The 69,143-nt window shown below is 52.6% G+C and overlaps 4 protein-coding genes across 7 annotated transcripts; 3 read left to right on the forward strand and 1 right to left on the reverse strand.

Annotated features, from left to right (window-relative positions):
• Positions 1-7,257: 7,257 nt before the first annotated feature.
• LOC131398465 (mitotic-spindle organizing protein 2B) lies at positions 7,258-15,122 on the forward strand. Of its 4 annotated transcripts, none has more exons than XM_058532016.1 (4): positions 7,258-7,435; positions 7,713-7,833; positions 8,055-8,151; positions 14,859-15,122. In XM_058532016.1, the coding sequence occupies exons 2-4, from the start codon at positions 7,775-7,777 to the stop codon at positions 15,099-15,101; spliced, it is 399 nt and encodes a 132-aa protein (XP_058387999.1). In that variant the 5' UTR covers positions 7,258-7,435; positions 7,713-7,774; the 3' UTR covers positions 15,102-15,122. The 4 variants fall into 4 exon arrangements, with proteins under 4 accessions (XP_058387999.1, XP_058388000.1, XP_058387998.1 ...); XM_058532017.1 differs by lacking the exon at positions 7,258-7,435 and adding an exon at positions 9,111-9,290 and having other exon boundaries at positions 7,658-7,833; positions 8,003-8,151; positions 14,859-15,094; XM_058532015.1 differs by lacking the exon at positions 7,258-7,435 and having other exon boundaries at positions 7,658-7,833; positions 8,003-8,151.
• Positions 15,123-15,938: 816 nt separating this feature from the next.
• Positions 15,939-45,537, reverse strand: LOC131398466 (tubulin alpha-3 chain-like). Its single transcript, XM_058532018.1, has 6 exons — positions 45,394-45,537; positions 45,242-45,301; positions 19,966-20,188; positions 18,925-19,073; positions 17,930-18,610; positions 15,939-16,257 (listed from the first exon to the last, which is right to left on the reverse strand). The coding sequence occupies exons 3-6, from the start codon at positions 20,084-20,086 to the stop codon at positions 15,961-15,963; spliced, it is 1,248 nt and encodes a 415-aa protein (XP_058388001.1). The 5' UTR covers positions 20,087-20,188; positions 45,242-45,301; positions 45,394-45,537; the 3' UTR covers positions 15,939-15,960.
• On the forward strand, positions 26,508-35,294 carry LOC131398619 (putative phosphatidylinositol 4-kinase alpha-like protein P2). Its single transcript, XM_058532255.1, has 14 exons — positions 26,508-26,548; positions 26,976-27,156; positions 28,121-28,163; positions 28,560-28,632; positions 28,719-28,789; positions 29,911-30,039; positions 30,451-30,594; positions 30,660-30,784; positions 31,244-31,364; positions 31,862-32,013; positions 32,620-32,636; positions 32,811-32,900; positions 33,465-33,548; positions 34,885-35,294. The coding sequence occupies exons 1-14, from the start codon at positions 26,508-26,510 to the stop codon at positions 34,934-34,936; spliced, it is 1,323 nt and encodes a 440-aa protein (XP_058388238.1). The 3' UTR covers positions 34,937-35,294.
• Positions 45,538-47,886: 2,349 nt separating the features above from the next.
• LOC131398467 (derlin-3-like) lies at positions 47,887-49,504 on the forward strand. The gene is made up of 4 exons (XM_058532019.1): positions 47,887-47,920; positions 48,380-48,575; positions 49,124-49,214; positions 49,318-49,504. Exons 1-4 carry the CDS (start codon positions 47,891-47,893, stop codon positions 49,397-49,399), a joined length of 399 nt encoding a protein of 132 aa, XP_058388002.1. The 5' UTR covers positions 47,887-47,890; the 3' UTR covers positions 49,400-49,504.
• Positions 49,505-69,143: the final 19,639 nt, after the last annotated feature.

Raw genomic sequence — 69,143 nt, forward strand, 5'->3', positions numbered from 1 at the left:
AGGTGAAGGCTTCGTGGGCCCTCTCCATTCAGCATCATAAGAATGCTGCTGGGGCAGGGTTTACACCCACATAAGGGTGATCACAGGAACCATCTCCATAGACAGGGGAGTGGGTCAGAGAGGCGGGGTGGGGTGGGGAGAGCATTTACACGGATCCACTGGAAACTAAAAGACTCGGCAGCAATTACATCACCATGAGAAAAACAAAATCAAACCCTGTGGAGAGGGAATCCTGGGATGAAAAACACTGCCAATGACACATAGGTTAGACAGGTGGGTAACTTTCTTCTGTCTCTGTTTCCTCAACGTCACAGCAGGAAAACACTAACAATTTAGAACCACCCCCAGGATGAGGGGCAGTCTTTAGGCCTCTGCCCCATGGGGTGGAAGGTGGCTCAGCTGTTTATTTGGAAATGGAAGCAGAGAAGAGCTGCCTCAGCTCTCACCTGGAGCAGAGTTTCTGACCTCCAGATCTCACGGGAGGCAGGGTCTGCATTCACAGACGTCTGATGAGAGATGTGTCACTTCAGGAGGCTGGTAATGGTAGACGCCACAGGAAGCGAAAGGCATGGCTGGTGTCCTGAGGAAAACAGAGAAACAGGCCTTAGGTAGAGGCTCCTTCTGGCATAACCAGGGGCGACCTGGACATCAAAATCAATGACAGCAGCAATAATTACAGCCTGTTGAATCATACAATGACCTCCAAGTCCACATTGATATATACAAATAAATAAATGAGAAGAAAAGACTTCCTCACCATAGACTGCCCACTAATAAATGCCAAGAGTGATGACATCAGAAAATCATCACTTGGTAACCAAGCTATTAATAACTATCTGGCCAAGGATTATCAAGGGATGCTAACACTAGTGATAACTGCACAGTCTCAATACATTTTCCCACTAAATCCCCCTTGTTAATTAATTTAGGCACAAAGTACTTATTTAACTTTACAGCAGGAAAACCTGGACAACACCCCTTAGCCCAGTGATCAAGCTAATGTCCCCAGTGATGGGCTACAGACACCCTGGGCCACGGCTGCAGTGCTCCTCCCAAAAATGCCCAACCTGGGCCTAATCCCAAGGAAACACCCAAGAACACACACCCAGGCTGCATGCTTTACAGGCGTCAAGGTCAGGAAAGACTGAGGGACTGTTCCTGACTGATGGGCACTAGAGAGATAACTGCACGCAGCGAGTAACCCCGCACTGGGTCCCAGCCGGGCAGTGGACAGTAGTGGGGTAGCTGGTGAAACCCGAGTGGGTCTGAGGATCAGATGGTGGCCTGGTAGCAATACTAAAGCCCTGATTTGGATAGAAGTGCTGTGGTTATAAAGCCCACTGCACTCGCTTTTAGGAAATACGCTCTGAAATGTTAAGAGGTTATGGGGCATCATGTCTGTAACTTACTCCAACAACCCAGAAAGAAACCCACGCAGATAAACAGAGAGAGAACAAAACAATTCGGAAGTCTAGGTGAAGGTCTCTGAAAGTTCTTTATGTTGTATGTAGCAGCTTTTCTGTAAGTCTGGAATTATATGTTAAAAGAAGCAAACAAAATTGGGCCCAGAAAACCACTTGGCAGCTGAAGTCTGCCTTGGAGAGGGCGTGAACCTGGCTCCCCCAAGTCCCCCTTCTCGGCCACAGCATCAACACCTGGGCAGCCTCTCCCCACTTCTGTGCTCCCCCCACTCTCCTCCTGTCAATTCCCTTTCCTTGGGGACGTCTGTCCACACGGGAATTTGGGGTGATGGCATGGCACGTGCCAGCAGAGGTGGGGTGGGCAGCACCTGCAGGAAAGAGCCTGCCTGCAGCCTCCCAGGGAGGCGGTTGGCCAGCGAGGTTGAGGAGGGGTCAGAGGAGCACAGGCAGCGGCTGTCGGGGCAGGAGGGTCTCCTGGGGAGAGCTGGCCCAGAGGCTCCAGTTTTAGGGCTTGGCAAGGCCCCAGTTCACCCTCAGGCTGAGGCCGCACAGTCCCCTCTTGCACAGTCCAGCCGCAGTCCAGCCTCCTCATACTGGCACAAAAGACTCTTCACCCCAGGGCCTCTGGTTCACCTTCCACGGCCTGCCTACAAGTCCTTTTTTTTTTTTTTGTGAGGAAGATCAGCCCTGAGCTAACATCTCATGCAAATCCTCCTCTTTTTTCTGAGGAAGACTGGCCCTGAGCTAACATCTGTGCCCATCTTCCTCCACTTTATATGGAACGTCGCCACAGCATGGCTTGACAAGCAGTGTGTCGTGCGAGCCCGGGATCCGAACCGGCAAACCCGGGGCCGCCGCAGCAAAGCACACGCACTTAACCACTTGCGCCACCAGGCTGGCCCCTACGAGTCCTTTCTTTCCAGAACCATCAGCCCAGGACCATCCATGAGCTCTCAGCTTCGTCTCTCCCACCACCCTCCTCACTGCCTCCATGTGGGGCTTGGGTGCCGCGAGTGGTGAGGGCTGCTCCAGGCAGAACACAGTCCGTTCCCACACCAGAGCTAGGCCTTGTCAGTGCAACCAAAGGACCTGACGGTGCAGGGATGGCCCCTGAAAACCAAAACACAGAGGCCTCCCTCATCCCACCCTCCAGTCTGTGCTGCGGCAGCTGAGGTTGGGGAATCTCAGGTATAAGAAAAATAAGGCAAGGCCAGCCCGGTGGCGTAGTTGTTAAGTTTGTGCATTAGGCTTTGACGGCCCAGGGTTCACCGGTTCGGATCCTGGGCACTCACTGCTCATCAAGCCATGCTGAGGTGGCGTCCCATATAGAAGAGCTACAACTCTACAACTACGATACACAACTACGTACTGGGGCTTTGCAGAGAAAAAAGAAAAAAGGAAGATTGGCAACGGATGTTAGCACAGGGCCAATCTTCCTCCAAAAACAAAAAGAAAAAAGAAAAATCAGGAAGCCCTGGACACAGAGTGGGACCATTGTACCCATAAGCAATGCCCACTGACTGTGCCACTGCCTCGTGGAAGGGCCAGGCCCTAAAGGTAATAGCAGGCACAGGCCACCTCAGGCACTGGCCAAGGGGCTGGGTCTCCCCGGACTGGATGAGAGTGGGGGGGAGCACACTGCCTTCTGTTGATGGGAACCAGGACAGGTACCTGTCCACGAGGATGAAAAAGGCACAGTCTGAAGTACGAAAGTGCAGGGCCCCAGGGAGTGGCTGGAAAATGAAACTCACAGTAGTGTGTGGCTCTGGGGCCGCCCCAGGCCGCTGACCCCAGCAACTGCAGGCTTGACTCATAACACAGGGAAGCCCTGGGACGTGGACTGCGTCCCCGAGGCCGGCCCACGAGCACCCAGGGCAATGCTAGAAAAGCTCCCACCACAGAGGGCCTGACTAGACCCCTCAGTCCTGCCAGCACATGAATCCCTGGGCACCTCCACCCTGCCCCCACACTCAGCAATCACCTTCTGTGGGAACCCTCCCTGACGGCCATTTGGGGTGCCCAGGTCACCCCACACTGCCTGTTAACTCAGCCCAGCAGTCTGTGGTCCTCACTAAGTGAGGATGCCCTGAAGGGCAAAGGCTGCAGCAGGAAGGAAAGGAGGACCCGGAGAACGGAGGCGGGAAGGGAAAAGGAGAAATGCAAGACAAGGAAAGGCCGACTGCCGGCTCTCAAGCAAATCCAAGCTCCCCCTCCTCTGGGTGAAAACAAGAGCCCTGGGTCGCGCCCCCCCCCCTTCACGGGGGGGCTTCGGTAAAGAAAACTGTGCTCAGAGGCATCCCTTCTGTACCTTCTGAGTGATGAGGCTCAACGCAAAGAACAGGTAATACTCAAACGGATCTGATGGCAGCGTCAGGGGCAAACGGCAGGGTTGTTGGGCCACCCCCCAGCGCTGTGCCGGCCACCCACAGCCTCCCACCCTTCCACATACAAAATAGAGGAAGAGTGTTAGCTCAGGGTGAATCTTCCTCAGCCAAAAAACAACAACAAAAAAAATAAGGCAGGCTAAAATTTACAGATGGCTTCAGTGTCAAGACTAATCGTGAAGGTGATGGAGAGCAACCATTCAGGACAAGAACTAAGGGAATGTACCCGAGGTCAAGGGGTGCAGGGAAAGTACAGATCTATCCTGTTCTCCACAAAGAAAAGAAGCCTCTGGGCAAATGGACGAAGATCAGGAGGAAACGCCAGAATTTTAACCAAGAGGGCTTTCCCAAGGCTATCTCAGGCCTTGTGTCCACCTCCAAACGGGACTAGAGTCCACGCGGCTCAGTCAGAGGCAGAGACCTGGGCTGTTTAGGCCATGGGGCAGATGTGCTGGCTCTAGAGGGTGCACTGAGGAAGAATGTCCTTCCAAATAAATGTTACAAAAAGTATCTTCTGGGAGCTGAAATTAGAAACTTTCATCACTGATATTTGCCTCACACAGTAACTTCTCAGGATCACATTTACTACTTAAAGTACAGTTCTGGCGGCCCCCAGCACAGCAGTGTCCCTCCATTTGTCACTGATGACAGTAATGATTACTAGAACACCTCACTTTTGTGTAAGGAATTGCAAGACATGAAAATTCGGATGTACATCCTTGTCACTTGCTCTTCCTCATACCCTGGGAAGTAGAGAAACGGCATTTGAATCAACTCGTCTTATAGATAAGAAAACCAGGGCTTATAGATAAGAAAACCGCTCAGCGGTTGAGTCAACCCAGAGTCCTGCACCAGCAGGAGGCAGAGTCAAGCCTAAGGATTCTAACCCAGAGTCCAGTGTTATTTCCATCACATGCCCCCAAAAACAACCACTGGAGAGTTCCTGAAGCCCGTGGAAAGCACCCTCCAGGGTCTCAGCTACAGAACCATCATCACGCTGACACTCACTCATGCAGCTGGACTCACCAGTAGGAAGCTGGGCTGCTGCAGGTGAGGGAACGCCATGGCAGCCTCCCGTGGAGAGTTGGAAATGGCCGGCTCAGGCGAGCGCTGTGGAAAAGCAAAGAGGACCTCTCGCCACCCGCCACACCACAGAAACTGCCTCGCTTCACAGTGCCCAGGAGAACACGTGTACAACTCAGCACACACCGCTCCGCCAGGCCCACGTTTCACAGAAGTGCTGTTCTGCAGTCCACACTGGCCAGCCTCTGAGCCAGGTCGTGGCAGGGAACACTTGGTAACACTTGGTATCACTTGTATAGCACTCGCTATGAGCCAGGCCCGGTTCTAAGGCTCTCCACACACTTCTCATTTAGTCCCCGGTGGTAGGCAGAATTCTAAGGATACCCCTCCAAGATTCCCGCGCCTGGTTATTCAATCATACACTCATCTAGGCAGTGCCCTGAAAGGATTCTGCAGACACAAGTCAAGTCTCAAGTCGGTGGACCATACGATACAGAGCAGTCCTGCCTGACAGCCAGAAGGAAAGGGGATTAGTTCTACAACCCCAAGGATCTGGATTCTGTCAACAACCTGAATAAGCTTGGAAGCAGATTCTTCCCGAGAGCCTCCAGACAAGAGCAAAGGCGGCCAACACCTCGACTTCAGCCTTGTGAGACCCTAAGCAGAGAACCCAGCCAAGCCTGCGCTTCTGACTAGACAACTGCGAGATAATACATGGAGGTAGCTTTAAGCTGCCAAGTTTGCTAAGCAAGAACAGAAAGTCCATCCTCACCACAAGCCTGCACGGTCAGCACAGATGAGGAAATGGAGGCCGGGAGAAGGTAAGTCACTTGCCCTCACCCAGCTGGCAAAGGGCAGAGGCAAGACTCAAACACACAGACCTCCTCAGGACTCTCTCACGGAGACAGGTGGACACGTCTCCTCTGTCTTAGCTGCGCTGAGAATGAAGGAGGGGTGAGCAGCTCCCCCAAGGGAGCCCTGGAGGGAGCCGTCAGAAAATCAGGACCAGCTCCCAGATTCCTCCCTCCGCACCCCGGTCAGACACGGAAAAGCCCCCGACTCGGAGTGGGCAGAGAAGAAGCACGGCGAGTCACGGGCTACCACCGACGGCTTTCCTGCACAGCTCTGCCCACCGCCCGCCGGGAGGGCGCCGGGGTGGCAGCTGGCGGTGGACGCGGCTGGGAGAGGCCGGGGCGCGGAGGCCGTGCAGGCGACTGCGAGGCGGAGAGGAGACGCGCGTCTCCGCCACTCGGCAGTCTGGACACCCCCCGGGCCTTCTCAGCGCTTAACCAGCGATCACCTCAGCTTTAAGGAGGACTTCGGTCCACGCCGAAGTCCGGAGCCCGGCGGTCACGAGGACACCGCGCTCCTCCAGAACGACCAAGGCGGCGCCACCTCCAGACCCGCGGGCAAAGGGCGGAGCCTCGGAGAAGAGGGGCGCGCACCTCCTCGCTCAGAGCAGCCGCAGAGCAGCGGCTGCAGGAAGGAGCCCAGAGGCGCCCAAAGGGGGGCTCTCCCTCCCCGCCCCGCGGTCCGACCCGCCCGGCCAGGCCCGCCCTCCGCTCCCCGCTGCGCGGCCCCGAGCGCCCTTCCTCCCGCCGCCTCCACACCCGCGCCCTCGCGAGCGGCTCCCACCTCGTCGGGGGTTCTTCCGAGAGCGGCAGCCTCAGCCCACGCCGCTCGTGCCAAGGCCTCCCTCCGGCTGCTCCGGAGCCGAGCAGCCCCCACTGGGGCTCACAAGCGGCCTGGGAAGGGAGCCTCGGGGCCCCGTCCTACAGACGAGAAAACTGAGGCTCGGAGAACTCGAGCCCCACGGGGAGGAGGGCTCGGCCGGGACCCACACCGCTGGGCGACTCGAGGCTCAGCTTTCACCCCGAGCTCCCTTCCGCCGGCCCGTTCACGAGCGTTAACCGAGCACACGGGGCGGGCGTGAGAGGCGGCAGGAGGGCGCGGCCGGCCCCGGGTTCCCCGCTGGCCCGGCCCGGGGCTCGCGGAGGAACCAGACGGCTTCGGCGGAGGTTCGGCGGACCCGCCAGGACACGGGGCGGTCCCGCCACTCACCTGTGGGGTCCACAGCATCGCTCGCCTGGACGACGGAGTTCACCGTGAGACAACCGGGCGCCGAAATGTCGTCATCAAGGTGCGCGAGGATTCAGGCCCCCCCCGGCCTAACAGGACGCGCGCCGAAACCTTTCCGGGCTGCTACCTCAAAAGGCGCGTGCGCACAACGAAGGCCGGCCGGGTTTATGGCGGATACCTCTGAGTACGCGTGCGCAGTGGGGGCAGCTCCGCCCCTTACGCCTGAGCTCACGCAGTGTCCACCACAAGGACTGCGCGTGCGCGCAATGAGAGAGGCCATTTATTAGGGCCCTCGAGGCGCGCCCCCTAGTGGGTAACCGGCGCAGAGCAATTACACAGAGTGTATTGACGGCCTTTCCTCCAACAGGCATTTATTGAGTGCCCACACTGTGGGCCAAGCACTGCGCTGGGTCCTGCTTACGTAAGCGAGAACGACCGATGCAGCCTAGTAGGGAAGCCCTGATCGTCGAGGAGCGGGTCTCTGGCGTCGGCCACGTTTTCCCCCACACGTAGCACACCGCCCGGCAGGTATATGTCTGCGGACAGAACGGCCGAGGGGAGACCGAGCCTTCGCTGCCTTCCAGGGTGCGGCTGCCGAGGAGGACAGCCGGGGGCGCTGTCGGGAATGGAACGGTCGCCTGGGCCGGTAGAGGGCGCTGTTGGGGCGCCCGTGGGGCGGGGCCGGGTGGGGGCGGGGGCGAAGGAGAGGGCCCAGGGGCGGGGCTGGGCCGCGCGGGGCGCGCACTTCCCGCGGCCGCGCTGATGGCGGCGCCGGGCTCCGGTCCCGGGCCGGGGGCGCCCCCAGGGCTGGAGGCGACCCTGCAGAAGCTCGCGCTGCGGCGGAAGAAAGTGTTGAGCGCCGAGGAGATGGAGCTGTACGAGCTGGCGCAGGCGGCAGGCGGCGCCATCGACCCCGACGTGTTCAAGTGAGCTGGCGCGTGGGGGGATGGGCTGGCCTCGGGGGACCCCCGACGCTCCTGCTCTCCTGCCCATCCTCCGCCTTTGTCGGACCCCCTTGAAGCCCAGGGTAGAGTCGGACCGGCAGCCTGGTCTGGGCGAGGAGGGCTCCCTGCGCACTGCGTCTGCTCTCTCCAGGATCCTGGTGGACCTGCTGAAGCTGAACGTGGCGCCCCTCGCCGTCTTCCAGATGCTCAAGTCCATGTGTGCCGGGCAGAGGCTGGCGAGCGAGCCCCAGGACCCTGCGGCCGTGTCCCTGCCCACATCGAGCGTACCTGAAACGAGAGGTCAGACTCGGGCCCGGTACTCCCTGCCCCTGGGGCCCTGGCGGCCAGGTGGCAGGGGCGGGGAGGGGGGCAGCGCCCAGGACGGCGCGGGGTCGGCCCTCAGTGGCCAGACCTATCTGTCGGTCTTCTCCCAGGACCCGCTGAGCCACCCAAGGGCTCCCCCTTGGGCTCCAGTCCCCAGTTTAGGCTTGGCTGCCGCCCTTGAGAGAGCACGTCCAGATCGGGTGGGCTCAGAGGGGGTGCCCCAGGGAGGCCCGAGTAGGCTGGGCCTCATCCGGGACTTTCGCTGCCTCAGCCACTTCTCACCTCTGGGCTCCTGCCTTCACTCCACAAACGCGGGAACAAGACTGCTTTGGTTCGTGTTCTCACAGTTTGTACAGCCTTCAGGGACGTGCTCAGAGAGCTGGTTAGGCAGAAGCCTTCCTGCGACCCCTTCGCCTATACCCCACCCCGGCCCAAGTCCTGCTCAGGAGTCTGGCCAGCTGAGCTTCCCTCCTCCGGTTGTGGGACAGGAGTCAGCGTCGCAGCCCCTGGCTGCCCTAGACGCTCAGGGTGCAGAGGCCTGAGTGGCAGAGCGCTGGGCTCGGGTGTGAGGGGCCTCCTCACTCTGCAGGGTCATGACTGGGGAATGAACAGGTGCTGGTGACCAGATGTCACGGTGGAGCTCCAACTGCATCCTCCCTGTGTGTCATTTCCACTCCCAGTGGCTATCAGAAACCCTCTGACATGCAGGGGAACCTCCTGGGCTGGCTCCTGGGCCAGAAGCACCAGGGCTCTCACAGACACCCCGAGATGGGGCTGATGTTTAGGTGGCGGGCAGGCCACACCCCTGTGGGTGGGAGTGCCAGGGCCCTGGGTACCCACATCCCCAGTCCTGTGAGGCCCCAGGGACTCAAATGTAGGCCTCCTCACTGACCCACGCTCTGTCTGCTTTCTCTCTGTCTCTCTCTGACCTCCAGAGGCCTCCTTCCTCTCTTCCAAGAACTGTAGCCCCCCTGCAAGGCCCTCCTTTTCCTGGGCCCCTCGGCCTGCGGCCTCTCCAGTTCTGCTCCATGGCCCAGCTGCCACGCACTCGCCTCTCTCTCCTGGGCCTCCCGGTGCCCTCCGGTTCTCTTGCTGCCCGTTCTCTCCTTTTACAGGTTGTGTTTATTGGTTTATCTCTGGGGGTTGGTGTGCTTCCTTTTTTCCATGGAAACTGCCGTGGCCCCCAGAAAACCAGAGCAGCTTCGAGCTGCAAGGGCAGGACCCTGTGGGCCTGCCGTGCAGCTTAGAGACCGAGGACAGGATTTCATGGCTCACTTTATTAGAGACAACCCGCAGTACTTCTAGAAGGAGACCAACACCCCCTCCCCCAGAGGCTAATTCTGCTGAGTGAGACTTGCACTCTGTAGAGGTGCCCCCACCCCCGAGGAGAACAGACCGAAGGGCAGGGAAGGGGCAGCGTGGTGCGCTGTGGAGAGCAAAGCCCTGAGTGTGAGAGACACCTTGGTCTCATAGATGCTGTCAGCCACCTGGATGGGCAGCCTGGAGGATAGACTGTGATTCTTTTTTTCTGCCTAGTTCCTGAGCAGGCGGTACCTTCCAGGCATTGCCAGGGGCGTGTGAGGGAGGTCCTGATCCCACAGGTGCTCTGGCTTCGCCCTCCTTCATGCCCCTCCCTATATCGCCCACCTGGAAGTTCCAGGTGCCACCTGGAGCAGGGGCCAGGGAGGAGTGGGGAAGGGCCGAGGGGCAGGTCAGGGGAAGGGTGGGTGGACTAGAGGCTGGACTGAGGAATCGATGGGTGAGTTTCCAGAGGGAGAGAGAAATAGGGAACAGAGCCCTCCTCACTTGAGGGGGTGTTGGGTCCCACTCACTCAGGACTCTGGGTGCCAGGCTGGCTCTAGTGCTGAGGGCGCAGTGGGACTGCGAGAGGGACATGCTCTTGGTCCAGGGAGGGAGGTGGCCAGATAAAGCGACAGTAACGGACGGGAGGAGGCCAGTGCCGCTAGCCTTGCTGGAGCAGTAAGGGTTAAGCAGGCGGGGGGCCCTCGGTGCCAGCTGCAGTCTCCTTGCCCTGCAGCCCTGCAGGTGGGGTGGTGGGGAGGGGCTGAGAGAGGAAGGGCAGGTGGGAGGCAGATGCAGAGCCTGGATCCAGGCCACTGGTGGGAGCCGGGCCTGAGCTGGGGGTGTGGGGAGAGGGAGAGAGCGGGGAGTCAGGAGGTGTGCCGTGGGAATGGCGCTGGGAGCACTGGCATAGAGGGGGTGGGAGGATCCGAGGGAGCTCTGAGGGAGGTGGGGAGGAAGCCCCAAGCCCGGGGACAGGAGTGGAGCGCTGGGCTCCACAGGGTCGTTCTCTCCTCAAGTGCTCAGGCCTTGGGTCCTGCTGGGCTGGGCGGCCAGCAGCCAGGAGACCAGGACACGGAGGCCCTGGGGAGATGCCTGGTGGGGTAGAGGGCAGCCTGGGAGGGGTTTGATGGGGAGGAGTGGGAAAGGGGAGCAGGTAGATAAGGGGCCATGCCAGGAATGTGCTGTGGCCGAGAGGCAGAGGCCACCAGACAAGACAGCTCTCTGAGGCCACATGTCACAGCATCTGTCACAGAGACCTTCGGGCCACCTCATTAATGGCAGGATCTGGGGTGGAGAAATAAAGAGGTGTCAGAGTGACCCCGCTGTGGGGCCTGTGGTGGCCCAGGAAGACGACGGGGGCCTGGGGTTGTGGGCACTCACTGGCCTTAGGTTTCCCACAGAATCGGGGTGTGCAGTTGCTCCAGGCCGTGGGCTGGACCCCACTCAGGGGCTTGACTCTGTCTGGGTTCCTGACCCCCAGCCATCGAGGTGACCTGTGGGGACTGTCATCGTCAAGCTCACTCATTTCTGCCTTTTCCGGTAGAAAAGGGGGAACAGAAGACCCCGAAAGCACAGGGAGGTAATGCTTGTCATGGTGAGGATGGGGGTCACTGAGGAGAAGTTAAATGCAGTGGAGTGCTCTCTGTTGAAGTTTAGGGCAACTGTATGTTTTAAAAAGACGTCCCTCAGGATGTGTGAGATGAACTTGGTGAGCAGAAGCCGTGAGCCTCACGGGGAGCTGCGCCGTCCAGTGAGGGAGCCACAGGCCCCGGGGCTGGTGCGGCTGAGACGCGCTGGGAGTGTAGGTGCAGAGCGCATGCCCGGATGCTGGAGGATCAGCACAGAGGGAGTGGACCACCTCACGAATAACTTTCATATTGACTCCATGCTGAAATGATCATATATTGGATATTTGGGGTTAATTAAAACAGATTATTTAAAAGATTTCCTGTTTCTTTTTACTTTTTAAAGTAAAAAGTACTAGAATTTAGTACTAAACTACTAAAAGTACTTTAAAAAATTACTGGAATTTTTACTTTTTAAAGTAAAAATTTACTTTTTAAAGTAAAAATTACTAAATTTTCTAGTGGCTACTAGAAAATTTAAAATTACACATGTGGCTTGCATCACATTGCTATTGGACAGCGCTGCTCCAGAACATTCAAAATCACGGCCATGTGTGCACAAGCAGGGCGGGATCACTGGGCACGTCCATGTGGGAGAACACCTTTCCAAGAAGTGGAGGCTCAGTTCAGGGTTAAAAGTGCATGTGTGTGTGTGTGTCCATGGTGCACGTTGGTCTCTGTAGTTGTGTCTGTAACGTGTTCTGGAAGCACTGATTAAGGCCCTACTGTGAGCCCGGCCAGAGAGGGCAGCAGTGCTGGCCACCACCCTGCCTGCTGGCCTTGAAGACCTGAGGGTGGCCTGCTGTGCTGCCTCCCCCGGCTGCAGTGGCTCCCGCAGCAGGGCTGTCGTCTTTTCTTTCCTCTCCTCATTTCTCAACCCTCTTCTCCCTAGTTCTCCTGTTCCTTTCCTTCCTCACACAATGTGCATTCACTGCACACTCATGGCCAGTCACTAATATTTGCCTTGGCGGCCCCACTGGCCCATTTCCCCACGAGGGGGCGCTCCCACCACGAAGGAGAAAGACCGCTTTGGGGGACGGGCAGGAAGGCATGGAGCAGCAGTTCCCAGTGGGCTTTTTATAGATCCTCCTTGTCAAGCAGCTCTGCCAGGAGAGCTCGCAGGGGATGGTGAGTGGCGATCACGGGGGCCACACCAAGGAGAAACGGCAGAGTGGGTCCCGCCGGTCTGGCCGGCTCCTCAGCTTCACGGGCTCCCCGAGTCCTGGGTGCTGACAGGCTGGTACGTTTTAGGGTTTGCTTCATTAGAGCGTCACAGAGCCCTGAGTGGCCACAAGCTGGTTTTGGGGATCGGAGGAGCACTGACGTTGAAGAAAAAGCCAGAGTGTTTCTAACATTCAGTGATCGCTGTCTGTCTTTGATGCCTAAGAGGGCCCCTCAGGAACTGGGCCTGGGAGCACGTCCCCACCATGGCCCACCCCAGCCTGCAGTCACCCTTGGCTCAGCCCCACCCTCCATTCCCTCTCACCCCAATAACCCTTCCACAAAGGAGCTGGGGCAGGTGTGACCAACTCCAAAAAGTCCCTTGCTGGGTCCCCCGGGGAGGGCGTGGCTGAGCCAGGCTTAACAAAGCAGGTCTTCCCGTTGCCAGGCCCTGCAGACCATTCTCGATTTCCCCATCTTCATGGGGAAAATGAAGAAGACTGAATGGGTCTCTCCACTAATCCCGGGAGCATGTGATTCCTGAAGGGCTCCAAGAATTGCCCAGAGTGGGATGATGGCCTGCTTTCCTTGTTAGAAGGTTTCTCAGTGCCTTCTGTGGCTCAAAGTTACATTGGTTTCTCATTTCTGGGGTTTATGGGCCTTGTGAGATTTAAAGATGAACATTATTTGCTCTTTTCTTGTTTCATCCTTGAGTTTCCGGAAGGGTCAGGTCATTATACTGAGGGGGAGAGGAAGCTCACCTGTGTGGCAGGCTGAAGAAAAGCTGGCTTCACAGTCAGGCCCATGTCTGAGAGCCGCCACTTGCTGGGGGTGAGCTGTGCCTGAGCTCTTCTCCCCAGTCCTTCAGGAAACGCCCCTCATGGAGAGTCCATGGGCCCCTAACCTCCCAGGGTTAGGCCAGAGGCTACAGAAGACCTACCTCTGCCTGGCCCGGGCTGGGGCAGGGCTGTGGCCTCAGGGGGGCACTAGCATGTTGGGAGATGCTGCAGGTTGGTGGGCTCATGCTCTCGTAGGACATGGGATCCTTGCGGTGGGGACCAGAATAGTGGCATTTGCACCAAAGGAAATGGGGGTGACGGTTCTCTCTGTGTCTGTCTTTCTGAGTCACTGGTAGGCTGCGTTGGCCCAGCTTCACCCCACCACACGCTCCTGTGTGCTCCCCCTTGGCTCTGGGTAACCGGTTATTACTTCTTTGTCTCATCAAGTGTACGTGAGCCCTTGAGTGTGAAACCCAGGGAGGCGAGGCTGGGAAAACTTGAGCCCTCAGAGTTCCAAGCATGTCACCTCTATAACCCTCCCCACGCACGGGCAGCAAAGACCCCCCTGCTCTCTGAGGAAGAACTTTCCAGAAATTCTTTTAAGAAGGACCGTCCCATCCCTGCAGGAATCCCAGGGAGAATTCAGTTGTCAGTATTAGCATGAACGTGAGTCTGATGTCCTTCTGGAGGAGCCAGGGTCTGCAGTGTCAAATGCAGACGCCTCTGCTTGCTCAAGGTGACAAATGGTGACACAGAAGTGACCTAAGAGGCTCCTAAGAAACTTCCTTGTGTCTTTTCTCCAAGAACTCACAATTCCCCGTTGCAGCCTATTTGACTAAGAATCGGGATGGAGTCTGGGGGTCAAGCAGGGCACACCTGCCCTGGTCAGAGCCCGCAGGGCAGACCCTGCTAGGGTGGAGCAGAGGAGAACCCTGCCTGGGGCAGGCCCAATGGGGAGGGGCTGTGACCCAGTGGACGAGCCTGTTCCTGGGGACGTTTTGTCCCCGTGGGGTCCTCTTGGTCTCGCTGATGCTGTCACCCCCGAACCCCGGGGCAGCTACTCCTTTAATGAACTCTGGCCCAGGTGTGGCTGCAGAGCTTCCTGGCTCTCTTCACAAAGAGAATAAAGAAAGCAAAGGACACATCAAGGTGTAGCTGAACCTGTGGGCTCCGTATGTGGAGTCTCCGTCTGCGTGTGACTCCCGTGGTCAGGACGAGGCTCGAGCGGTCGAGCCACGGCAGAGCCATCACGGGCCCAGGAGTGACCCTGGGAGCAGGAGGCTCGACCACGGAATGTGTGCAGAATCCTGAGGGAGGGCGGGAAACGTGTGAGAAAGAGCTCTCCAGATGCAGATCCCAAAGCCTGACTTCCGTACTTGATGACTGACGTGCTTCCTGATCCGTTCAGATGTGGGGGATCCGGAGAGGAGGAGAGGGCCTGTGGGGGGAGACCAGCGGCCCTGCAGGGAGCCGTCCCATGCTGCTGGCGGTCAGGGCCGACCGCCTGCGCTTTCCAGGGCAGGAGTCACCAGGCTGAGCTCCCCTTCCCCTAAATTCACCACCAGAACTTTCCCCATTGCTCCTGGCATTGCCTCCGTCCTAGGAAGGCCTCCTACACTCTGCCAAGGACTCTTCCTGGATGTGCTGTCTCCAGGCAGTCCTCACCCTCAGGGCTGCCATAGGGTCCTCGGCTGAAAGGACCGTGACAGAAATGTCCTCAATGTAAATGTTGCTCAGAGAACACAAACACAGTAGGTGCGCTGTGACCGTGGGGCTTGCCCGGGTTCCTGACGGTGGTGTTCTGTCTGCTCAGGGAGAAACAAAGGCAGCAGTGCTCGAGGTGGAGGCATGGCACTGGCAGAACGTGGCGGCCGGGAAGGATCCAGCCAGAGGATGCCCCGCCAGCCCAGTGCCACCAGGCTGCCCAAGGGGGGTGGACCGGGGAAGAGCCCCACGCGGAGCAGCACCTGAGACGGGTGGAGACTTCTCACACCACCCAGCTGTGGGCTCCCCATCCCCCCAGCAGAAGCTGTGTGTGGCTTCCTCCAGTTGCTAATAAACCTTTTTGAAAAATTGAGGGTCCGTTCAAGACATTTTCTGTCACCTTTTGAATATATTAAGGCACAAAGATTTAGAACTAGTTCTGTGTGCTGGTCCCAGTTATGCTACAGCTGAACTAACCAAGTGACTTAAACCAGTGACTTCACCCTCCTGGACCTCAAGTTCGGCTCTGAGAGAAAATATCCATATTACTAGGTCTTTTATAAACAGACATCAACACGTTGTGCTTCAAGTGAAAGGTAGGATGACGCTTTTACTGAGACCATGGACAGTGAATCATGATCTAGAGCTTCTAACCTTCTGTGGGTCATAAATGCTGTGGAGAATCGAAAAACCCTTTTCCCAAAAACATGTCCTGACCTTACACATTTGACCCATAGGTTTAGGGATTTTGTGGACACCCCCCAACCTCCATGGACCTCAGATTTTAAAACTCCAGTTCTAAGCTTTTATACTTTAGTCCACATGACCCATCAATGGAGAAGCATGACAAATGGCAAATTCAATTGAAAAACCTCACTCAGTTTTCCTAGCGTTTACTAAATCTTTAGGCTTTGAAACCTTGGGTGGGAAATACTGACTCTCGCCCCGAGTCATGTCACGTGAGCAGTGGCTCCTCACCGATGTAGCTGGTGCTCCACCCGCTCCAGCAGCGCAGCACTGTGCGGCCCAGACCAGCCCCCTACGCGGCCCGTCAAGTCGGGGGTCCCCCCACTGCTGGGGGCAGATGAGTGTGTCCCCGCCGAGCACCATGACAGACAGAGGTTTAACACAGAAACTTTAATAGGTGAGCACACTTGTGACGTTATAGTGGGGCGGAGGCACAGGACTGGCCGCCAACCACACGCGCCCACTCAGTACTCTTCCCCTTCTTCGGCCTCTGCTTCCACGGAATCCACGCCCACTTCCTCGTAATCCTTCTCCAGAGCCGCCAGGTCCTCGCGGGCCTCAGAGAACTCTCCCTCCTCCATGCCTTCCCCCACGTACCAGTGCACAAAGGCTCGCTTTGCATACATGAGGTCGAACTTATGGTCCAGGCGGGCCCAGGCCTCGGCGATGGCGGTGGTGTTGCTCAGCATGCACACGGCCCGCTGCACCTTGGCCAGGTCTCCCCCGGGGACGACGGTAGGGGGCTGGTAGTTGATGCCCACCTGCCAGAGAAGGGGAAGAAAGCACTCTGTGAAGCTTCCGGCAAACTCAGAAATGGTGGCTACTTTCATGGAAACAGAAGACACACAGGTCCCCTCTGGTGACCTGGGAGAAGGCTCGGTTCACCCTGCAGGCTCTGAGCCCTTCTTGGTGCCAGGCAGGGAGCCAGGAGAGCAGGGTGCTGGTTTCCAGACAAGGAAAACAGGGAAAGAAGAGCCCCAGAGTTGCCCACCCTGGCTGGGTCCCAAGCTGCCTGAAGGGCTGTGTCCCAGCAACTGTGACATGTGACAGGTGCCCAGGTGACAGGGCTGTCTTCCTTCTGAAAAGGGACACTGCTTTGGATTCTTTGAATGTTATTTTCTCCATAGGCTTCAACAAGATGGGGATTAATTTCTGTGGCTGAAACCTTTTCCACCCAGACAGATTCAGAGGACACAACTGTGGTTGTATCACGAGGGAAGGTCATACCCCCTGCTTTCCCACCAAATGAGCCAGCCTGTGCAGAGCAGGGTGACAGGCACACCGTCAGAGGTCCTGGGACTGCTGCCACCACTGCACCAGGAGGTGGTCTGTGTATGTGTTAAGTAGGAGGAAGGGGGTGACGTTCTAGGGCTGGGACCAAAGTGGGGGCATTCCAAGTTTCAGATCCAAGGGACAACGTGACCAAAGGTTTTGGCAGCAGCATGCAGGGTCAGCTGGAGCCCGGGTCAGTAAACCTTGTCTGTAAAGGGCCAGACACTGCATAGTCTAGGCTGGGTGAGCCACGCAGTCTGTTATAGCTCCTCAGTTCTGTCTTTGCAGCAAAAGCAGCCACGACAACACGCCAATGAGCAGGTGCGGCTGTGTTCACACACAACTTATTTACAGAACCAGGCGGCTGGTCCACCCACCATGCTGATCCCCCAGCTGGAGGAGGAGGACCAGAGGAGGAAGGCCTAGTTCAGAACCCACTGCAGCAGGCCCAGCAGAAGCAGTGAGGGTCTGAGCTAGCAGAGGAGGCCTGAAAAGGCTCAGGGAAGCACAGTCCCAAGGGAAAGAATCCATAGGGTTCAGTGGCCGAGTACTGGACAAAGCTGGAGAGTGACAGCAAGGTTTCTGTCCCTTATCCAATGGAAAGTAGGGACACACTGTGGTCTGAGGCAAACTCAGGCCAGAATTTCTAGGTGTACCAAGAGAGAAATAAAGATGATGCCATTTTTTTCACAAAAAGATTCATGATAGTTTTTCTTTAAATCCAATATTGCACAGGACATTTAAATCAGATTTACTTTCTACATACTATGGAATGAAGTAAGATTTAGTGACAGCAATCAGTTTATAGTAATTCCCCGATTTCAAATATCCACATAATTACCAAAATGCCCTGAATATGCCTACATTTCTCAGTCCAACCTACTTTTCCCACACTAATTCTATCACCCAGAAAAGGGAACAAAAATCCTTCAAAAAATTTTGTATTGTTAAAAAACAAGCTGTCACCACAGATCTATAGTGTGATGACTCAGGAAGGAAGTTCAAAAGATGCCACTGAATAAGTGATCACTCTGGTTCCCTAATTTCTGACCAAGAGCAGAGCTGCCAGGGAACAGGAGAATTCTCTGCAAAGGGCAGTGTTGTATTGCAGGGTCTGCTGCTTGCTAACAGGCAGACCCACTCCAAATCACCCAGTCCTACCTTAAATCCAGTTGGGCACCAATCCACAAACTGGATGGTGCGCTTGGTCTTAATGGTGGCGATGGCTGCGTTGACGTCTTTTGGGACCACGTCCCCCCTGTACAACATGCAGCAGGCCATGTACTTGCCGTGGCGAGGGTCACACTTGACCATCTGGTTGGCCGGCTCAAAGCAGGCATTGGTGATCTCAGCCACAGACAGTTGCTCATGGTAGGCCTTCTCGGCTGAGATGACCGGGGCGTAGGTGGCCAGGGGGAAGTGGATGCGGGGGTACGGGACCAGGTTGGTCTGGAATTCTGTCAAGTCCACATTCAGGGCCCCATCGAATCGCAGGGAGGCCGTGATGGAGGACACGATCTGCCCAATCAGACGGTTGAGGTTGGTGTACGTGGGCCGCTCGATATCCAGATTGCGCCGACATATGTCATAGATGGCTTCATTGTCCACCATGAAGGCACAGTCGGAATGTTCCAGGGTTGTGTGGGTGGTCAGGATGGAGTTGTAGGGCTCCACCACAGCCGTGGAAACCTGGGGGGCTGGGTAAATGGCAAATTCGAGCTTGGACTTCTTGCCATAGTCCACCGAGAGGCGCTCCATGAGCAGAGACGCAAAGCCAGAGCCGGTGCCGCCCCCAAAGCTGTGGAAGATGAGGAAGCCCTGCAGCCCCGTGCACAGATCCGCCTGAGAGAAAGCAGAGAACGTGAGCCAACACCTGCAGAAGCCACACTGCCCACCTCCAACCAGCCACGGTCACTTCTCTTCCTCTGCAAGATCATACGACTCACATCCTCCCCAGTGAACATGCATTACACCTAGAGGCAGAGCAGAGCAGACGTTAAAGACGTATGGATGCACCGCAGCCGCACTGGAGAGTCAGACTGTGAACTCGTGATTCTGGCCTCGGTTTTGCCAAAACGTCCTCCTGGTCGCAATCCAAGGCCTACCCTCCCACCCAGGACAACATCTACTGGAAGCCTTCTTGGCACTCCTCTTACCAGTTTGCGGATGCGGTCCAGGACCAGGTCAACGATCTCCTTGCCGATGGTGTAGTGGCCTCTGGCGTAATTATTGGCTGCGTCTTCCTTCCCGGTGATCAGCTGCTCTGGGTGGAAGAGCTGCCTGTAGGTCCCTGTGCGCACTTCATCTACAGAGGACACAGGGGCCGCGAGTCTTTAAGGCCTATTGTTAACTTACCAGGGTGGACAGATTCAGGACTGTTCCATTCTCCCAAGCACATGCTGTTCCTTGTAGGTCAACAGCATCCGTGTCTCATAGGAAATGTCTCTGTGTAATACACAGACTAGAACTGCAACCTATGGCTCTATGAGAGAAGAGTCAGCTCATGGTACAAATGCCAGTGTAACCGGTTCCCAAGGAAGGGAGTAGAGCCCTCACACCCGCACAGAGGCAATTCTACACGTGGATGTTTTTTCATACCCGTAGCTACAGCCAAGGGTGTAATTTAAAACCCCCTTATATACTAGACAGTTACCAGGTCAGAATGACTTTTGCTGGGCAGTCCCATCAGGGCACCCTATGTGGCCTGGGTCTCACAGTCTTTAGGGTGACATTCTGTCATCTCCCGGGTAGTCACTGAAAGGTGCTCTCTTTGCAGCTCTCCTTGGAAACTACCTCAGACTCCTAATCTGGAGGAACCCAACGAATGTTCTGTACTTATCTTTCTATGTCTAAGATGCAGGTCAAGACTCGTGCACCAGCCTGAGAGAGTGCACAGCATTAAGGAGGGACCAGTGCCCGGACACCCTGTAGACAGGGTCTACACAACCACCTGACCGTGGCTGAGGTGGCCACAAGTGAATCTATTCCCAGCCCATCGTCCTGCTGGCCAACCTTACGGTAGCCTGAGTCCCACAGATATTTCAGGCACTAACCTTCCAGTTTCTCACCTAACGTGGCCAAGGGCATATGCTTGTATGTCCGACCTTTCTGCAGAGGATTCAAAGGAGCACACGTGGGGCTTCAGCGAGGCTCTCCCACCATCCCAGGACAGCCGCCCTGAATGCCCAAGTACCTACCGACCACGGTGGGCTCCAGGTCCACAAACACTGCTCTGGGCACATGCTTGCCAGCCCCAGTCTCGCTGAAGAAAGTGTTGAACGAGTCATCACCACCGCCAATGGTTTTGTCACTTGGCATCTGACCATCGGGCTGAATTCCATGTTCAAGGCAGTACAGTTCCCAGCAGGCATTGCCGATCTGGACCCCGGCCTGCCCCACGTGGATAGAGATGCACTCACGCTGGGAACCAGAACATAAAGGTGAGACCCTCGTCTTCAAGGCAATCGTCACTCTATGACATGCAGAACATGTGTGTGTGCTTCAGAGTGTCTACAGCTTTCTCAAACCTTATTTACCACAAGGCTTATGTGACCATTTTATGTGAAAACAGACATGCTCTAAACCACCCTAGCTAGTAAGTGCCAGAGTTAGCCCAGAACCTAAGTGTTTGCTACTGTACAAAAATTAGGTTATTTTAAAACGTGGAAGCTGAGTAATGTGAACAGTAAACTCCACATTATGGCTAGTCACATAATTCTCTGAAGAATACGGCAGTTTTTGATTGTGTCCTGACCAAAGAATAAGGTAAAAGTGATAGAGTCAGGGAAGGAAAAGTGGACTAGGACACAGGTCACCATGGCCCAAGCACTGGCAGTCACTGTGTGTGTGTGTCCCCCAGCTGCCCTTTCAATCTACCCTCTGTTGTTCTCCATCCAGCTCTGGGCTCCCAGAGGCTGACCACGGGGACTGCATCAAAGGGCTTCCTTGCCCTCTGGCTTCTGCTTGCTCCAGCCAGTGGCAGGCAGCAGCAAAGACCCGGAGGTTAGAAGAAAGTGTGGTCGGGGCTCCCTCCCTGCCAGACCACCAGGGGTTGCTGGAGGCCGCTTATCAAGGCCACAGCTTTCAGCAGTCAGCGCTCCTCATAAAGCTACCCTGTCAACTTCTAGTGACCACTCCCTCACGTCCCCACTTCAAGCCTAGGAGGTGATGGCTCCCAGACACCCCGAATGCTGGGACACTGCGCTGCCCTTCGGTGGTTTCCTGAAATTCTGCCCATTCCTTTATAAACAGTACCTTTTAAAAGATTCTCCCCAAAGTACCTATTCTGAATGTACCATCTGTTTCCTGCCAGGAACCTAACTGTACAGACATGAACCACTTGTTCAGTTGTAGACACATCATCCTTACAAATACAGAGAGGAAACCAAATGAAACTTGAGGTGTCCCCTCCACCCTAAATTCTAATGCACAATCCCAAGAACTTGAAGTCCTGTTTTCTACTATACAAGCACCAAACTCAGAGTCATCAGGGCATCAAAGATCGACATGACGCAGCAGTCCCCCCATATCACCCCAGAAGGAGGCATTCAGTTCCAGAAAGAACTTCTCCAGTGACAAGGAACTGCCTCCTCCAGAGGAAAATTCCTCAACACTCTGGGAAGTGCTCTGGAATCCACCCAACCACACTTTTCAAATCCATATTATCATTGTGCCTTCCTTAAATCCAGACACCCTGCATTTCACAGAGTGTGTCTCCCAGGAGGCCTGATGTGGCATTCGACTCCTCAGCCCCAGTGTGGTCAGAGTCAGCTCTGTGACCTGGGGAAGCCCCTCAACTTCTTCATTTACAGAATGGGGGCTGGGGAGCTAGGTGGTCTGCAAGGCCACTTCCATCTGATTATCTAACCAATGACATAATCAAAGCAGTCAGGAAAATCATTCCTAGCTTTCAACAGAAAGCCTTAATTACAAATTCATCGCCAACCTCACCTGGATCATTAAAATCTACATTTCTTTAGTCAGCTCTATCTCCTCTCTGAAAAAATTATTTGAAACTTCCTGTGATCTTTCCAAACTCCAGACCAACTTCTCTCTCGATAGTCTTGGAAGATCACCTTGTTCCCTTCCTACCCAGAAGATACACCTTCCTGCCCCAAATGTGCAAACAGACCCTTCTGCTCTCCCCTTCCTTTACTCTACAATGAAGCTGTGTTCTCCTGTGAATGAGCCCTTGCTCCTACTGATCCCCTACCCAGCGAGGTCCTCAGAGGAATCAGGGTGGAGTTCCCAGGCCGCCAGGGGTCCACAGACCTCTGCAGGGCACAGGGAGACAGAAGCATTTCACAGTAGGACTAGGAGGTTACTAGTCCCTCCACTGTGTTGACATTCAGCCTGATGGTGCACAATCAAAGGTGGACACAACGGCTGGCGCCTGAGCCCGAATCACGGCAGCGGCACCAGACTGTACCAGTGGTCACTGGGTTCCTCACACTTACGCGCTCAGAGTAAAAAGAAGAAAAAGTAAAGCCAGATTCACTTAAGAATGTCCCTGATGCAGCAGAGACGCTGATTAACTGTACTAAATCTCTCCCTGGAGAACTGCCACAAAACGGAAAGTTTTGTGGGACGCGGCACTTGTGCACAGGCCGAAACGCAGCGGCTCGGGAGGAGCCCGGGGCATTTGTTTGAGTCGCCAGCTGAACTAGCTGCTTTTCCACGGAACGCTGTTTTCACTCGCAAGGACTGACAACCCGGCTGTTCAGACTGCGGGGTCTGTTATTTACGGTAACGTGCTGCTTGAAAGTGAGTCTTTGTAAAGCGGCTCATCTTAATCTCTAACGTGAGCAGCCCCGGCAGACACGACCCCACGAACACGGGCTCTGGGTCCTCGAGAACCTGCAGTCGCGGAGGGAGGTCCGGAGACCGCCCCCAGCCTTCGGGACCCCAACACCGTCTGTGCTCCCGGGGCCCGAGTCCAGGCCGAGCAACGACCCGCCGCCACCCCGGCTCCTGACGACACGATGTCCGGGAGCCGCCGCACCTGCACCCCCTTCACCGGACGCTCCCACGCCGGGTCCCCACCGCCCGGGGCCCGCACCCCAGAGGACGAGCCCGTTCCGGGCCCCCGGGCCTCGCGGTGCCCCCGGCCGCCGGCGCTCCGCTCGCCCCACAGGCCGGGCCGCCCGCGCCCTCTCCCCGCGGCCCCCGGGCCTGCCCCCGCCGCCTCACGTGGCGGCTTCGTCCGCCCTCCCGCCTGGGCGTCCGCGGGGCGACAGTGCCGGGGTCCCGCCAACGCCTGCCGGCCCGCAGCGCCGCCTCCCGCCCCGGCCTCACCATGCTGAGCTCCCCGCCGCCGCCGCCGCTCCTCGCCCTCAACAGCTCCTCGCCCTCAACCGCCGCTGCCGAGCGCGCTCCTCGGAGGAGCCCGCCGCTGCCCCGCGGCCATTGGTCCCGAGCGCCTGGGGGCGGGCCGACACCGGGAATCCTACTTTCCATTGGCTCTTGCTCGAGGCGCCGAGTGTGGTGGTTTCTGAGTGGATGCGGGTTTGGCGGGAAGGTTGGGGTCGCGGAAGGCGGAGGGAGGGCCCGGCGACACCGGGCATCCTTGGGCCCTAGGTTGAGGCGACCACAGTGCCCTCTGCGTGGGGCACAGGACCTTACAGTGCATGTAAGCCCCTGGACCTTGTGCTGCTGTCCTATCGCCTGGCGCCCCAGGCCCCCTCGCCTCCCCGCTCCTTATTCAGGTCCTTGCAAACATGCCTGCCCGTCATCTACCCAATGTCTGCACCCTCTTTCTTGTGTGCCCCATTCCTGATGCAGAAAAGCCTTTCCCATCCAGCGCCCAGGAGCCGAGCAAGATTTGATTACTTCTTTAATGAGGAGTGGGATTCCGGGGACAAGGGAGGCGGAGGGTACACCACAGCCCTCCCACCCCAAAGATCTGGGTTGGGGCACAGTGTCCCTTTTGGAGGACTTTGGAACCATCACCTGATTCCTCCACTCTGTAAAGATGGAATGAACGTTCTTTAGGATCCAATGTGTATATGCTTCTGGGACAAGTAGGGGAGGAGGAAGCCAGGTGTACCTCAGCTCAGCGCGCCAGAACCAGCACCCTGTTCTGGAGACTCCTTAGTCTGCAAGTGCTGGGAGTCAGCTTCTGCTCTGGGTTAGGAAGTGTCTCTTTCAGTGGAGAGGGGCTCCAAGCCTGGGCTGATGGTGACCTTGTCTCCTACAGATGGGCTGCGTGTGGGAGTATATTCTATGGGCAGCGTCCAAATCCCAGCTTCTGATGTATCAGTTTATCTGGAACATGAAAACTAACACCTACCTAGATGAAGAGGGGCACCAGAAAGACCGTGAGTACTCTGTCGTCTTCCCTCAGGTCTCACCCCATCTTTCACACCTTGGGGGCTGCCCAGAGCCTTCCTCGGCCTCCAGGGCCCTCCATGACCCTTGCTGCCTCTACTTCCCATCCTTTGGCGGGAATGCCTCACCTTTAACACCCAGTGGGAGCAGGACCCCCCTTCACAAAGCCTTTGCTCACCCACCCTCCAGACGCCCTGCCTGCCCCGTGACCCTGCAGCTGGCCCCTTCCTGCTGCTCTCCGAGCACGGGTGAGACCCTCCTGCTCCGGCTGAGCTGCTTCTCCCGAGCAGTCACCCCGTGCTTGACCCCGCGGCCCCATGTAGGGGTCAGGCGGCTGCCCAAGGCAGACTTCTCAGACTCATCTCAGGGCCCTTCTCATCTTTAACTGTTGAGACCCTCGAGGAACTTTGGTTTATGTGGGCTTTAACTGTCAATGTTAACCAACATTCGAAATGAAAACTGAGACATTTAAAAAATATAAACTATTACATGTAAACATAAGACGTATTTTTTTGTGAAAAATAACTCAAAAAAACCCCTCAAAAATGAGCGAGAAGAGTGGCGTTGCTTTACAGTTTTGCAAATCTTTCTAATGTCTGTAGAAGACATTATTTTGTCTTTAATAACGTCATAAAGTCTTTAATGTAGTAAAAGACAGCTGGATTCTCATTCTACTTCCACATTTAATCTGTTGGAATATGTTGTTTGGATGAAGTAAACTCAGGAAATTCAGCCTTGCACAGACGTGTAGTGTAGTTGGAAAAGGGAGGGGCATTTTAGTAGTCTTTCAGGTCACTGTGGATGTTCTCTGTTGACACTGCACCAAACTCAACAAGTGGTAGTTTCTGAAAGGTTAATTGCAATGTGGAATCTGAAACCAGGTCCGTGAACTTCTGCTCTGTGCATTAAAGCCCACTGACCTACCCTGCACTCATCCCCATGCAGGACTTTGTAACGTCCAGCAGTGGTCATTTACAAAATGTAGATGGGTGAGCCGTGCCGATCTCCCAAATGTCGACACGTTTCATTATACAGTGTTTAAAAATCACTTGAGTTAATGCTCCACCAGTCTCATATAACAGAAACATTCGTAAGTGTTGGGAAACTGTCAAACTCACAGTAGCCGATGCAAGTTTTCCAAAATTTTGTGGTTGTTTCCCTTAAACAGCAGATCCATTTTGTTCGTTTTCAAGAAAATATCCATCATATACAACTAAGTCTGAATAACATATTTTGTCTGCAAGTCTTTCTTTCAAATAAAAACAATATTCCCTGAAAATAGCAGTTAGTTCAGCCTGCAAGTCAAATGAATGCAAGGTGCCCTCCTCGAGCCACGACGTGCTCCAGGGGTGGCGGCAGAGGCGCCTCATGCGCTTCCCGTTTCGTCACACAGAATATTAAAAGGGCGTATTTCGGGTAGAGTTTAATAAATTAGTCATTGTTTATCGCTTCACCAAGGACAGTTTTAAGTGACCCTGGCTTTTGTTCTCACCGCGAGAGCAGAGCCGTGAGGACCCAGTGACCACTAGCGCCCTGGGCCCCCCCCACTTCTGCACAGGCTCGCAAGCGTCAACACTGTAAGGAGGGCCAACAGCCTCTCGCTGTGGTTTTGACTGTGGGGTCCGCTGAGAAGGTCCCAGGGACCCCTGGTGTCTGCAGACCACACTCAGGACAGCTGGTCTAGGTGCCTGCCAGGGACACCTGGGATGCACCTCTGCAGACATGGGTGGGGTTTCCTGGAGGGCCTTGCTGCGGTGCAGGCTCACTGTCGGTTTCTTTGTCAGCTGACATCGGCGACCTCCTGGAGCAGTTAGTGGAGGAGATCACAGGCTCCCTGTCGGGCCCAGCCAAGGACTTCTACCAGCGGGAATTTGATTTCTTTAACAAGATCACCAACGTGTGGGCCATCAAGTAAGCGGCATCTCCTTCCAGTCTTGGCTCCTGGGAATTGCCTGGGGAGCTTTAAAGGTCCCAGCGCCCAGGGCTCCCCGCTGCTGGTTCTATTGAAAGCCAGGGTTGGGAATCTCTGCTCTGGTGATTCAAGTCTCTTGAAAGTATAGCAAAATGCGCAGCCCTATGAACTTCAGAAAACATCTTAGTTTCGTTCCGGATATTGTCCCGCAGTTTGAGGCAACTCTGCTCTCTCCAAGTTCTGAAGGATCCTAGCAGTATTAGGAAAACCAGACCCCTTGGCAGCTCCCATCGTCATTGCACTGATTCACCTCTTGGGCCCTCCATTCACATGGGCCTGACGCCATCCTTGGACGTCTGCGGCACTGCCCGTTTGGTGGGACAGGGCCCTGCAGTCATCGATGCTGGCTGAGTGCCTGGGGGGGCTCCAGCAGGGGGAGCACTGAGTGCTCCCAGGGGCCTCCTTTTCCAGTGCTCAGTCTTCTCTCACCTTGGTCACCCCATGGCTCAGCCTGTGTCTCCTGAGGCCCTTTCCCAGGCCAGGTACTAGGTGTAGCAGTGATGCAGCAGCTTCTAGCCCACAAAGATAAAGGGGTGGGGAGGTGGCACTTCCTGGGCATCTGTCACATGGCAGGTGCAGGATTCCACTTTACCCCTCCCCTCCTCATCCTAGGGGAGCAGGAAGTCTGAGGGGCCTACTCCAGGTCATGCTGCAGTTAGATAGCAGACCAGCATTTGAGCACAGTTGTCTGACCCCACAGCCAACTCTGTCCCCGTCTCTGACAGCAACCTACACACACATGGCAGGGATCACTGTGTGTGGTCTCCTAGAGGAGCCTTCAGGAGTAGCTAGAACTAGAAAGAGAGGAATGGAGAGGGCAATCAGACGGGAGGGGGCCCTGGGCTGTCCCCAAGTCCTAGTGGCCAGTTCCTGCAGGAGACAGCCGAGTGTTTCTGTCCTGTTTCTCAGGCCCTACCCGAAAGGTGACGAGAGAAAGAAGCTTGTCTGTCGGCTCTGTCTGAAGCGAAAGTGCAGCCTGGTGAGCAGGGGGCCTCAGGAGGCTAATGAGAAGGGCTTCTTCCTGCAGGCAGGGAGTGGGGGCCACTGCCGCTCTGGGTGGTGCAGGGCAGGCGTGGAGACCAGCATCATGGTTGGCCGCTCGTGCACTTGGGCCCTGGGGTGCCCCGTGCCCCTCTCCAGAATCTGTCCCTGGTGAGCTGAGAGCCACGTCTCAGCGAGCACCTTTTGTCTTCCTTGCTGCCTATTTTTCTAAAGGCTGAGAGACTCAGCAGCAGCTGTTATTCTGGAAGGTTCCTGAACTCCAGTGTAACAGGAACAACACAGACAGTGGGCGTGGGGTGGGATGGGGGTGTCACAGGTGTGCTGGGACCTATGGGACAAGGCTGTCCGCCCCTGAGGTGGGAAGCTGCTCCGTGGTGCCTGCCAGCTGTTGCCGTGTGGGAATTTGAGCCCAGTGTGGTCAGATCTGTGCTTTTCAAGTCAAGGCGGAAATCCAGACTTCACTGCACAGCTCGCCATTTTTAACCGTTGGTGCTGACTCGTTTTTCAAAACCCTGGGGGTCCTGTGCAGAAGTTCACACCGGCTGCCCTCGACCGGGGCTGCCAGTGCGGGGCCTCAGTTTAGACCTTTCCTTGACTTGTGTTGAGCTCCCTGCCCAGCGCAAACAATGACTCAGCCTCTCCGAGAAGGCCTGGCATCCACTCGGGGACTCATCAGCAAGACCCTGCTGCCCAGTCTTGTTCCAGATCTTGTTATGAGGCACTGGGGAGCCAGGGGTCCAGGGCAGAGGAGTCGAGCTTGCATCTCTGAGAGAGGTTGGAGCTGGCGGGTGAAGGAGGGGCAGGGGACGGGAGGAAACCATGTGGGCCTTCTGCCTTGCCCCTCCTTTTCCTGGTAGGAAAGTCCGTCTGCACCCCACAGCGAGGCCTCACTTTGCTTCCCAGGAGACCCAGCCCTTCCTGTTTCAGGGCCCCTTCTCGAAGCCCACCCCCTGATGGGGAGCTCTCCCACCTCCCGGGGGCTCAGAGAGCACACTGCCCCAGGGAATACCAGTTCCTTGATCAGGAATGGGCTTTCTCTTGTGTGCTGAGAGAGGGGAGCTCCAGTCAGTGGGGTGACTCCAAGAACTGTTCCGGGTGAGCAGAGCAGGGCAGGAAGCTCTTGCGTGTGTCCTGTGAGCACAGGCAGCCCCATAGCTGGTGCTGGGCGGCCAGTGCAGCCCAGGAGCAGCGGCGGGGTCTGTAAAGCTGAGGACTCGGTGCATCCTCTGGGAGAAGTGTCTCCCGGGAGCTGGTGGCACCCTCATTAGGTATCGGGAAGGGTCCAGGGAAAGATCACAGAATCAGGGAGGATGCACCCTCAATGGCCACGGAATATGAAGTCGTCTGTGCTGCGGATGAGGACCTAGAGGCCGCCGAGCGCCGCCCGGTCTGCAGGGTGGACTCTGCAAGGAGAATCTGTGCTGAGGACCGGTTGTGTCCTCGCGTCGTCACACTTGGGCTCCCTGTGACCTCCCCTCTGTCCCTGCACAGGCTGCTACCTGCCCAGCAACCCCGAGGCCATCGTGCTGGACATCGACTACAGGTCCGGGACACCCATGCAGAGGTGCGAGGCCGCCCTCCTCCAGCAGCTCCCTTTCTCCGTGCTGTTTGCTGTATCACTTGTGCCACGTTCTTGTTGTTGTTTTTCAGTGCTGCAAAAGCTCCGTATCTGGCTAAATTCAAGGTGAAACGATGTGGAGTTAGTGAACTTGAAAAAGAAGGTCAGTGAAGAACATCTGATGTCGTGTGGGATCTCAGTGTTTCCCCTTGTTAGGCCCAGTTTCTTTTGGTTTAGTTTATCATCCTCCCCGTGAAAGATGATGGCCGTCCATCTGCTCTCAGTGTGACCCCTCGTTTGGGGACGGGACAGAGCTCATGTGCAGTGACAGAGACCCTGGAGGTCAGACCCCAAGGCAGCCAGAGGGTCCAGGAGGGACCTTCTTGAGACGGAGTGGCCGGGGACTTGGGGGGTATACTAGTCTGCTCAGGCTGCGTGCAAATGGCCACAGTCTGGGGCTTCAACAACAGAAGTTGCTTCTCTCTGGGTTCTGGAGGCCAGAAGTGCGACATCAGGGTGTCGGCAGGCCCTGCTCTTTCTGAAGGGCTCTAGGGGAGAATCTGTTCCATGTATTTCTCCTAGCTTCTGGTGGTTGCCGGCAGTCCCTGGCGTCCCCTGGCTTATATAGCTGCATCACTGCAACCTGTGCCTCCGTCCTCACGTGGCCTTCTCCCTGCGGGCCCCTGTCCAAATGTCCTTCCTCTGATAAGGGCACCAGTCATTGAATCAGGGCCCACCCTAGTCCAGTGTGGCCTCATTAACTTGATTACATGTGCAAAGACCCTATTTCCAAAGAAAGTCACATTCTGCGGTTTTGGGTGGGCATGAATTTTGGGATGACACTAGTCAATCCAGTACAGGGGGTGTGGCCCCGGGCCAGTGTGGGGACATGCCTTCCATGGCCTTACCCACACTCTGGCCCCCAAGTCCTCCCAGGCAGCCCAGGGTGCAGAGAGCCACACTCCCCTGCCCCTCAGCTCACAGGGCCCATCGCTGATCCCAGGCACACCTGGGTCCTCACTTCCAATGATAAGGGGGCCTCTGGCTTCAGTTCCATTTAAGCCTAAACATTCTTAGGAAGAGACCCCTGGCCCTGTGCTTCCGGCCGCTGACCCCAGGCATCTGCTGGGCCTTGGCCTCCTGGGGGCTCTGCAGAGATGAACCCCAAGAGTCCCAGGTTCCTTCTAGGCATGTGAGTAGGGCTCACCCACGGCACCCTCAGGGGGCCTCTCACTGCCCTTGGGCTAATAGGCAGTCTCTCTGTCCCCCGTGCCCCACACGCAGGTCTGCGGTGCTGCTCGGACTCCGGGGATGAGCATGGCACGCAGGAGGCCGATGGCCAGACGGTCTCCTGGCAGGCGGCCATCTTCAAAGTGGGAGACGACTGCCGACAGGTAGTGGGGCCAGGCCAGGGTCAGGCTAACGGCAGCGGGCCTGCTCTCCGAGGCTCTAGGTGTGCTTCGTGGTCGAACCTCACACGCAGAAACACGAGTCTTTGCTTACAGCTTTTGGTTCAGATGCCACAGAGTAAATCAGGGCTTTCTGCCAGACCCAGAGGCCTCTGCAGCGGCTCCCCACCCCGCTGGACACCCTTTGGCTGCCTCCAGGAAACTGCCCTGGGGGCCGGGTGCCCCTTACTCACACCCCCACCAGGCAGCATGGCCTTGTGTTCAACCCAGCAGCTGGTGGTCCCAGGAGCCCGAACCCAGCCTGTTGGGCTGTGAGGTCAGGCATTCCAGACTCCTGCTCAGCTGGGGCCTCCCTCCCTTCCTCCCTCCTCACTGGGCGGGGCCGCCGGGGATCTTGTGAGCCGGAGAGCAGGAGGCTGGCCGACCACCCCACAGCTCCTTGGTTCCCAGGACATGCTGGCCCTCCAGATCATCGACCTCTTTAAAAACATATTCCAGCTGGTCGGCCTGGACCTCTTTGTCTTCCCCTATCGGGTGGTGGCCACCGTCCCCGGGGTAAGTTCTCTGCGCAGGAGCCCAGGCGGCTGCCCCTCGATGCCTCAGGTGGAGCGCAGTCGGCCGCAGGCCTCGGCACTCGGCCCTTCCTCGACTGCACCTTCCCAGACCAGTTGGGCCGCCAGACGGACTTCGGCATGTACGACTACTTCACACGCCAGTACGGGGACAAGTCCACCCTGGCCTTCCAGCAGGTGACCAGCAGGGCGGCCCCCAGACCCGGGGTTGTGCGCGCTCCATCCCGCCCCCCAGCATCGCCTGCCAGCCAGCACCCTGCTGCCCCCTTCCCCTGCTTTCTGAGTCCTTGTACATTTGGGGGTAAAACCAGAGCACCCCGTAACCTTGCTTGGGATTCAAAGGAGCCTCTAGATGGACTCCCCAAAACTAATTCATGGGTGTGGGAGGAAGGGGCTGCTCCCCCTGCACCCCCAGACGCAGCCACTTGTCACTCCCACTACCAAGGTCTGCCTTGCTGATTTGGGGTCCCAGGCACAGAGCCGGGAGAGCACCCGCAGGCCCCGGGGTCCCCGGCACCGAGCCGGGAGAGCGCCCGCAGGCCCCGGGGTCCCCGGCACCGAGCCAGGAGAGCGCCCGCAGGCCCCGGAGGCGCAGTCCTCAGGGGCCGTCGTGAGCGCCCGGCTCTCTCCACACAGGCGCGCTACAACTTTATCCGAAGCATGGCCGCCTACAGCCTCCTGCTGTTCCTGCTGCAGATCAAGGACAGGCACAACGGCAACATCATGCTGGACAAGAAGGGCCACATCATCCACATCGGTCAGCCAGGCCCAGCGCCGCCCTTGTCCTCTCCCTTTCCCCTGGAGCCTGGGGCAGGGTAGCGATCCCCACCCCACAGCAGAGCAGGCGTGCTGAAGCCACCCAGCCGCGAAGGGTCGGGGTCAGGGTCAGGGTCAGGGTCAGGGCTCGAGTCCAGCTTTGAGGCCCCAGCTGTTGGCTGCCAGGTGGTCTTGCCACAGAGGGCCCTGGGGGTGAGGGGAGCAGCCAGGGCTGCAGAGCACGGGGAGCTCTGGGGTGGAAACGAGCCAAGTGGAACCGGCTCATCCAACTCAGCGCTGGCCTCGTCTCTGCTCTGGCCTGGCTCCCACCTCCACTTCCTCTTCTGCCTGCTGCTCCCCTGCACCCCTAAGAAGATATAGCCTGTGGCTGGTTCCTGGGGTGTGGGGAGCTAGTGGCTCTGAGTCCTGGCTGCAGCACGCCCACCTTTCTGCCCTGGCGTCTGATCCCGTCACAAATGGCTTCTTGGGGTTTTGCAGACTTTGGCTTCATGTTTGAAAGCTCCCCGGGAGGCAACCTTGGCTGGGAACCAGACATCAAACTGACTGATGAGATGGTGATGATCATGGGGGGCAAGATGGAGGCCACACCCTTCAAGTGGTTCATGGAGATGTGTGTCCGTGGCTACCTGGCCGTATGGTGAGCCCTGGGGAGGGGGCAGGTAGGGGCACCAGGACAGTGGGGAGGAGGGTGGGCAGCCCCTCAAAGGTCCCGTGGGGCCTTCTCAGGCCTCTCTGTGGATGGAGGGACTGAGGTTCAAACAGAGCAAGGGAGGTGCTGGAGGCCACCTGGTGGGCCAGGTGTGCCTGGGCCCTGCCTTCCTGTCACCTCTGCCCACCTGTGCCAGCGACTTCTTGCTCTGGGCTTTAGAGTCCAGCCACACTCTGAGGTCTCCTGGGGTTGGCTTCACTTGCCAGTGCCCTGGGCTCCCTCTTCAGAGCATTCCATTCAGCCTTTCAGCCAAGCCTGAGCACCTGCCACCCCGCCAGGCTGCACGCTGGACAATCACTGTCCTGGTGTCAGAGTGTCATGTGGCCAAAGCCACACGGCAGTGTGTGGTGACACCTGGACCCTACCCCAGAGTCTCTCGGAGCCTGCATTGTGAGTGCTTGGTGCAAGCAAAGGAGGTTCAGGATGTCTTTGAGCTGTGCGCCTGCACTTCCTCAGCCGTGCACAGAAACCAGGGCTGGAGGCCTCGGGTGGGGGACCGAGGCAGGACCGCTCTACCCAGTCACAGCTGTGTGAGCAGCCTGGGCACTGCAGGGCTGCCCTGGGGAGACGTGACAGGCGGCAGGGAGGTGGGGGGAGCCAGCGCGTGAGCACACACTGTGTGCAAGCTGTGGGGCAGCAGCCGGGCTGCAGGACTGCAGGGAGGGTGACCCTGCTCAGGCTGGCCTCTGTCCACCTCCCTTCCCTGCCTCTCCCCAGGCCCTACATGGATGCAGTCATCTCTCTGGTCACCCTCGTGTTAGACACAGGCCTGCCCTGCTTCTGCAGCCAGAAAATCAAGCTCTTGAAGTAGGTCCTGGGCAGACACACAGGCTGTTTGAGGGGCAGTTGTCCCCGAGATGGCAGCCTCTTGATGCTGGTGACTGATCAGTATCAAGGCTGAGTGCGCTCCTTGGAACCCAGAGCAGATGGGGTTCCTGCGGCAACGCTGTCACCAGACCATGTTTGTAAGATGCCCCGTCTTCTGCTGGCCACGGCCAAGGACATCACCAGGAGCCCCTTCATTTCTCAAGGATACAGTGCCAGCAGCCCTGCCTCTGGGCCCTGAGCCCCGGGGGCCACAGTGGCTTAGCCTCTAGGCTAGTCCTGCCCCATCCGTGAAGCCACTCCACCCAGGAGGTGCTGGGGAAGGGGACAGAGCCCTCCAGGCCGGCTGGGAACACTGTCCCAATAGGCCAAGCCTGGCCCTCACAACAATGTCCCCAGGAAAGAACACTCCTAGGGCCTGACCCTCAGTGGAACAGATTCCCACAAACGCTCAGTGCGGTCTACAGGCAGGACTACATCCCGAGGGGAGGGCAGCCTGGAGGGAGCGCCCGGCGGCGGCAGCCCTGACGTGGCGCTCTCCCCCAGGCACAGGTTCAGCCCCAACATGACTGAGCGAGAGGCTGCGAACTTCATCATGAAGGTCATTCAGAACTGCTTCCTCAGCAACAGGCGAGTCACCCCCTCCTGCCCTCCCCTCCTGCATCACCACCACGCCCCACTGTTCTCCGGGCACCTGCGCAGGGCCACGGCTGGGCCAGGTGACGAGGATGCTGCTGTCCCAGGAGACTCTGGGTCCCGCGCACCCTGAAGGGAGCTCTTGCGGAGTGACAGGGTGCTGAGTTAGAGGGGCCAGAGACATGCTAAGGGGAATACCGGGCAGAGGCCTGAAGGCTGGAAACTGTGCCCACCTGGGGCTGAGCCTGTGAGGCCTAGCCTGTGAGGGTGAGGGAGCCGCCAGTGCCCAGGGCCTCCAGGGAAGTGTGCATGGCTCAGCAGGGCTGGGTAAGGAGCAGCCTTCTCAGGCTGCTGCCTGAGCAGTGACAGGAGGGGCAGGGTGGGGACAGGCCCGTCGGCCATTGCTGTTGTGGGTGGTGGAGCCATGAGGAGAGGTGGGTTCCGATTCTGAAGTTAGAGTCCCTGATGGGCTCCCAGGGGTGTGGCAGTCAGAGATGGCATTGAGGTTTCTGGGCTGAACACCTGGATGGACATGACTGCAGCAGGAGGGTGAGGGGAGCCACCCATGTAGGAGCTGAGGCCCCTGGGAGGTGCAGAGACCGCCAGAGCCTGAAAGGAAGACCGAGAACTGAGCCCGGGGGCCCTAATGAGAGCAGTTAAAGGCCGGGCATGTGCGGGCTGGGCCATGCAAGCACAGGAGTGCCCCAGAGGAACAGGAGGGAGCTCAGGGCAGGCGAGCAGAACAGAACATCTCTGAGTCAGCGGGATGGGCCGGGAAGGCAGGAGGGGAAGGTCTCTTCTGATTGTTTTGTTGGTGAAATAAGACAGGCGTGTGCTGAGAGGTGTGATGGGGGAGGAGTGCACAGACCCATTCCAGAGGCTGAGCATGGTCCCACTCATTTGGGGGCCAATGCCAGGCCGAGGGGCTAGAGTGGCACCTGGCATAGAGGCAGCTCCTATAACACTCTCCCGGGTCGTGCCTGGGCCCCAGGACCGAGGGCAGGCATTTGGCTGAGGAGGGGCCATCCACTTGAGCCCACATTTGGGGCCCACTGAGCGTGAGGTGGCCTCAGGAAGCTGAGCAGGAGATGGGGGCATGATGGAGCTCCAGGATCGTGGCCACGAGCCACGGGGGGAAGGAGCGGCCAAGGAAGCGGGCCTGCCAGGAGGCCAAAGGGTCTGTGATTGCATTTGCACCCTCAGGGAGGGGAGTAGGGCCGACGCCTAAGTACAGCTCTCTGGGTGCAGCAGTCATGGAGGCCTCAGAGGGGTGAGGGGCCCCAGACCGGCACCGGCTCCTCACAGACCTCCTTTGCTCTCTGCCTTTCAGGAGCCGGACCTACGACATGATCCAGTACTATCAGAATGACATCCCCTACTGAGGACGGAGGCGGAGCACCAGCTGTCACGGGCACCCCCAAAGCCGTCCTGCAATCATGGAGCTGTGCCAGCACTTCCCCACCCCGACCGGCCGCTGTGTGTGGTCACAAGGGATGGACTGCCCGTGGCCCTGTCATTTCATCCAGTGGAGTTATTTTTATAGGACAAATAGGACAAAAGAAGTGCGCCCCTGCAGAGCCTGGCAATCCGCTCCTTCCTTAGGCCCACGTGTGGCCTGTGAGGCTGAAATGACAATCACCTGATGACACTGTCTCTGCACGGATGTGAATACTGTTTGCATTGGACACATTCCCTGTCTTATTTCATAGGTACGTGAAGTATTTTCTTGTGTATTAAAAAAAACACAGAAAAATTATGCTCAACTTAAGATTTAACCAACATGAACAAAAAAAACCCCCAAAAAGTACTGTGTTGAAAGTTGAACATCAGGTTTAGTGTGGAGTCCTCAGTGCACATTCAGCTGAGTGGTGATTCCTGGCTGTGCTGGGAAGGGAGGAGGGCAGCGTTCCCTCGCCAGAGTCCAGGGACAAGATGGAGTAAGGGCCGGCCAGCTGGGAAGCCTGCACTCAGAGGCCCTCCAGGGACTCTCCCAGCTAGAACTGGCCAACCCTGTCAAGGGGGTTGCGGGGGGGGCGGTCTGACAGCACATGTGCCGAGGGGGTCAGGCCCAGGCACCCTGGTTACGAGCGTCACAAATATGACTCACCACCACGCAGATGAAGATAACATTGTATTCTCCCCAACTGCGCTCTCCTGCTCCAAAGCTGTCTCTGCTCGAGGCTCCTGTGCAGGCCACCTGGCCGTCTCGTGCACGTCTCTCCTCGGCGCAGGCATTGCTCAGTGTCCTGCTTCTGCTCCAGTCTTTTCCTGTTTCCCTCTTGTTCATTTTCAAATGCTCTGCTTCAGGACTCCAAAATTTTTGTGCAGCTAGCACCCAGCAGCCATCTATTCCCACCCACTATGACCCTCTAATTATTTTAGGCAGATAGGAAGTAAAGACTTGAAACCAAAAAAAAAAGACAACATAGAACATCCAGAAATAAGTCACTGAAATTAAAAATGCAAAAGACTGGTTAAACAGCAGATAAGATATAGGTGAAGAGAAAACCAATCAATGAAAGATAGAACAATGAAATTATCAAAAATGAAGTATAAAGAAAAGGAAAGTTGAATGAGAAGCTCCAATCAACTACTACTGGGATTCCAGAGTTGATGAAAAACACAAATACTCAGCTTCAGGAAGCGCAGTTCAGTCCTGAGCAGTATAAATAAAAATATAAATAAGAAGCCAAGGGCCGGCCCTGTGGCTTAGCAGTTAAGTGCGCGTGCTCTGCTGCAGTGGCCCGGGGTTCACCGGTTCAGATCTCGGGGACACACCGACGCACCGCTTGTGAAGCCATGCTGTGGCGGCATCCCATATAAAGTGGAGGAAGATGGGCATGGATGTTAGCCCACGGCCAGTCTTCTTCATCAAAAACAAAAAAAAAAGAGAGGATTGGCAGATGTTAGCACAGGGCTGATCTTCCTCACACACACACACACACACAAAACGGCAGGAATTATAAACATGGGTAAAAAAGTGAGACCCAATTATATGCTGACAACAAGAGATGCACTTAAAGTCATAGACCTGAGGTGACAGTAAATAGAGGAAGAAAGATTTACCACCGATAATCATGTGCATGAATGTTTATGAAGCAAAACTTGACAGAATTCAAGGGAGTGTCTTGACATGAGTTCAGCCATGTTTGGCCATTCCATTAACCTACAGCCACCAGTGCACAAAGAAATATAAAGCTGCTTTCTGTGTGGTGGAAACTGGCCTTTTTCCTGGGAACTGGGCTTTCTCCCACAGAGATAGTTGCAATTTGTAAAAATTTCAAGGCCCTTCGGGCGTCATAGCCTGGGACAGACTGGCCATCTGTGCCAGGCTGGGACGATAACCAGGGTAAACAATGCACATACACAACTGCCGGGCTGGGACGATAGCCAGGAGGCTCAGTGCACGTACGCCACTGATAACCATTTGTGCATGGAAACACTAAATGCTTGCTCTGTAAACTTTGTAACTGCTTATATAAACTGCTGGAAACCGAGGCCTGGTGAGAGTCTCACCTGTGGAGGGGACATCCGGCCCAGAACCTCTGATGATCAATTCCCGCCCAGCCATGTCAATCGAAGGGACTCTCCCTGGCAGTGCGGCATGGATGTTGTGAGTAACCGATGTTCTCTTTTCGGTCAACCTGGTGTTTCTCTTTCCAGTTGATTTGTGTCATTTCCCTTCAGTCGATGTGGATGTTTTCCCTTTCCAGTCGAGCTGGTGTTTTTCCCTCTTATTATTTGACCTATTCCGATCTGTTTGCAGACTATTGCCTTTACTCTCCTCTATATAATAAAATATACCTTCAGTCCATTTGTTTGGAGTGGAAAGTTTCTTTTACATCTCTGGTCGAATCCCCCGAACCTCTCATAACAGGGAGAAATAAACAATTCCACAGAGTTGGAGGTTTTAATATCTCTCTCTCCACAATTAACAGAACTGGCAAGAAAGTCAGTGAACACAGGAGACCTGAACAACCATATTGCCCACCTTGACCTGATGGGCATTTATAAGACTTACTCCAGGGCCGGCCCCGTGGCTTAGCGGTTAAGTGCTCGCGCTCCGCTGCTGGCGGCCTGGGTTTGGATCCTGGGCGCACACCGACACACCGCTTCTCCGGCCATGCTGAGGCCGCGTCCCACATACAGCAACTAGAAGGATGGGCAGCTATGACATACAACTATCTACTGGGGCTTTGGGGGAAAAATAAATAAATAAAATTATTAAAAAAAAAAAAAAGATGATGTAAGTTCAAGTAGAAAGGATACCAGAGGGCCGGTCCCGTGGCTTAGCAGTTAAGTGTGTGTGCTCCGCTACTAGCAGCCTGGGTTCGGATCCCCGGCGTGCACCAATGCACCACTTCTCCAGCCATGCTGAGGCCACGTCCCACATACAGCAACTAGAAGGTTGTGCAACTATGACATACAACTATCTACTGGGGCTTTGGGGGGGGAAAAAAAGGAGGAGGATTGGCAATAGATGTTAGCTCAGAGCCGGTCTTCCTCAGCAAAAAAAAAAAAAAGAGGAGGATTAGCACGGATGTCAGCTCAGGGCTGATCTTCCTCACAAAAAAAAAAAAAAGAAAAAGAAAGGATACCAGAATATAGGATGTAACTTCCAGAAAGATCAAACAGAAGATAAGGAAGGGGGGGAGAGCAGAGAAAAAGCAGGATAAACATTACAAAATGGTAGAAAAACATTCAAACATAGTAGAAATGATTTCAAACCAAAATACTTGGAAAGGAACCTTGTCAAATTGGCTTTAAAAAGCAAGTCAATCAAATGCTATGTACCAGATTCCAGCAAGAGGGCAAATTACATATCTTGAAAAACTAGAAATGCTATTTAGAGTACTGGGGAGAAATCTAAATCCGTGAGCTCACAAGAAAATAAGGAATCTTTAGAGACTAAAAACAAAATGAAATAAAAAGTCTTAAGAACAATTAAGTTCCTGTTTTGATGACAAGGTAGACAAAAGACAAACTCAAGAGCCTGATGCCTTTGAGGAGGTGGTTAGGGAGCACAGTCTGCACGTAGGATAGGGGCACTAGAAACGCAGCTATACCCCAGAGACCAGGAACTTCCTCAGGGTTGCTGTAAAAACCCATCGTGCTTAAAGGTGAAATACTGAAAGCTGTGCCTCCTGGATAAAGAGGGAGGAACACACGTGTCTGCTGTCACCACTTCTATTCAGCATTCAGTAACGGAGGCCCCAGCCAGACCAGTGAGGCAATAAAAAGAAACAGTCTAAGAATCTGGACAGGAGAAATAAAACTCAGAAATGGCATTTTTGTACATAAAAGTCCAAAATAATCTATAAATATAATCTATGGTCAAGGTTACAATGTATATACAGGTCAATATACAAAAAAGTCAATTGTGTGTGTGTGTGTACATATGTCTCACAAAAAAATGAAATTAAAACAATACCATTTACAATTGCATCCCCAAACATCAAATACCAAGAAATACAGCTAATGAAAGATTTATAAGAAATATTAAGAACTATAAATGTTGAGAGAAAGAAGATTTAAGCAAATACAGTAACATTCATGAATTCGAAGGGTCAACAATACACAGATGTTTGTTCTCAAATTGATCTGTAGTTTCACTGAAAATGCCACTCAAAATCTTAGAAAGTTTTGTAGCAGAGATTGGCAAGTCTAAAATTTATACGGGAATGCAAACATTAAAACACAGCTATTTCGATCTTGAAGACCAACGACCCTAGATATCAAGACTTACCCTTAAACTACAGTAGTTAAGACAATGCGGCTCACTGGTGCCAGGAAAGATGAATAAACAACGGCAGAGATGAAGACCAGGAACATACCCCCACACATACAGACACCCTGCAGGACAGTAGAGGAAAGATGGTCTTTTCAATAATGGTGTCGCGTCAACTGGATATCGGTACAGGAAGAAAAATTTAATCTTGACTGCCTACCTCATACCAGACCTAACAATCAATTCCAGGTGGATTGTAGAGCTCTATGTTATAATTTTATTTTATTTATTTTTATTTATTTTTCCCCCAAAGCCCCAGTAGATAGTTGTATGTCATAGTTGCACATCCTTCCAGTTGCTGTATGTGGGACGCCGCCTCAGCATGGCTGGAGAAGCGGTGCATCGGTGCGCGCCCGGGATCCGAACACGGGCCGCCAGCAGCGGAGCGTGTGCACTTAACCACTAAGCCACGGGGCCGGCCCCTAGAGCTCTATGTTAAAGGTAAGCTTTAAAGGCTTTTAGAAGAGAATAGTATGCCTTGATGACCTCAGGACACACAAAGATTTCTTAAACAGAACCAAAAAAGCACTAAGCCTAAAGGGAAAAAATTTAACTTGGACTATATGAAAAGGCATGCCACAGACCTGGGAAGGTATTTGCAATGTACGTATACCTGTGCAAAAGACTTATACCCAGAGTACATAAAGATCTACTAAAAATCAGTAAGACACAACTAAATAGAAAAATGGACCAAAGACCTGAGCAGGCATTTCACAAAAGAGATCATCCAAATAGCCAATAAACATAATAAAAGGTGTTCAACTTCATTAGTCATCAGGGAAATGCAAACCAAAACCACAATGTGATGCCTACTCACCGACCTGCATGTCCCAAATGTAAAAAGATAGACAATATCAAGTGTTGGGAGCATGTGGAGCAACGGGAACTCTCAGAAGCTGCTGGAGGAGGTATAAATTGGTACAAGCACTTTGGAAAACTGGCGTCCACTACAGCTGAGCATCTCGATGACCCAGTAATTCCACTCCTGGATATGTACCCAACAGAAGTACGAACATCTGGGCACCAAAAGACACAGACAGTAATGTTCTGAGGTGCGCCATTCGTAACAACAAAAACTATAAATGACCAAAATGTCCTTCGACAAGAGATAAATAATTGTGGTTATTCCTGCGGTAGAATACAAAGCAGTAATGGAAATAAATGAACAACTCCAACATGGACTGCTTTTAAAGATATCTAGCAAAAGAAGCCAGACACAAAAAGATACATACTGTATGATTCCATTCTGTTTCTTAGTCTACAGAGGTGTTCCCTTTGCGAAAATTCATCGAGCTGATGAAAATTCATTGAGCTGATCACACTGATGACTCAGGCACTTTTCTGTGTTAAACAAAAAAATTATTAAGGTGTAATTTTTGCATCATAAAGCCTAGATGGGTCTAAACATTTAAGGAAGAAATAATGCCAAATGTTACACACTCTTTCAGAAAATAGAGAACACTTCCCAATTCATTTTTTATGAGGGTGGCATAGCCCTGATATTAAAACAAGACAAGGAGGGCCGGCCCCGTGGCTTAGCGGTTAAGTGCAAGCGCTCCGCTGCTGGCAGCCCGGGTTCGGATCCCGGGCGCGCACCGACGCAGCGCTTCTCCGGCCGTGCTGAGGCCGCGTCCCACGTACAGCAACTAGAAGGATGTGCATCTATGACATACAACTATCTACTGGGGCTTTGGGGGAAACAATAAAATTAAAAAAAAAAAAAACAAGACAAGGACATTCCAAAAAAATAAAATTATAGAGCAATATCCCTCTTATGAATATAAATACAAAAATGTTTACAAAATATTAGCAAATTCAACATGATGTATAAAAAGAACCATCATGACCGAGTGGGTGTTATCCCAGTAATGCAAGGTTGGCTAACATTCAAGAAGCAACCAGTGTAATTCACATTAACAGACGAAAGAAGGAAAAACATAGGATCGTTTCAATAGGCCCAGAAGAAGCACTGGAGGAACGTCAACACCCATCATAAAAATACTCAGCAGCTAGAAATAGGAGGAAACTTCCTCAATATGATAAAGATCATCTAAGAAAAACTCACAGTTAACATCTTAATGATGAAATACTAAAGGCAACCTCCCTAAGATCGGGGGAAAGGAAAGATTGCCCATTGTCGCCACTTCTACTCAGCATTGTACTGGGGGTGCTGGCCAGTGCAGTGAGGCCAGCGGTAGACAGACCGGAAAGGAAGAAGAGAAATGGTCCGGCTTCACAGACAATAAAATTATTTATAAAATCCTGAGGAAGCTACAGAGAAGTTCAAAGAACAAATAAGGGAGTTCAGCAATATCACAGGATACAAGGTCAATATACAAAAGTCTATTGTTTCTATATGCTAGCAATGAACAGTTGGAAAAGAAAACTAAAAAAAAAAAAATCTATACCATTTATAACAGCATCCAAAAACATAAAATACCTAAGGATAAATGTAAAGATGTGCAAGACCTCTACAGTAAAAAATACAAAACATGGCTGAGAGAAATAAAAAATGGAGAGAGACATCGTGTTCGAGCACTGGAAGACTTAATTCCCTGCAAATTGATCTCTAAATTCAGTGTAATCCCAATCGAAATCCCAGACTTTTTTGTGGAAACAGACAAGCCGAATCTAAAATTTATACGGAAATGCAAAAGATCGTCACATCGTAAACCCTAATAAGTCTCAGACCAGAGGTTGAAATGGGAATGAAGAAACCATGCAAGTGTTGGAGGAAGACATGGATGAACTTCCTTAGTAACATAGAAGTGGGCAAAATTTTCCTACCAAAATCCAGAATCAAGAAAAGAGAGTAAATTGTTACCAAAACAAGGTATGGATGGCAAAAGAACACTATGAACAAAAGTGAAAGATAAGCTGGGAAAATTCAACAGCTCTCAGTTAAAATGCCTGCTATGAGAGAGCTCTGAAAAAAGGAGGGAGGAAAACACCCTACAATCATATATTTTTAAGATGAGCAAGTGATATGAATAGTTTGCAGAAAAAGAAAGGCAACTGGCCTTTAAATATAAAAATTATGGTCACCTTGATCATAAGAGAAATGAAAATTAAAACTACATGGAAGTGTCATTTCTCACCCATCAGACTGACAGAAATCCCAGGGTGACACTATGCACAGTGGGCGAGGCTGTGGGGAAAGGGACCCTCCTATGCAGTGATGGTGGGAATGCAAAACAGTCCAACCCCGAGGGGGACCTAGGTACTATCTAGCACTATCCTGTATGTGGTCACCCTTTGGCTCACAATCCCACTTATAGGAATCAATCTCAAAGATTTTCTGACAAAATACAAAAAGATGTTTGCAGAAGGGTCCTCGTTGAGGTACTGTTTGTAATAGCAAAGCATGGGAATCCACCCACAGCATACTCTTGCGTGAATGACACACGCACACCGCACGCTGCTCAGAGTGAGATGCTGAAAGGAGGGCAGAGAGGTCCATGTGGTACGCTGTGTTCATCTAAGAAAGGGGAGGGGATGTGCTGTATATATTTCACTTAGTTAAGGGGAAAAAAGGAGAGTCCATTAACAAAATCAAGTGCTTCTTCTAAGTGCCATGGGGGCAACAGGGTGGAGGGCACAGGGATAAAAGCTAGACTTCCCTAAGATGCCTTGTTTTGGGGATTTGACTTTGTAATTATAAATTACAAATTAAATTAGAGAATGCAATGCCAAAAAATTGAAAGAAAAAAATCACACCGACTAGGATGGCTATTATTAAAAACAAAACAAAACAGAAAACAACAAATCTTGGGAGGCTGTAGAGAAATGAGAGTCCTTGTGCACTGCTGGTGGAAATGTAAACTGGCACAGCCACTGTGGAACACAGGATAGTAGTTCCTCCAAAAGTTTAATACAGAAGTACCAGTGATCCAGCAATTCCACTTCTGGACGCACACCCTACAGAAGTGAACACAGGAACTCACACAGCTATTCGTGCACCAGTGTTCGCAGAAGCATTAGTCACCATAGCCACAAGGTGGAGACAACCCAAATGTCCCCCAGTGGATGAACCAATAAACAAAATGTTTATCAACAAAATGTTATAATTAATGGGTAAACAAAATGTTTGCAGCAATTGAAGGTATTTAGAGCATGAGAACATCTTCATGACTCCCAGGCAAGAATGGATTTTTTAGGACACAAAACGCAATTCTTAAATCTGATAAAATTTCATACGCAGGATTCCATAAACAATTTAACCCCGAAAAGACTAAAGAACACCTACAAATCAAGAAAACGATTGTTTAAAGGCCATAGCAAAAACCCACGTCTGTGTGCACAAGGAGATACACAGAACAACTTTACTACCAAAAAAATGTAAATGATAAAAGCAGAGCAGCATTTGTATGAGACAAAATGAAACTCAAGGTCCGTCATTCCCACGAAGCAGAGCATTTCACGTAAACGAGGAGACAATTTCCCACGAGGCCCGCCGCCGGAGCGCGCACGAGCGGCGCGGCTCGGACTCACGGAGAGCGATGCGGACCCGCGGGAGGAAGGGCCGCCCCGAGAGAACCCAGCGCCCTGCGGCACCTGGATACGCACCGGGGGCCGGGCCAAGGGAGCCACAGACCTCCGCGCAGAGGGCGGACTGGCACCCCCACCCGCCCCCTGGCTCAGGCTCAGGAGCAGGAAAAAACCAAGCTTCGTGATACGATACTGACCCACTTCCGAGTCGGCTCCTGCGCAGCAGCAGGGGCTGTAGGAAAGGGGCCTCCCAAGAGGGCCGGCCGGGGGCCCCTGGGTGCCAGCCTGCCCAAGGCGCGGGCGCGGGGCGAGGGCGCGCCCCGCTCAAGCCGAGGGCCCTGGCCCGGGTCGCAGGCTCTGCTGCGGGGCGTCAAGTACAGCCTCTCGAGACGCGAGGCTCGCCTGGAAGGCGCGGTGCCCTCTGAGCCGGAGGTGCCAGGGTCCCCGCCCCCGGGCGTCTCCTCTCTCCTCCGCCTCCCCCCAGGCGCCCAGAAACCACACCGGAGACCGAGGTGCAGGCGGCCGCGGCCGGCGTGATGCTCCCTAGGCGGGCAGCAGCCCGCGCGCGCGCAGCTCGAACAGCGGGCACAGCGTGTAGCGCAGGCGGCGGAAGGCGGCGTCCGAGCCGAGGCGCGGGAGCCCCCGGCGGAAGGCGGCGGGGTTCACCAGCGCCAGGTAGAGCAGCGGCAGCATCAGGAAGCCGAGCGCGAGCAACAGCAGCGTCTGCAGCGCGCCCAGCGCCCACAGCCTGCGGACCGGCGGGCGGACGGACAAACTGGCAGTCCGCGGACTGCGCACGGGGGCGCGGACCCAGACCCGAGCGCCCGCCACCCGGCTCACCTCAAGCCCGCCGCGCCCGCGCGGCCCAGCAGCCGCTGCTCCTGCGGAAGAGGGAGCGGCGTCAGCTCGCGCCGGGGCGGGGACGCGGCGCGGTCCGGGGGACGCGGGGACCAGGTCCCGGGGATGGGGTCCCGGGGCCGGGCCCTCACGAGGAGGCGGGTCTCCGCGGGTGTGCGTGGCCCCTGCAGGGGGCGGGTCCCGACCGCAGCCCGCCCCTCCCCGGGCCCACGCTCACACAGTTGGCCTCGGCCACCTCCTCCATGAGGGAGCCCGCGCAGTCCCGCGCCCGGCGAGGCTGCGAGTCGCCCCTGCGGGGACAGGCCTCGAGCTGGCGATCTGCGCCGGTCCACGGTCGCCATCCACCCCCAACAGTCCTAACCCCTTACAGTTCCGGGCCGCCGCGCGAGGCGTCCAGCGCAGCCGCCGCCTCCATCACCTTCCCCTGCAGCTCCTTGGGGGCGGGAGCGAGGCCTCAGACCACCGGAGGAGACCTCCCGGTGGTGGTGGTGGTGGGGGGGCCGCCGCAGCTCTGGGGGAAGCGGGGTGGAGGTCGCAGTGGAGGGGGCGGCACCTGCAGGACTCCGCTCTGCTCCTGGAAGCTGGCCCAGGCCTCCTCCGTCCGCTGCGCGCCCTGGGGTTTGGGGAGCCGGGATTAGACTCGGGGGACACACCCCTCTCCACTCCCGAAGCGACCCTTCCCCTCAGACCGGGCTCCGCGCGCACCTGCCGCAGGCCCTCCGCCTGCACCGCGTACTTGGCCTCCACCAACTCCAGCTGTTTCTTCCGGAGGATCTCAGGAAGGTCAGGACCCCGGCACGCCCTGCACCTGCCGCGCCTCAGGGCCGGGACCCCCGCCCTCAGGAGCCCACCTCACTGCAGCCCCGGGGGCGTCGTGGCCCCGCCCAGGCGCCCTTCTGCCCGCCCCCCGACCTCAGAGCCCCGCCCCGGCACTCAAGGCCCCGCCCCCAGGTCGTCATGGCCCCGCCCCGGCCCTCGGGGCCCCACCAAGCACCTGCAGCTCCACCAGTTGGGCCCCGAGTTGCTGCTCTGCGCGCTGCTGACTCAGTTGTTCCCCTCCGTAATAGAAGAGCTAGGGGATGGGGCTTGTGAGGACGGGTTTGCGGGGCTTCTAGGGGCGGGGGATATCCTGGGAGGCGGGGACGAGGCGGAAACGAGGCAGGGACAAGAGCGGGACTTCCCAGGGGAAGCAAGAGACAGATGCCACCTCCTGAATGTACCTGACTTGACAGCTCCTCCCACTGCTCCTGCAGCTGCCGGTTGTGTTGCTCCTGTGGACAAGGTCGAGGGGACAGTCCCAGCTTCTCCGAGGCCCCGCCCTCGTCGCAGGCCCCGCCCCACCCAGGGCCCCGCCCCCACCAGGTCCTGCTTGCGCAGCTCCGCAGCCTCCAGCAGTCCGCGCGCCCGCTCCGCGCGCTCCCGTGCCCCTTCTTGTGCCTCCCCTCGCAGGGCCCGCGCCGCCTGGCTTCGCCTCCGCTGCAGGCTGCAGAGGGGAAACAGGCGGTGCCACCGCGGGAGGCGGCGGTGCTCAGACTCCCGCAGCCCCGGGGAAGGACCAGCCGCGGGTGGGGCCGAGAAAGTCCACGTCGGGTCGCCGCACGCTGCCCTTCGTGGGTGCCCTGAATAGATCGCCCCTGTCCCGACGGCCTGGAGCAGAAGTGCGGGCCCGGGCGGGGAGGAGTAACCGACGGGTCGGTCGGACGCTCTGCGAGACCCCCGGGGCCGCGGTCCGCAGGATTGACCCCGGCGCGCCCAGCCCGCCCGGGGGAGCCGCGCTCCCCGACACCTGCGCTCGCACTCGCGCAGCTCCTGCAGGCGCCCGGTGAGGCTCTCGCTTTCTGCCTCGAGCCCGCGCACCAGCTCCTCCAGCTCCTGCTTCCGCAGGCGTCCGTCGCGGTTGTCCTTCTGCAGCTGCAGCAGCAGCTCCTGCGTCTCGGCCATGGCTCTCCGGGCTCTGCCCCGTCGCCTCCCGCCTCGGGGACCCGGCCCGCGGCCGGCGTCACAATGGGCGGCAGGGGGCGACGTAGCGCAGGCCCCGAGCCCGGCGGGACGCGGGTCAGGCAGGATCCCACTTAGTGCGTCATTCGAAAAAATGTGATGGAAGAGCCACGATCGGATCAATAAGAGATTAATAAAATATAATGCCTAATGCAGAAAAGTTGAGGCAAGATTTGTTCCCCCATATTGCAGACGGCCACTTGCAAACTGATTAATCTCTCTTGTGGAAAATACTTGGAAATATATATCAGGATCCATAAATATGTTCATATATTTTGACCCAATTATCCTACTCTTGGGAATTTATACCGGGAAGAACAATTTTAAAAACCCAAACACTATGCATTAAATGGTTCATTAAAGTGGTTACAGTAATCACAAAAAGGAAACAATTGTAATTATTAAAATGATCTATTCGAATATTATATGGCATGCACAGAGGATGTCTAGCAAAAACAATATGATTTAGCATTTACGCTAAAATAACTACGATTATAAAGTACATGGGCAAGACCTTTAACGAGAACAGGAGAAAGACAAGCTATTTCATTATTTGGTGAGATTGTACGCGGGCCTGGGAAGGGTCGATGGCGTGGCGGGGGCTGGCGGCCGAGTTCCTGCAGGTGCCGGAGGTGACACGGGCCTACACCGCGGCCTGCGTCCTCACCACTGCTGCGGTCTGGAGCCAGGCGGGTGGGCGGGTTGTCGCCACGGTTACAGCCTGGGAGGGGGGTCGCCATCGTTACAGCCCGGGGCGGGGGTCGCCTTGGTTACGGTGGATCCCGGGCAGCCCCTGACGCCCCCCTGGTTCCGCAGCAGCTGGAGCTCCTCAGCCCTTTCCAGCTCTACTTCAACCCGCACCTCGTGCTCCGGAAGTTCCAGGTGAGGCCGCCCCGCCCCTGCACCTGCCGCCCCGCCTGGCCCGCCCCCGCCTGACCGCGGGCCCCTCGCAGGTCTGGAGGCTCGTCACCAACTTCCTCTTCTTCCGGCCCCTGGGATTCAGCTTCTTCTTCAACATGCTCTTCGTGTATCCTCCCCGCGCGGGCGGGGGCGCGGAGGGGGCGGGCGGGCCCGGCGAGAGGCGCCAGGAGCGGGGAAACTGAGGCCCGGCCCGGTGGCCCTTCCTATACCGGCGCCCAGGTTCCGCTACTGACGCATGCTGGAAGAAGGGTCCTTCCGCGGCCGCAAGGCCGACGTCGTCTTCATGTTTCTCTTCAGAGGCGTCCTCATGACCGTATCCTTCAGGGCTCTGCAATCTCAGGCCGCGCGCCTGTGGGTCCAGACTGTGTTGCCATGGGGCCCGACTGAGCGCCCAGCCGGGGAGGGACCGAGTGGGTCACTCCAGGTGAGGAGGCACTAGGTGTGCAGCGTGTGCTGAGTCCAGGTGCCAGGGCTAGATCCTCAGTGCTGCACACAGAGTACCACAGGGGGATGCAGGAGAGCCAGGTGGGGTGCCTGGGGGCTGAGCCCCGATGCCAGGAGCAGGAGAACGTGGCGCAGGGACGGGCAGTGGTTGGAGGCTGGGGTGAGGTGGAGAGGCAGGGCAGATCCCTGGGGGCCTGACTGGAAGGGCACACTGGATGAGGGAAGGGAAACCAGTGGAGGATGGCAGGGGTGGAGGAGTCAGAGGGGCCCCCCGGCAGGGCTGAGGCCGGCACCAGGGAGGGCCTCCCAGCACCTTGACTCGGCCCAGCTGCTGGGGCTGCTGGGCAGCCTGTTCTTCCTGGGCCAGGCCCTCACAGCCATGCTGGTGTACGTCTGGAGCCGCCGCAGCCCTCGAGTGAGGGTCAGCTTCTTTGGCCTCCTCACCTTCCAGGCGCCGTTCCTGCCCTGGGCGCTCATGGGCTTCTCCCTGCTGCTGGGCAACTCCATCCTCGTGGACCTGCTGGGTGAGCCTGCCCGTCCATCCAGCCCACCCCAAGCTGGCTGGCTGTCACCTGAGGGTCTGTGGGGGGCCACCCCAGGCTGGCTGCTCCGCCACAGCCCTGCCTCCCGCCCGCACTGGACCTCTCATCTGTCCCCCTCCCCTCCTGCCCTCCCAGCGTCTCTCTTCTTACAGCCCCTTGAACAAGCCAGCCAGCCTGTAGGCTTCACATCTTCAGGCCTGACCTGCTGGTGATTGTGTGGGTCCTGACCGGGGTGGGGATGGGTGGGTCAGGGTTCCCGCCATGGCTCCTGCTCCTTGGATGTCCTCAGGCCCTCCCCTCCCCAGGTCCTGCCCACTTCTGGGCCCTGTAAGCCTGTCCTTCAGGGCCCACCCCGGCCTGCCCTGGGCTGGCAGTGTGTGCAGGACACCGGGCACCTGGGCTCTGGGGCCTGAGGTTACTCTGGGCCTGGCTGGGCCTCCAGGGCTGTGCATGGTTGCCTGGCGCAGGCTCTGCTGGCCCCGGGCTCTGGACTGTGGAGGGTGGCCTCGGCATTCCCCGGCTCTCCCCAGGGATTGCCGTGGGCCACATCTACTACTTCCTGGAGGATGTCTTCCCCAACCAGCCTGGAGGCAAGAGGCTGCTGCTGACCCCCAGGTTCCTGTGAGTGTGGGGATGACAGCCCTCCCCCTACACTCCCTCAGCCGGCTCCCCGCCCTGTGGAGGACCCGGCTGGCGTCAGCTCAGCGTGGGCCCCTCCCCACAGGAAGCTGCTACTGGACACCCCAGAGGAGGACCCCAATTACCTGCCCCTCCCCGAGGAGCAGCCGGGACCCCTGCAGCAGTGACCCCATCCAGGGCAGGGCCAGCCCCAGGAGCCCGTGTCCCGGCCTCTGGCCGGCCTCCACCCCACCTCTAACTTCTGCTTGCAGCGGAGCAGTCTGTTCTGGAGGCTGGGCCCATGCCCAGGGCCCACCCAAATAAACAGAATGACCTGCAGTCTCTTCGCCCACAGCACTGCTCCACTGCCTCGGCCGGCCAGCCCCTTCCATGCTGGGCAGGGGCTGCTGGCCTTGACCCAGGGCCACCAAGCCTGGTCCTGCCCTGCCCACCCTCTGCCCTTGGGGTGGGGCTGGCCCAGGGCACAGCTCTAGTCCCGCCAAGCCTGACCAATCGTAGGTGGAAGAATGGGAGGCCCAGAGAGGGTGACAAACCTGCCCACGGTTGCCCAGCTGTGCTCTGAGCTCACAGATGGCACACGGGGAGTTCTCATCTCAGCCCTGCTGGTGCCTTGATGGGCCTTGGGCAAACTCACCTGTGCTGGGCCTCTGCTCCCTGCCAGTCAGCGAGGGGCTGACCAGATCTCAGTGGCGGGGGCTGGGACTGGGCTGTCTTGGTTGTGCTGAGCCCCATCTGCAGGGCTCCTGTCTATGATGCCCTCAGGCCGATGCCTCACTTGGCCCCTCCTGTCCCTCACCAGCCACCGCCAAGTGGACGTTTGCCCCATTTTTCAGCTGAGCAGCTAGTAGACTTGGCCAAGGCCCCGTGGGGTCAGGTGCAGAGGAGGGCCAGGACTGGGTCCTCTGCCTTTTCTGTGACCCCAAAGCCTTTAGAAGTTTTCCCTCAGCAGAGTCCTGTGACTGGCTGAGCAGAGAGCTCTGGGAAGTTCTGTCCCTGCCGTGAGGACTATGGGAGCCTTATCTGACCGCGCAGCTCACTGTTCTCTTCTGTAAAGTGGGCATCAGACGACCTGGCCAGCTCTCCTCCTTGTCCCAGACCTGTCCGAGTTATGATTTATCCCTGGATGGTCAGCAGCACGGGGCTCCTCCAGCCACATGTCATGTTCATGGGTGACAAAAGTATTAGCCATAGAGTCTGACCTCGATTTTGGAGTGAAACCTTGTGGAGCAGCAGTGGGCTCTGCGGTGGTGTGGGCCGGCCGTGTCTGACGTGGGGGCCCAGCCCCTGGGCCTGGTGCCCTGGGCCTGCCCCAGGCCTCTCCCCGCAGGGTTGAGGCAGGCAGAATTCATTCCATCCCGCCAGCTGTGGGGGCCCAGGGCTGTCCCCGGCCCCATGGATTGAGCACACACCTCAGCAATGGAGTCCACCAATTTCCTAGGTCAGCCAGGCCTGGGCCTGGAATCTTCCTCTTTGTTCAGGGCCTTCCAGTGAAGCCCAGCTCTCCCCTTGCTGTGAGGTTCCAGCAAGTTCCACTCCTGGACAAAGGGCAGGGGTTTGAGTACAAACACCCTGGGAGTTGTCACATCCTAAGATGTGCTCCCAGGAGCTCCCAGCCCAGAGAGCCAGGCCCATCTCCGCCTATATCCTGACAACCAGGATCCCCAGTCCCTACTCAGAGCTCGGCCCTGTCCAGCGTGGGGCTCGGGCTGGGAGCCAGGAGTCACAGACCTCTGCCCTGGTCCCGGGGAGCAGAGCAGTCATGACCGTGAGCCCTTCCTTGGTATGGAAGGACCTGCCATCAACGGAAGGTGGTGCCAGCCCGGTGCCAGGGGTCCAGGCCTGTTACCTTCAGTAAGACTGCAGCTGTGCACCCAGTTCACCAAGTCATGCTTGGCTTAGTGAGGAGACCCACAGGTGCGGCCCTCATGGATCCCACGTCCCTCCTGTAGAGTGGGGACATTTGCACGTAACAGAGGAGGATGCAGAGGGGACAACAAGCTCATCAGAGACAGAGCTGGGCAGAGGCCAGAGCAGGGCTTCCTTCTCTCCAGCCCACCCCACCCTCCCTGCCAGCTCTGGGCTGGGCCTGCTGCTCCCCGTGCGTCCTTCCTCACAACTGGCCTGGGAGGGGGAGCTGGCCTGGGCCACGGCACCAGCCAGCAATGCAGACGGGCCCCAGTCCACCTGTTCTGAGCACGCTGCTGGGAGGTGCGGGAGACGTGCACATGGACACCAGCCTGCGTGCCCAAGGGCCAGAGTCTGGCTATTGCAGCTGCTGGAATGCATGCTGGTGACGTCCCTGCAGTGTCCACACAGGACAGGGCCTCTGTGAGGGACGCCAGAGAAGCCACGATCCCGCCTGGGGGCGGCCTGACCACCTACCTGGAGGCAGCGGAGCCCCGGGACAGCAGGGGAGCCTGCGGCTGCTTCATAAGCCGCAAAGGTGGTGGGGGCAGGGCTGTCACTGAAAGGCAGGTGGGCCCCCTGCCCTCTGAGCCTCTGGACCACACTCCTCATTTCTCCCTCTGTGCAAGGATGTGTGGAGCACGGGTCGGGGGTGGGAAGTGGGAGGGCCCAAGGAAAAGCAAGGGCTGTGCTCTGACTCAGGCCTTGGGTGGCTGAGAGGGGCCCTGGAGCCCTGTCACCCTCCACCTGCCCACCTGGGATCTGAGGCAGAGAAGGGAGAGAGGCCTGGCCCGCCAGCCTTGGCCACACTCCACCCCCAGCCAGACACTGCTTCTTGCTCTCCACATTCTGATTTTCATGGCACCGCTTGGAAGAAATGGAACATAACCAGTTGCCTTTTATTTAAAAAGTCTTGCTAGCCCTGCCTGGGGCTCCTTTACAAAAACAGAGCACAACCCCGTATGCAGGCTGCATGTCCCTGCAAAGTCATGCCCTCCTCACCAAAGTCTGAGTCTCAGTCTTGTGTGGAGTCCCTCTCCTCAGCCCTTAGTTCCTCCACTGTCCAGTCTTCCTCAGCCTAGACGTAGCAGGTAGTACGTTAGTGCCTCTCAGAGCCCCCTGTTATCCTTTTCACCAGTTAACAACTCTTTAAAGTAGAGATCTCCCTTCCAGTTACTGGTGTGGTTTGTCCTGACTCGACCCTGATTGACAGAACAACATAGCATCAGAAGATAGCCTGCAAACCGGGGTCATCTGCAAACTGTTGCTATAATTGATCTAAAAGGCAAAACCAAAGTGAAAATACCTTCTTCCAGAGGGAAGGGGGAGATGGGAAATGGGAGGTACTGTGAGGGAATTAGTTCAGGGTCTGTAGATACAGCTCACTCACCCATGGCCCTGTGTAGTCAGATAAACCTAAAGGGACCTGGTGTGTGGGGTAGGGGGCGTGGGAAAGATTAATTCAAACATAAATCCCCTGGTACAGGTGGAAATCACTTACCATTCGCTGAAGGGAGAAACCCACTGCTCCACAGTAGATCAGGCCGATGGATACGGGGTCGTCTTTATCCAAGTCTTCGTGAGAAAACTGCCTTCCTGTGGGACACAGTCCACTATTTTGCATCTGGCTCTCTCAGAACCTCCGGGCTCACCCCCTCCCCTCCATCCCACGTCCTCTGGGTTCTAATGGATGAAGCCTCCAGGCACTGGGTCTGCAGAATGCACACAGCCAGCTGCCACAGGGAGCAGCGGAAGGCAAGTGTGGTGACCAAATACCCCGACTGCTGGTCAGCCCAGTCCAGGCTGGGTCACACCGGATGGGGGAGATCAGCCACTGGGAACACAGGCAGCTTCCTTTGGGCTGGCCATGGCGGGAGGGGGCAAAGAATGGAAACAGGTGTTCTTCCCTCTCCATGAGCAACGTGGGGTGCAAGGTCTACTAGGGCTCGTGAGACTTAATCCCAGGACAGCTGCGTTAGAGAAGCCTGCCCAGGGGTGTATAAAAGAAAGCAAGAGTTTCTGACGGACTCAGAAGCGACAGCTTGGGACCAAATACATCAGGCGTAGCTCGAGTAAAGAGCGATGGCCAGGCATGTGTCCAAGAGCACGTACAGGCTGCCTTGCATGTCAACAAGGAGGGACCAATTTTCCTTTACCCTTGCCCCTCCCAGAGGCTTCATATGGTGAGGGTGAGGCTGGACGCTCGACTTTCTGTCTCTTCAAACATTTCCCTGTTTCCAGATCTCATGGATGGAGGACATCACTCTGTCCTCTCTCCGCACCCCTACTGATGTCTGAGAGTGCAGAACTTCTGACTTCACAGGTGGCCTCACACAGGATGGCCCCAATGTTATGTTTTCAAAAATGACCATCCCTCAATCAGTTTTAGGGCTTTTCATACGGGAAATCTTGTGGAAAGGGAGAAGGCAGGGGAGGTTTGGCCTGCAGTAATTTAAGCCAACCTTCCAGGACAAACTACTACCAAGGAAGTTGGATTTTGCTTTTTCTAAACAATCCTTCACAAATAAGACAAGGACCTGGAGTCCCCGTACTGGTCGTCCAACAAGCTACATGGAGCACAGGATGCAGCTCAGGAGCACAAGAGCACAGCTTCTGACCGGCCACAGGGACAACAGACTTCTCAACCTGTGGGTCACAAATTCAGGCGATGTGGCCTGATGGCCAATAGAGGGCTGGGGTGGTGGGTCATCTGCAATTAGATCAATACCAATGGATGCCCCATCTCCTGGAAGGAAACTGTGAGAAGATTTGGCTCTAAATCGTTACGGTGATCCCCCATTACTCAGTGGGATGGGGGAAAAGGATCTGGGATAGTAGGAACCCAGCAAAGGAGGGAGACGGATGCTCTATGTCCTTTGAAGGTCGAGTTGTAAAACAATAACCCCAAACCAGTCTCTCTTCTTGGTCTTTTTACTGCTGGCCAGCAAACTGGGAGGAGGACTATATATGACAGCCCCCTTATACCCTTCAGAATTACCACCCAAATCTGCCGAGTTAGCTGCATGAGTCCAGAACCATGAGGGTAACTCTGGACACTGACCTGGGAGGAATTCTGAACTAGAGACCTGGGGAAGCACATGTCTTGAATGCCTCACAATGAGCCCACACCTGACCCGCCCCAGGGGCAGTGCCAGCCAGCAGCCTGTGGACGTGGACACAGGCTGATTACTCTGGCCCCTCAGCCAACCAGCTCCAGACCAGCTTCCTTGTAAAGGATGATCTTACTCACGGGGTCAAACAGCACTCATCACAAATGAAATATGGTCCAACCACCACAACACACCAGGCTGAGACGGCTCATCACTGCAGGGTGCCAGAGACCACCAAATCCAGCCCAGGCTCCAGGTGGTCCAGACAAAACCTGCCCACCAGGTGGTGCGGCTGCTGGAAGAGGGCTGGCACTTACAACTCGATTGTTCCCATGTCCCCTGTCCTCTGATGGTGTGGAGAGGATGATTCCAATCCTGAAAGAGACTGCCTTAGGGGCTACCTCGCTTATGAGTGCTCCTTACCCCAAAAGGGCTCAGAATATTTAAAGTCAAGGTAACAAGAGTTTTAGTCTATGAACTAATGTGTGACCACCAAAAAAATAATAATAATAATTAATTTAAAAAGAAGATAGGAGGTTTGAGTTGCTGGGGCTTCTACCTCTAGTCCTCCTGCAGTGGGGATTAGTGTCAGCATCCAGCTGGGCATCCACATCTGGAGTTCCAAAAACCAGCTGGGGAGGGGAGAGTTCCAGTTCCAGAACGGCAATGTGAAGACCTCTGCAGACCTGCTCCCCAGCAAAACTGGTGAAAAGTTTATATACGTATAATATTTTTAAAATAATATATTCTTTATATATAAATATTTGTCTTTATATATGTACTTAAAGTCTTTTTATATGTATATTTAAAGTCTCTAGAAACAGGCCTAAGGGCATACAGTAAACGAAGTCTTTATTCAAGAAAATCTACTAAAACTTGGCAAGAGCAGTGAGAGTCTGTAGCACTTCAACCATGACCTGTCCCTTCCTCCCCCATCCCAGCCCAACATGACAGAAACTCCACTACAGGTAGTGCAGCCAAGAACACAGGGCACCCTCTCCACCCAGCTCCAGGTCAAGGGTGATGGCATCTTCCAGAGAGGGGCAGTCCATCAGCATTTTTCATCCCATCCGCCCCCAGCTACCTGTTGCAGAGGCTAAATTCCAGGTGAGTGTGGCAGGAAACGGGGGCTCTCTCCTGCTCAGCCTTCACTGTAACACTGTGACACAGAGGCTCTACCTTGGAGTCAGCACACTGAAAATACTGGGACACCATCACTCTTGCCCAGGCTCATATGTAAAGTGGAGATTCCAAGCTGGGAGAAGCAAGCCAAGAAGATCAAAGGCCCCCTGAGGAGTGCCCAGCTCCTAAGACAAGGTTGTCATTCAGAGAAGCCACCACTGTCCCTGGCCCAGCCCCAGAGCTATGGCTCAGAGATATTTCCCAGAGAGAAAGGCAGGACAAGACAAAGAGAAAGGCAGGTAAAACAAAGAGCTCTAAAGTCCTTCCCAAATGAGCTGACTTTATTCACAACAGAGTGTGAGGAAGTTCAAACCTAAAGGCACTTGCAAAACAATGGAGCTTGTGGTGAAAAGCGATTAAGAGGAGACTGGTAGCTTCATCAGATGTAAGCTAAACCACAGGCCAGCTAATTTATCAGAGAGAATCAGGAAAAGAGACCACTAAAAAGAGCCCTCCTGGGATTAGAATAAATCTCAAATACTGACCTCAAAAACTATCCCTGCAGGGCCGGCCCCGTGGCTTAGCGGCTAGGTGCGCGCGCTCCGCTGCTGGCGGCCCGGGTTCGGATCCCGGGCGCGCACCGACGCACCGCTTCTCCGGCCATGCTGAGGCTGCGTCCCACATACAGCAACTAGAAGGATGTGCAGCTATGACATACAACTACCTACTGGGGCTTTGGGGGAAAAATAAATAAATAAAATTAAAGAAAAAAAAAAATCTATCCCTGCAAATGAGCCTAAATTTAATTGGATCAGCCTGCGAAGCAATGGATGCCCCAGGGCATTGTTGAAAATGATGGAGCAATCGGCTGCAATTAGTGAAGCTTATCAGATGAACACCTTCAGGAAAAGAGGTTCTAGCCAGGGCAACCAGGCAAGAAAAAAAGAAAGGCATCCAGATTGAAAAAGAAGTAAAACTATCTCTACTCACAAATGACATGATCTTCTATAGAGAAAATCCTAAGGAATCCACAGAACACTACTAGAACTAATGAACAAGTTCAGAAAGGTTGCACAACACAAGATCAATATACAAAAATCAATTGTGAGATGTTGAACAAATGGTATAAAGTTTCAGTTACGCAGGATGAATAAATTCTGGAGATCTAATGTACAGAATGATGGTTATAGTTAATAATACCATACTATATACTTGAAATATGCTAAGAAAACAGATCCTAAATGTTCTCACCACAAAATAAAAATTGTAAGTGTGTAAGGTGATGGATATGTTAATTAGCTTTATTGTAATAATCATTTCAAATGTGTATGTATATCAAAACATCACATTGTACACTGTAAATATATACAATTGTTATTTGTCAATTATACCTCAATAAAGCTAGAAAAAATCAATTATATTTCTATAAACTAGCAACAAATAATCCAAAAATGAAAGAAAATAATTTTATTTACAATAACATCAAAAAAAGTAGAATACTTAGGAATAAATTTAACAAATGTAGTGCAAAACTTATACTCCGAAAATGACTAAACATTGTGAAAAGAAATTAAAGATCTAAATAAATGGAGATATAGCCTATGTTCCTGGATCACAATAAATATTGATAAGATGACAGTGCTCTCCAATGTGGTCTACAGAGTCAACCCAGTCCTTATAAAAATCTCAGCTGGCTTCTTTGTAGAAATTAGCAAACTGATGCTAAAAATAGTACAGAAACTCAAAGGACCCATAATAGCCAAAATAATCTTGAAAACAAAGTTGGAGGACTCATGGTTTTCTATTTTAAAACTCACTATGAAGCAACAATAATCAAGACAATGTGGTACTGACAGAGGGACAGACATACAGATCAATAGAACAGAAGTAAGATTCCAGGGAAAAAGACATATTTCTATGGTCAATTGATTTTTGGTAAAGTTGCCAACACCATTCAATGGAGAAAAGATAGTCTTTTCAATGAATGGTGGTGGGAAAACTGTATATCCACATACAAAAGAATTAAACCAGACCCTTACCTCACACCATATACAAAAATTAATTCAAAATAGATGGAACGTCTAGATGTAAGAGCTAAAACTCTTAGCTCTTAAAAGAAAACATACGAGTAAATCTTCACGACCTTGGATTAGGCAATGATTTCTTAGACATGACACCAAAAGCATGAACAACAAAAGAAAAAATACATAAATTGGACTTTATCAAAATTAAAAACTTTTGTGCTTCAAAGACACTATCAAGAAAGTGAAAATACAACTCACAGAATGAGGAAAATATTTGCAATTCATATATCTCACAAAGGACTTCTATCTGGAATATATAGAGAACTCTTATAATTCAGTAATAAAAAGACATCCCAATTGAAAAAAGTACAAAGGACCCAAATAGACATTTCTTCATGAAACATATACAAATGGCCAATAAGCACAAGATTTTCAACATGATTAGTCATTTAATTTATATTAAATTAAAACTACAATGAGATACTACTTCATACCCACTAGGATGCCCACTAGGATGGCTATAATCAGAATGACAAATACAAATGTCTCTGATTTACGATGGTTCAACTTAGATTTTTCAACTTTACAATGGTTTGAAAATGATATACATTTAGTAGAAACTGTACTTTGAATTCTGATCTTTTTCTGGGCTGGCAATATGCAGTATGATTGTCTCCTGTGATGCTGGGCAGTGGCAGTGAGCCACAGCTCCCAGTCAGCCATGCGATCATGAGGGTAAACAACCGATACACCTACAACCATTCTGTACCCACACAGCCATTCTGTTTTTCACTTTCAGTATTCAATAAATTACATGAGATATTCAACACCTTATTATAAAATAGGCTTTGTGTTAGATGATTTAACTCAACTGTAGGCTAATGTAAATTTTTTTTTGTGTGAGGAAGATCAGCCCTGAGCTAACATCCATGCCAATCCTCCTCTTTTTGCTGAGGAAGACTGGCCCTGGGCTAACATCTGTGCCCATCTTCCTCTACTTTATATGGGACGCCGCCACAGCATGGCCTGACAAGTGGTGCATTGGTGCGTGCCCAGAATCCGAACCCGGGCCACCAGCAGCAGAGCATGCACACTTAACCACTATACCATGGGGCCAGCCCCTAATGTAAATGTTCTGAGCATGTTTCAGGTAGGCTAGGCTAAGCTATGATGTTTGGTAGGTTAGGTTTATTAACTGTTCTTTTGACTGACAATATTTTCAACTTACAATGAGTTTATCAGGACATAACCCCATCATAAGCTGAGGAACATCTGTAACGACAGTGTTGGTGAGGATGTGGAGTAATCAAAACCCTCATTACTGGTGGGAATATAAACTGTGTAGCAACACTGGAAAACAGTCTGGCAGTTTCTCAAAAGGTTAAACATAGAGTTACCATTTGACCCAGAAATTCCACTCCTAAGCATATACTGAAGAGAAAGGAAACCATATGTCTACACTGAAATGTGTCCGTGAATGTTCATAGCAGTATTATTAATAATTAATATTAATAGCCAAAAGGTGTGAACAATTATCAATTTTAGAACATTTTCATGACCTTGAAAACATTGTACTAAGTGAAAGAAGACAGACACAAAAGGCCCTATATTGTATGGTTCCATTTGTATGAAATGTCCAGAATATGCAAATCTATAGAGACAGAAAGTAGATTAGTGCTTTCCTAGGGCTGGGATGGGTGAATTGGGAGGTAACAGCTAAAGGGTATGGGATTTATTTTGGGGGTGATGAAAATGCTCTAAAATTGATTGTGGTAATGTTTGCACAACTCTGTGAATATACTAAAAATCGACTTGTACATGTTAAATGAGTGGAATGTATGGTATATGAATTATATCTCCATAAAGTTGTTAAACAAAGAACAATTGGACATTCTGGCCAATATGGAGTAGTAGGCACCAGATTTACTCTCCTGCCTGAAACAATGAAAAAAAAGAGCAAAAGTATATTTTTAAAATGGTTTTTAAGTCATTGGCCACCAGGCAATGAAAGACAGTGGTCTATGAGAGATGCGGAACAAACAAGATGAGCCCTACAGTCGTCCCAGAGAGAGTTTCCAGGCTAAGACTCAGGGAGGGGAGAATGCAGAGCCCAGTGGTCTCCTTGAGTTGAAGAGATAGAGGCAGCTAGAGATCCAAGGCAGCTGAAGTTCATAGGGCAGAGTGCCAAAAAGGAGAGAGCCAAAAAGAAAGAGAATTCTGCAAATCTGCAGAGGGTCTGAGTCGTGATCAGTGCATGCATATGAGGAAAATACTTGAGGCCGAGGAAAAACTACCCAGAACAACTAGAGAGAACAATCCCCAGAGAAAATGCAGGGCTGAAAAAATTCCTGTTCTCACGAGTGAGCAGGGAAAACCTCATAATTCCTCAGGCAATGAGTAGAGTACTCAAAAGAGTTTGCCTGACTAGTGGAGAAAATTAACCCTAGACTTAATGTTCCTGAGGTCTCACTTAAAAAATGTGAAAAGTGGGGCTGGCCCGGTGGCGCAAGCGGTTAAGTGCGCGCGCTCCGCTGCGGCGGCCCGGGGTTCGCTGGTTCGGATCCCGGGCGCGCACTGACGCACTGCTTGGCAAGCCATGCTGTGGCGGCGTCCCATATAAAGTGGAGGAGGATGGGCACAGATGTTAGCCCAGGGCCGTCTTCCTCAGCAAAAAAAGAGGAGGATTGGCGGATGTTAGCACAGGGCTGATCTCCTCGCAAAAAAAAAAAAAAAAAAAAAAAGTGAAAAGTAAGTCTGGGATGGATTAAATTGTCTCCAAATAATTTAACCATATACCAGAACAAAATGCAAGCATATTTGCAGGAATACAAAAATATCTAGCACCCAAGAAGATAAAATTCACCATGTCTGGCATTCAACCACAAATTGCCATGCAGGCAAAGAAGTAGAAATATATGATCCATGACAAGGAGAAAACCAACCACTCAAAACTGATCCAGGATAATAAAATGAATAGACAAGGACATTGCAGCAGTTATTATAATGTCATTTCATATGTACAAGAAGTGAGAAGAAAGATCAAATATGTTAGATAAATATACAGAAGGTTATTTTTCTATTAAATTTCAAGAACAAGGTCTGTGATAATAAATACACTGGATGAAATTAATTGCAGATTAGAAATTGCAGAAGAAAAGATTAGTGAACTTGAAGACATAGCAGTAGAAACTATCCAAAATTTAAAACAAAGAGTAAAAGGACTGAGAAAAATAAGTAAACAGAGCATGAGTGACCTGTGGGATAACTTCTAGTGGTCTAATATACATGTATTTGGAGTCTCTGAAAGAAACGAAGGGGGGCATTTAAAAAAAATAACAGTGAAAATTTTCCTTAATTGGTTGAAAACTATATACTCACTGATCTAAAAAGTTCAACAAACCATAATCACAAAAACATGAAGAAAATCATACCAAGGTACATCATAATCAACATATTTCTTAACTGACTCATTTAAGAGAAAATCTTAAAAGTGGCCAGAGGAAAAAAATATACATTATGTACAGAGAAACAAAGATAAAAATGACAGCAGATTTCTCATGAGAAACTATGCAAACAAGACGACAGTAGAGCAACACCTTTAAAGTATTGAAAGAAAAAAGTGTCATCCTAGAATTCTTTACCTAGTAAAAATATCTTTCAAAAAGAAGGCTAAAGGGGCCGGCCCGGTGGTGCAGCAGTTAAGTGAGCGTGTTCCACTTTGGTGGCCCAGGGTTCATAGGTTCGGATCCCAGGCATGCACCGACGCACTGCTTGTCAAGCCATGCTGTGGCAGCGTCCCATATAAAGTAGAGGGAGATGGGCACAGGTGTTAGCCCAGGGCCAATCTTTCTCAGCAAAAAAGAGTATAGGCCTCAGATGTTAGCTCAGGGCTGATCTTCCTACACATGCACACACACACACACACACACACACACACACACACAAAGAAGGCTCAATAAAAATTTTTCTGACATATAAAAGCCAAAAAGTATGACCAGCAGACTCACACTACAAAAAATGTTACAGGAAGTCATTCAAGCAGAAGAAAAATGACACAAGATAGAAATCTGGGTCTACACAAAGGAATGGAGAGTGCCAGAAATGGTAACTATGTGGGTAAATATAAAGATTTTTTTTATTATTTAAATCTCTTTAAAGGATAATAAACTGTTTAAAAGAGAAATAAAAACAAAGGCTGGAGGGGAGGAATGGAAGTATACTATCGTAAAGTTCTTATACTATAGTGAAGTGAAATAATATCACTTGAAGTTACTCTGGGTTAAGTTAAAGATGTGTACTATAAGCCCTAAAGCAATCACTGAATTAACACAACAAAGAGTTATAGCTAGGGGCTGGCCCTGTAGCCTAGAGGTTAAGTTCAGCACACTCCACTTGGGCAGCCCAGATTCAGTTCCCAGGTGTAGATCTACACTACTCATTGGTGGCCATACTGTGGCGGTGACCCATGTACAAAATAGAGGAAGACTGGCACAAGTGTTACCTCAGGGCGAATCTTCCTCAGCAAAAAAAAAAAAAAAGTTATAGCGAATAAGCCAACAAAGGAGATGAAATGAAAGTGTGCACATGCACCACACACACACACATCAATTAAACAAAAGGACTAAAAAGAGAAAAAGAAGATATGGAACAAATAGAAAACAAATAGCATGATGGTATATTTAAACACAACCACATCAATATTGATGTGGTTACATTTTACATTAAATGTTACATTTAACATTCCATTAAATGTAAATGGTCTAAACATCCTAATTAACATTACAGATTATCTGCTTAAATAAAAAAGCAAGACCTGACTACATGATGGCTGTGAGAAATTTACTTTAACTATAAAGACACAAATAAGTTAAAAAAATGATAGAAAAAAATACATCATGCTAACACTAATCAAAAGAAAGCCAAAGTGGTTATATTAACATAAAAATAGATTTCAGAGCAAAGAATACTGCCAGGTACAAAAGGGGTCATTTCATAAGAACAAAGGGATCGATTCATCTAAAGGACATAATATTTATGCATCAGGCTACGGTAGAGCTATTTGCTGGGTGGGTAAAAATAATTAAAGATAATAAATGTGAATTTGATAGAAATATTTGTGCTCAATGGTAAAAAAATTATAAAATTAGTTGCCTGAAATCAGAAAAAAAGTCAGAAAAATTGTAATGATTTTTAATTTATTTTTTTTCCCCCAAAGGCCCAGTAGATAGTTGTATGTCACTGCTACACATCCTTCTAGTTGCTGTATGTGGGACGCGGCCTCAGCATGGCCGGAGAAGCGGTGCGTCGGTGCGCACCTGGGATCTGAACCCCGGGCCGCCAGCAGCGGAGCGTGTGCACCCAACCGCTAAGCCACGGGGCCAGCCCTGTAATGATTTTTAACAGAATTTTTTGTAACTGTGGCCAGCTTTAAAACAGCTTGGATTCTTGCATCAGAAAGAAAAACAATTTAGATGGAAAGATGACAAAAGGAACTATTTCAGTTATGGAAATTTGTTAGAAAATTATGAGAAAAATGCTATAAAAAAGATATTTTACAAAAAGTGAAAGGTTTTTCAATAAAGCCTCAAAACAATTGCCCAGAGAATACAAGGCCTTTCCAACAATACTAAAAATGAATAGATTCAAAATTTGAAAATTTGTAAGTACCTTTTTTTAGCTTTAGTTGTCATGTGATATGACACTGCCCAATTAATATTTTAAATACATTTTGTCTCAAAGGACACCCAAACCTATGAAGAAATATTGCCAGTTCATAACCTAAAAGATCAAACTTGTGGCATAGATATTTTTAACCTTTTACATTTATCAAAGAAGAATTTCAGCTAAATATAAAAAAAATTTTTTTATCATGATGGACAGTGCTCCAGCTATGTTAGGTCAAAACTCCAGATTTTATGGGATTTTAAAACAAGAGACTGATGTTTCCATTTCTGCTTTATTCCACTCTGTGATACATATTACAAATATCTGTGCTTATTTTTTATAGCAGACTTTATTAATTTTTTGCAAGGAAGATCAGCCCTGAGCTAACATCTGCCAATCCTCCTCTTTTTGCTGAGGAAGACTGGCCCTGGGCTAACATCCATGCCCATCTTCCTCCACTTTTTATGGGACACCACCACAGCATGGCTTGCCAAGCGGTGCATCGGTGGGCCCCTGGGATCCGAACCGGCGAACGCCGGGCTGCCACAACAGAGCGTGCGCACTTAACCACCTGCGCCACCGGGCCAGCTCCTATAGCAGACTTTATGAAAAGCATCATGGATGGATACAGTTGTTGAAATCATTCAGTATATATGTGCAAATAAATATGAGTCATCACCATTTTATGGAACTGTTGAAAGAAAGAGAAGGCAATGAATTTAATGATGTTGTGCTTTTGCCAATGCTCATTGGTTGAGTCTTGGAAATTTTACTAAGAATTGCTGTAATGTCAACTACAATTCAATATTTTCTTGAAACAAAAGGAATGCTTGTTGAATATTCAATAATCAAAGACCAAAAAAAGGCAGTCTGTATTTACATTTCTCACTAATAGGTACTGTCTATGAATGAGCTAAATTTGAAAAGTCAAAGAAAGGAAAAGCTTATTTTTAAGCCAGCTAGCCAAATATAAGAATTTATGTTAAAATTGAATCTTCATAATACAAATCAATAATAATGATTATACACATTCTCCTAACATGAGTCAATATGTCAAAGACGTTGCTTGTAACTGGCTGTTATGTAATTGGCAGCAAAAACTACAAGAAAAATTTGAAGAATGCTTTGTGATACTGATCAGTTTACAAATGCTTTTCAAATTATGTAATGCCTTCTTGAATTTGATGTTAATAATATTGAGTTGACAATAAGAGTTAGTGAATTACTTCACTTGGACAGACATAATTTTGAAACTGATATATTTTTGCTTCAAAGTCAAATCAATTCTAAAAAGATGAACAAGTTTTGTCATTGACAAAGGAAAATTAAATTTTGGTACTGTATTTAGTTACTGGAAAACTTGTAAGTATGTTTCGAACAACTTGGTATGTTAATCTATTTTTTCAATTGTAAATTTTATTAAATCTAAAGACAGATCAAGTCATCTCTGATGAAAAGTTAGCATGTGAATTGAGATGTGCTGTAATTGTAAAATACACAGCAGATATCAAAGACTTAATGTGGAAAAAAAGAATATAAAATATCTCAACATTTTTACATTAATTACATATTGAGATGATAATATTTTGGAGATATTGGGTTAAATAAAATATATTATTTAAATTAACTTCACCTATTTCCTTTACTTTTTTAAATGTGGCTACTGGAAAATTTAAAATATCTGTGATACACAGCAAAGAAAACAATCAACAAAAGGAACCCAACTACAGAATGGAGAAAATATTTGCAAACCATATATCTGCTAAAGGGTTAATATCCAAAAAATAAGGAACTCACACAAATCAATAGCAAAAAAACAAATAACCCAATTAAAAATTGGGCAAAGGCCCTAAACAGACATTTTTCCAAAGAAGACATATAAATGGCCAACAGATATATGAAAAGATGCTCAACATCACTAATCATCAAGGAACTGCAAATCAAAACCACAATGAGATAACACCTCACACCTGTTAGGATGGCCATTCTCAAAAACTCAAAAGAGGGGTTGGCCCCCTGGGGTAGTGGTTAAGTTCTGCATGCTCTGCTTTGGCGGTTGGGGTTCATGGCTTCAGATCCCCGGTGTGGACCTACACCACTTGTTGGCCATGCTGTGGCAGTGACCCATATACAAAAGTGGAGGAAAGACTGGCACAGATGTTAGCTCAGGGCGAATCTTCCTCATGCAAAAAGAGGAAGATTGGCAATGGATGTTAGCTCAGGGAGAATGTTAGCTCAGTTCCTCAACAACAAGAACAACAAAGTTAAAAAACAAGAAGTGTTGGTGAGGATGTAGAGAAAATGAAGCCTCGTACGCTGCTGGTGGGAATGTAATTAATACAGCCAGTATAGAAAACAGCATGGAAGTTTCTCTTTTTTTTTTTTTTAATTTTAAGAGTTTATTTGAGCAAAAATTGATTGGAATTGGGAAGCATCCAAACTAGCAGACAGAAAGGAGCTCTGAGGAGCTGTACAAAATGAAATTGGCAGAAGGGAGGAGTAATAATGCACTCATACTAGGCAAAAAAGTGGGTTTGTTATTGCAAAGTTACTTTCCTTTAGGGAATGGCAGTAGTCTATCAGGCAGATTACCTAACTAGTGCTGATCACACAATTCCTTTTTTTTTTTTTTTTAATTTTTTGTTTATTGCAGTAACATTGGTTTATAACATTGTATAAATTTCAGGTGTACATCATTATACTTCTATTTCTGCATAGATTACATCATGTTCACCACTCAAATACTAATTACAACCCATCACCACACACGTGCCGAATTATCCCTTTCACCCTCCTCCCTCCCCCCTTCCCCTCTGGTAACCACCAATCCAATCTCTGTCTCTATGTGTTTGTTTATTGTTGTTGTTATCTACTACTTAATGAAGGAAATCATACTGTATTTGACCTTCTCCCTCTGACTTATTTCACTTTGCATAATACCCTCAATGTCCATCCATGTGGTCACAAATGGCTGGATTTCATCATTTCTTATGGCTGAGTAGTATTCCATTGTGTATATATACACATCTTCTTTATCCATTCGTCCCTTGATGGGCATTTAGGTTGCTTCCAAGTCTTGGCTATTGTGAATAACGCTGCAATGAACACAGGGGTGCATGTATCTTTACGCATTGGTGTTTTCAGCATGGAAGTTTCTTAAAACATTAAAAGTAGAACTATCATATAATCCAGCAATCCCACTTCTAGGTATATAATCAAAGGAAATAAAATCACTATCTTGAAGAGATATCTGCACTCTCATGTTCATTGCAGCATTATCTATAGCAGCCAAGACACGGAAACAATCTAGGTGTCCATGGACAGACGAATGGATGAAGAAAATGGGGCATATATATGTATACACACACACACACACACACACACACACACACACACACAATGGAATATTATTCAGCCTTTAAAAAGAAGGAAATCCTGCCATTTGCAACAACATGGATGAACATTGAGAACATTATGCTAAGTGAAATAAACCAGAGACAAAAAGACAAATATTGCATGATCTCACTACGTGAAATCTTAAAAAAAAAAAAAGTTGAACTCATAGTAACAGAGAGTAGAATGGTGATTACCAGAAGCTAGGGAGTTGGGGACTAGGGCAGATATTGGTTAAAGGGTACAAACTTTCAGTTATAATACAAATAACTTCTAAAGACCTAATGCACAGCCTGGTAACTATAGTGAATAATGTATCGTATACTTGAAATTTGCTAATAAAGATCTCAAGTGTTCTCACCATACATACACACAGAATGGTAACCGAGGTGATTGATATGTTAATTAGCTTGATTATGCTAATGTTTTCACAATGTATACATGTATCAAAACATCATGTTGTACACCTTAAATATATACAATTTTTATTTGTCAGTCATACCTCAATAAAGCTGAAAAAAATAAAATAACATCTGTGATTCACATTATATTTCTTTTGGACAGCACTGAACAGATGGGTTAATATATGCAAAGTGCACAGGAGGAGGTCTGGCACCTAGCACGAGCTAAAGTGTTACCTATTGTTGTTAGTATTATTGACCAAGATTTCTAAAAATACAATTTACAGAGAAACACACCAAGGAGAGTAAGGCTTGGCCTAGACTGAAAATTCGAACATCACCAGTAAAAGATAAAACTCCAAAAAAAAAAAAAAAAAAAAAGCTGAAGATCCTCTTTGATCAGTTGGTCTATCAGGGTCATGACTAAGGTGACGCGAGTGGGGCACTTTCCTTGGTGCAAAAAATTCAGGACTCAAGATAAATAATATTCTAATATAATATTTTAATGAATCCAAATTAATGCCAAAATCCACACTGAACACAATATCAAAATGGTAAACAAATATAGGAGCAGTATTACTGGCTTCGTTTGCCCCAGGCTCCAACATGGTGGTAAGGACACACTGTCACTCACCCTGCCTCGGTAGCCCCACGCGAGCCCCGCCCCGCGACCGACTCTTAGTCCGGGAGAAAACGACAGCGGCCGAGAAGGGAGAGCGTCGTGCCCGGACTAGCAGCGAAGAACGGCTTTCCGTCGTCTCGCTAAACGGAGCAACTCCGAGCAACAAGGTCTTCGTGACCTCGCGGGAACCGGGCCGCGCTGAACCGCGGAGCCTGCCGGGAACTCCCAGGCTGCCCCGCGGCCCTTCCCGGGATGCCCTGCGGCGGCGGAGCAGAAGCCAAAGCCGTTGAGGCCTCCGTGGACGTTCGCGGTGCCCGCCTGGCTATGAGCTTTCCCTGGTATGGCATCCCCTCGAACCGGAGCGTCCTGGGCTCCGGCGCCCACAGTGTCCTGGACATCCTGGTGATGGTTTTGTACCTCCTGCTGGTCCTGGGCGTCGGGTTGTGGGTACGTGGGGCCCGGAGGGGAGGACGGGGCCCCGGACACAACCTGGGTTTGAGCCTCCCTGCCAGTCACGCGGTCCCCACCTCGCTCCCCGCCCCCTGCCGCCCCAGCACCCTCTCATCCCGGCCCTGCCTCTGCGGAGCCCTCAGTGGAGACCTCCCCACCCTCCCGTCGCCTGGCTACTCCCCGCCCTTCCAGCCAAGACTAAGGGCACGTCCTCAGCGGGGGAGCCATACTGGACCGACCCCGCCTTCCCTCCCCACCGCCAAATGAAGGAAGAGGTGAAATCCTCTTGTGCCCGCTGCCTGGACCTGAAGCGGTGTGTCATAAGGAGTCGTTGTGATCATCATGATGTGGTGGTAATAATGTCGGCTACCAGTGATTAGACGCCCAAGTGCCAGGTCTGTGCTGAGTGCTCTAGGTGCATCACGTCCTCACAGCCATGCTGTGAATAAAATACTGTTCTTTCCTCCAGTTTCGCAGATGAGGACACTGAGGCTCAAAGAGCTTAAGTAACAACTAGGGAGTGATGGAGTTCAGATTCCAACCTAGAGCTGCCTGATCTGACTCCTGAGCTTAAGCACTTTGCCTTGCTAGCGAGACCTCAAAGGTCACATGTAACTTAGGGCTCTAAGCGTCCCCTTAAATTTGAATAAAGAGCTTGTATTTTCTCTTTTAGTGCAAGGTTCTCTTAATAGGGTGGAGACCATGTCTCCTTTACTGCCATCCGCCTGCTAGACCTTAGCATGTAAGCACTCAAAAAGGTGTTGCTTAACCATACTACCCAGGGCCAGACCTGGCCCAGAAGGAGGCTGCCCATGTTGCAGTGAAAGATAGATGGCTATGAAAGCTTCAGCTGGTGTCAGGGTATCCCCCCTGTGCTAAGCCGTTAACCGTCAGAGGCCTCTGCCTGGCCTGCCTCACCAAGCAGGGCTGTCTGGCAACAGTGCCACCATTTGCTAACCAGTGGGAGAGTTTTTATTGTGGACGGCGCCTAGCCAGCTGAAGGTTTCATGCCCATGTGACCTTTACTTTGGGGTGCTTCACCAGGTCACAAGGAGGATCTTACTGTGCAGAATCTGGCTCTTCCAAGTACCGTCATTGGACATTCTTTGGAGGGCTTAGGTGAATCATTAGGCTGCTAATGGACAGAGTAATGGAGACATCGGTCCATCCTGTTAAGAGAATTTTGTACCAGAAGAGAAAATACAGGCCCTTTATTCTAA

Source organism: Diceros bicornis, chromosome 35, assembly GCF_020826845.1.
Source record: "Diceros bicornis minor isolate mBicDic1 chromosome 35, mDicBic1.mat.cur, whole genome shotgun sequence".
Classification (NCBI taxonomy): Eukaryota; Metazoa; Chordata; class Mammalia; order Perissodactyla; family Rhinocerotidae; genus Diceros; species Diceros bicornis.

Coding starts and splice junctions, on each gene's coding strand:
- LOC131398619 (XM_058532255.1), top strand. CDS start 26,508: ATGGCTCAGCCTGTGTCTCCTGAGGCCCTTTCCCAGGCCAG. Junction 26,549..26,975: donor GAGGCCCTTTCCCAGGCCAG/GTACTAGGTGTA, acceptor CCTGTTTCTCAG/GCCCTACCCGAAAGGTGACG. Junction 32,901..33,464: donor CAGAAAATCAAGCTCTTGAA/GTAGGTCCTGGG, acceptor GCTCTCCCCCAG/GCACAGGTTCAGCCCCAACA.
- LOC131398467 (XM_058532019.1), top strand. CDS start 47,891: ATGTTTCTCTTCAGAGGCGTCCTCATGACC. Junction 47,921..48,379: donor TCAGAGGCGTCCTCATGACC/GTATCCTTCAGG, acceptor GACTCGGCCCAG/CTGCTGGGGCTGCTGGGCAG. Junction 48,576..49,123: donor CATCCTCGTGGACCTGCTGG/GTGAGCCTGCCC, acceptor GGCTCTCCCCAG/GGATTGCCGTGGGCCACATC.
- LOC131398466 (XM_058532018.1), bottom strand. CDS start 20,086: ATGCCAAGTGACAAAACCATTGGCGGTGGTGATGACTCGTTCAACACT. Junction 19,074..19,965: donor CCTGGAGCCCACCGTGGTCG/GTAGGTACTTGG, acceptor TGTCCTCTGTAG/ATGAAGTGCGCACAGGGACC. Junction 18,611..18,924: donor TGGACCGCATCCGCAAACTG/GTAAGAGGAGTG, acceptor GCTTTCTCTCAG/GCGGATCTGTGCACGGGGCT.
- LOC131398465 (XM_058532017.1), top strand. CDS start 7,670: ATGGCGGCGCCGGGCTCCGGTCCCGGGCCGGGGGCGCCCCCAGGGCTG. Junction 7,834..8,002: donor ATCGACCCCGACGTGTTCAA/GTGAGCTGGCGC, acceptor TGCTCTCTCCAG/GATCCTGGTGGACCTGCTGA. Junction 8,152..9,110: donor GAGCGTACCTGAAACGAGAG/GTCAGACTCGGG, acceptor TCTGACCTCCAG/AGGCCTCCTTCCTCTCTTCC.